Source organism: Phaseolus vulgaris, chromosome 8, assembly GCF_000499845.2.
Source record: "Phaseolus vulgaris cultivar G19833 chromosome 8, P. vulgaris v2.0, whole genome shotgun sequence".
In the NCBI taxonomy this organism is placed as follows: Eukaryota; Viridiplantae; Streptophyta; class Magnoliopsida; order Fabales; family Fabaceae; genus Phaseolus; species Phaseolus vulgaris.
Genome location: NC_023752.2, coordinates 40,840,822 through 40,912,910, shown reverse-complemented (window position 1 = coordinate 40,912,910; position 72,089 = coordinate 40,840,822). Strand labels below are relative to the sequence as shown.

The following is a 72,089-nucleotide window of genomic DNA, read 5'->3' as shown; positions in this document are numbered from 1 at the left end:
CTTGTGCTTAAAATTGAATTAGAAGAAAGTGAGGAAGCTATGATTGCTAGGTTTGTGAGTGGTCTTAGGAAGGATATTCAAGACATTGTTGAGTTACAAGAGTATTCATCATTGGGCTCTTTAGTTCATCTTGCAATGAAGGTGGAAGCCCAACTTGCTAAGAAAAACTCTTTCAAAAATGCTTCCAATGATGGATACTACTCCAAGTCTTGGAGAAACAAAAATTCTTTTTTCTAAACATCCTTCCAAAGATTCTTCTTTCAAACCCTAGGAAACTAAGCCATCTACTTCTAGACCTAAGTCTCCCACTAGAACATCCAATACTAAATGCTTTAAATGTATGGGTTATGGTCATATAGCTGCAAATTGTCCTTCAAAACGAAGTATGTACATGCATGACGGCATTGTAGTTAGTGAGCATGATTCGGATTCTCCTAAGCATTCATTGCATTCTCATGCATCTAGTGAGGAAGAGAGCGAATGTCCACTTGAAGGGGACTTGTTAGTTGTGAGAAGACTTTTTGGACAAGTTTCACAATCTTTTGATGAAAGTCAAAGGGAAAATATTTTCCATACAAGATGTCTTATTCAAAACAACATTTGTTCCTTGATAGTGGATGGGGGTAGTTGTGCAAATGTGGCTAGTACAAGAGTAGTAGATAAGCTTGGATTGCCTACTATCTCTCATACAAAGCCCTACAAATTACAATGGCTTAGTGAAGTAGGAGAAATAATTGTCAATAAACAAGTCCTCATCCATTTCTCCATTGGAAAATACAAAGATGAGGTATTATGTGATGTTGTGCCCATGGAAGCCACTCATGTTCTTTTGGGAAGGCCTTGGCAATTTGATAGAAAAGTTTTACATGATGGCTTTACCAACAAACTATCTTTTGAATTCCATGGTCACAAGGTTACTTTAAAATCTCTCTCTCTAAGAGAAGTCCATGAGGACCAAGTTATCATTAAGAAAAAGAGGGAGAGTGAAAAAGATAAAAAAGATAAAAAAGATAAGAGTTCTAAGCCTACACTCCTTGAGTCTAGGCGTGACATTGAAAGGGAAATAGTGGCTCATCATCCTCTTTTCTTAGCCATCCCTAGAACTCTTAGAGTAGAATCACTTGTTGGTAGTCCTCATTGCTTGGAAAATTTGGTAGAAGAGTTCCAAGATGTGTTTCAAGATCCTCCAAATGGACTTCCACCTTTGAGAGGGATTGAGCACCAAATTGATTTGATACCGGGCTCTTCTTTACCCAACCGTCCAGCATATAGGACCAATCCAAGTGAAACCAAGGAAATTCGCCAACAAGTTGAGGCTTTGATTGAGAAAGGGTGGGTGCAAGATAGCATGAGTCCTTGTGCTATGCCTATCATCTTAGTGCCAAAAAAGGATGGCACATGGCGAATGTGTTCAGATTGTAGGGCCATCAATAACATAACAATTAAGTATAGGCATCCCATACCTAGACTAGATGATTTGTTGGATGAATTACATGGTTCAAAAATCTTTTCAAAGATTGATCTTAAAAGCGGCTACAATCAAATCCGTATCAAACCGGGTGATGAATGGAAGATGGCTTTTAAGACCAACTTTGGTTTATATGAGTGGTTAGTTATGCCTTTTGGCATAACTAATGCACCAAGCACTTTCATGCGCCTCATGCATCATGTTCTTAGACCTTTCATTGGTAAGTTTGTTGTTGTTTACTTTGATGACATTCTCATTTATAGCTTATCTTTAAATGACCATAGGTTGCATGTTAGGCAAGTTTTAGAAACCCTTAGGAAGGAACATTTGTATGCTAACCTTGCTAAATGTATGTTTGCTCTTGATCATATAGAATTCCTAGGGTTTGTTGTGAGTTGTAAAGGGGTCCATGTGGACAAAACAAAGGTGGTGGCCATTCAAAATTGGCCTACACCGAAATCTTTAAATGAGGTCCGAAGTTTTCATGGACATGCTTCTTTCTATAGAAGATTTGTCCCAAACTTTGGTACCATTGCCGCACCACTCAATGACATAGTGAAAAAGGATGTGGTCTTTCATTGGGGAGAAGCACAACAAAATGCTTTTGACACTTTGAAAGAAAAATTGACTAATGCTCCCATCTTGGCCCTTCCTAATTTCACTAAGACATTTGAGATTGAGTGTGATGCTTCAAGCATAGGTATTGGGGCTGTTCTCCTTCAAGAGGGTCACCCCATAGCCTATTTTAGTGAGAAATTGAAGGGAAGTCATCTCAATTATTCCACCTATGATAAGGAATTATATGCACTTGTTAGGGCTTTGTTTACTTGGCAACACTATCTTTTTCCCAAAGAGTTTGTGATACATAGTGATCATGAATCTCTTAAATATTTGAAAAGCCAAAACAAACTTAACAAGAGGCATGCTAAGTGGGTGGAATTCATTGAGCAATTTCCTTATGTGATCAAACACAAGCAAGGCAAAGTAAATATTGTGGCGGATGCTCTTTCTAGAAGATACACTTTGCTAAATCTTTTAACCTCTCAATATCTTGGTTTTGATCACATTAAGGAACTTTATCATGATGACCTTGATTTTTCTCTCTGTTGAAGATGGATGAAGCCTCTTCTCTACCTAGAGTTAGTGTGTGTTTGATGTAGAAAAATAGCTAGTTTGTTGTAAAGTTTGTAATAGGTTTAGATGATCTTGTATGTAGGCTTGTATTTGTGTAAGGTTGCCTTTTGCTACATGATCTATCCTAGATGCCTAACCAAATCTAGATCAAGCACATGATGTGGTTAAATGGTTTTTGAAAAGCTTTTAAAAGTGCTCTTAAAAGTTTTAAATCAGTACAAAAATAAATCTGTTTTATGGAGAAAGAATCGGTTTATTTCTTATCTGTTAAAAGGCTTTTCTAAAATTTTGTTAGGGCACCACAGGTAAAGCTTAGTTAGTTATTTCAATTAAAGCTGAGCTGGCCTGTTTGCTATCTTTTAATCTGTTTCACTGCGAAAGAACATGTTTATTCTTTGGTCAGTTGAAAGGTTTTTCACAAGTTAGTTAGGGCACCAAAGGTACAACTCAGACAGTTATTTCAGTTAGCTGAGTTGGCGGTTTTCACAAAATAAATCTGTTAAGTTCAAAAATGAATCTGTTGTTTTCATAACTGCTTTTCAACTGTTTTTTGAAAAGAAGTTAGAAATTGTTTTCTATATAAAGAAAAGTCTCTCTCACATGAAAAGGGTTGAGCAATTACGTTTTTTTACAGAAATCAAACAATTTCCATGTGAGAAGAAGGATTGAAAGATTTTTTAAAGGTTTTCCAAAGAGATTTTCAAGTGTGCTTGTTTTAAGAAACCTTTGATCTTGGTGAAGGTGCTGGTGCAGTTCTACAGCAAATTGAACTACTAGTTTTGAGTTCTTGCATCTTCTTTTCAGGTGTAATCTTTCCTTTATTCTGTTTTGTAAAGGTGTAAATGTTAGTCACTCCTTGATAGGGTTTCTTGGAGTGCAAGGTGTGCTGAAATAGGGTTTTTCAGCATTGTTGGTGTTGTTCTTGTAGTGTTCAAGAACTACTGAGTTTGTAAGTAATTGGTACTGTTTTTAGTGGATTCCACCTCGGGGTAAGGTGAGACTGGACGTAGCTCTGTATGAGTGAACCAGTATAAAAACTTGTGTGTCTTTCTTCTCATCTCTACACTCATTTCTGGTTTTGCTTAATTCTGTCAAGAACTAAATCTGTTCTTTTGAAATTGAATCTGTTAATTCTGGGTTTAAGTAAAAATTGTTCTTCCTGATTTGTTAAAGCTTTCTAATCACAAACAAGGCAGTTGTATATGATGGTTTAAGTGATCTGTGAACAAACAGTCTATTCATTAAAATCTGAGAAAGAACCATTCTCCTTAGAACCTTGTGTTGAGTAAATTTGTTTGGTTTCTAAGCATAATTGTATCCTTCATCCTCATAATATTCAGCTGATCTGACTCTGTTGTAATTCTCTGTTAATCACAATTCTACATTGAACAAATTCAAATTGTGTTAGACTGCTCTGAAGAATCAATCTGTTTCATGTAAAAACAATCTGTTCTTTTTGCCTCTGGTATACTGAAAATTGTGTGTTCCTGCGAAAATTTTATAAGCTCAATTCACCCCTCCCCTCTTGAACTTAGACACTAATAGACCCAACAATTGGTATCAAGAGCTAGGGCTTGTATTTTGCTCAAGTGTATGCATGATGTCTGAGTTTAAAATGCCTTTTGCTGAAGGTGCGTCTATTAATAGACCTCCTATGTTTGGTGGTGTTAACTATGCTTTCTGGAAAATCAGGATGAAGATCTTTATGGAGTCTATTAACATGGGAATCTGGGATGCAGTGGTCAGTGGACCTTTTATACCTATGCAGGTTGTCAAAGATGAAACAATAAAGAAGCCTTGGTCTGAATGGAGTGAAACTGAGAAGAAGAAGGCCCAATATGACTCCTTAGCCAAGAATATCATCACCTCTGCACTGAACATGGATGAGTTCTTTAGAGTCTCTCAATGTAACTCAGCTAAAGAGATGTGGGATGTACTAGAGGTGACTCATGAAGGAACTGATGATGTGAAACGAGCAAGGAAGCACTCACTAATTCAGGAGTACGAGCTGTTCAGAATGCAATCAGAAGAAAGTATTGCAGATGTACAGAAATGATTTACACATATTGTAAATCACCTCACTGGCCTTGGTAAAGTCTTTGACAAGGAAGAGCTTAACATAAAGGTACTAAAATGTCTTGACAGGAGCTGACAGCCTAAGGTAACAACAATCTCAGAATCCAGAGATTTATCCAAGATGTCCACTGCTGCACTTTTTGGAAAGCTGATAGAGCATGAAATAGAGCTGAAAAGATTGAAAGAACAAGAAACAGTGGAGAAAAAGGCCAAAGGAATTGCTCTGAAAACAACCATGGAACATGATACAAGTGAGGAAGAAGTTGATCCTGAAAATGATGAGACTGAGTCTGCTCACCAGAAAATTTAGCAGGTTTCTTAGAAAGAAAAACCGTGACAGAACTCAGCAAAGAAAGAGGTACTCCGAACAACCTAATGATTCAAATTCTTCCAATTACATTTGCTTTGGATGTGGTAAACCAGGTCATATAAAAGCTGATTGTCCAAACAATCAAAATAAAGAAAAATCAGCAAGCAAGAAGAGTGACAAAGGCAAAGGTAGAAGGGCATACATCTCATGGGAAGAGAATGATATATCCTCATCTAGTAATTCCTCAACTGAAAGTGAAGAAGCAAATTTGTGCTTCATGGTGAATGATGAAGGATCCAATTCTGACTCAGTAAGTGATTTTTCCACTGATTCTGAAAACTATGATCAGCTGTTAATGACTTTTAAGGAAACACATGATGAAGCAAACAGATTGGCTATAATGTGCAACAGATTGGATAGAGTAAATAGGGTACTTGAACCTAAGGTTAAAGCTCTTGAAGAAGAACTGCACAAAGCTAAAACTGAATTGGTTAGCCTTGAATTAACTTGTTTGCATGCATCTATTAAAACCTGTGATAACTGTAAGAAGCTGGAAAAACAAGTTGAATATTTGTTAAAAACACTTTCAAATTTCACTAAAGGAAGAGAAAATCTTGAAACCTTGTTAGGTTCACAGAATGTTGTTTTTAATAAAAATGGTCTAGGATATAAATCTGAAATGAAAAGCAATGTGAAAAAGCTGTCCAGTTTCTTTGTTCCTTCCAAAACAGGTTTTTCCTCTTTTACTCATTCAAAAACAATGCATACTGCAACATGTTTTTATTGTATGAAGTCTGGTCATGTATCTAGAACATGTAAAGCTAGGAGGTATCTTGTTCCTAAAGGATTGGCCAAATGGCTTCCTAAGGAAAGGTGTTAATCATGTTGGACCCTAGACTAAAGGGGTACCATATGTTCTAAATCTGTTTTGTTGCAGAAAAACAACAGGAGAAACCAGTGGTACCTTGACAATGGCTGCTCATAGCACATGACTGGTGATGTGACTCAGTTCATAAATCTGAAACTCAAAGCTGAAGGGCATGTCACATATGGAGATAACAATAGAGGAAAAATTCTTGGAAGAGGAGATGTTGGTACTAAAGACTCAACCACTATTGAGAATGTATTGTATGTTGAAGGGCTAAAACATAGTCTTCTAAGCATTAGCCAGTTGTGTGACAAGGGATACAAGGTCAATTTCGAAGCCAACACTTGTACAATTTCAAATGAAATTTCTGGTAAGGTGTTGTTCACTGGAAAAAGGGTAAATAACATCTATCTCTTAGATATTATAAAGAGTTGTTCTGAAAACGAGTGTTTGTTGTCTAAAAATGATGAGTCATGGCTGTGGCATAGGAGGCTAGCTCATATTCACACAAATCACTTGAATAAGCTAAGGACTAAGGAACTTCTTTCTGGTTTACCAAACATAAAGTTTCTAAATAACAGATTGTGTGATGCTTGTGTAAAGGGAAAACAGATTAGAACTACCTTTAAATCAAAAGATATGGTTTCTTCAAATAAAGCTTTGGATGTTTTGCATATGGACTTGTTTGGACCATCTAGGACTGCTAGCTTAGCTGGAAATTACTATGCTTTGGTGATTGTTGATGACTTTTCAAGATATACATGGACTTTGTTTCTTGCTTCTAAAAATGATGCATATAAAGCCTTTAAGAAACTAGCTAAGGTTCTGCATAATGAAAATGAAAATAGGATAAAACAGATTCGTAGTGATCATGGGGGAGAATTTCAAAATGCAAAGTTTGATAAATATTGTGAAAAACATGGGATCACACATAGTTATTCTGCTCCTAGGACACCCCAACAAAATGGTGTTGTTGAAAGAAAGAATAGATCACTAGAAGAGTTAGCTAGGACTATGCTAAATGAATCTGGTTTACCTAAATACTTTTGGGCTGATGTTGTATACATTGCTTCTTATGTGCTTAACAGAACATTGATTAGACCAATTCTTAAGAAAACTCCCTATGAATTGTATAAAGGTAGGAAGCCTGGCATTAGTCATCTTAGGGTGTTTGGATGCAAATGCTTTGTTTTAAATAATGGTAAAGATAATCTGGGGAAATTTGATCCTAAATCAGATGAAGGAATACATATTGGATATGCTATAAATGGTCATGCTTATAGAGTGTACAACAGAAGATTGCTTGCAGTTGAAGAATCTATACATGTTGTATTTGATGAAACAGATTTTTCTGTGCCCAAATCTGTTCTGGATGAACCTGGTATGGATGATTTAAGAACCATTATGCAACAGAATCAATCTAGTGAGCTTGATACAACTAATTCAAATTCTATCAAAGAATCTACTGTGAATGCAGGACTACCTAAAGAATGGAAGACTCCAAGGGATCTCACTCTTGACAATGTAATTGGTAAAATTGAGAAAGGAGTCTCAACAAGGAATTCACTCAACAATTTCTGCAGAACAGTGGCTTTTGTGTCACAGATTGAGCCTAAAAGCCTGGAAGAAGCACTGCAAGACAACAATTGGATAACAGCAATGCAGGAAGAGCTGAACCAGTTTGAATACAATGAAGTGTGGACTTTGGTTCCAAGAAAGCATGAGATGAACATCATAGGAACCAAGTGGGTGTACAGGAACAAGATGGATGAACATGGAGCTATCACTAGAAATAAAGCAAGGCTGGTTGCTAAGGGTTATAACCAAGAAGAAGGTATTGATTTTGGTGAAACCTATGCACCAGTAGCACGTCTTGAAGCTGTCAGATTACTTCTAGCATTTTCCAGCATACAAGGTTTCAAGCTGTTTCAAATGGATGTCAAGAGTGCATTTCTAAATGGCTACATCAATGAAGAGGTGTTTGTATCTCAGCCTCCAGGGTTTGAAGATCACAAAAATCCAGAACATGTGTACATGCTTAAGAAGGCCCTATATGGATTGAAGCAAGCACCTAGGCAATGGTATGAAAGGCTAAGTGAATTTCTGCTCTCTCAAGGATATAGCCGTGGCAATTCTGATAAAACTCTCTTTCTAAAGAAGAAAAGAGAAGATATCATACTTGTGCAAGTCTATGTAGATGATATTATCTTTGGATCCACAAATGAAGAGATGTGTGAAGACTTTGTGAAAACCATGAAAAGTGAGTTTGAGATGTCAATGTTAGGAGAAATGAATTTCTTACTTGGACTACAAGTTAAGCAACTCAAGGATGGAATTTTGATAAGCCAAGAAAAATACTGCAAGGAACTGCTTAAGAGGTTTGATATGGATCAATGCAAAGCAATCAGCACTCCTATTTCAACAAGCTGCCAGTTGGATCAAGATTTTGCAGGAAAATCAGTGGATCAAACCAAGTACAGGGGTTTAATTGGTTCCTTATTATACCTAACTGCCAGCAGGCCTGACATTATGTTTGCTGTGTGTCTATGTGCTAGATATCAATTTGATCCAAAGGAATCACACTACAATGCAGCAAAGAGAATTCAGAAATATTTGCAAGGATCTAAGGATGTTGGATTATGGTATCCTAACAAGGTATCCTTAAATTTAACTGGTTTTTCAGGTTCTGACTTTGCAGGTTGTAAAGTGGATAGGAAAAGCACAAGTGGAACTTGTCACATGCTTGGATCAAGTCTAATCTCTTGGCATTGCAAGAAACAAGCTTGTGTTGCTCTCTCCACAACAGAGGCAGAATACATAGCTGCTGGAAGTTGTTGTGCTCAAACCTTATGGCTAAGGCAACAGCTAAGTGATTTTGGAATTTTGTTAAACAAGATACCTATAAATTGTGATAATACTAGTGCCATAAATTTGTCTAAGAATCCTGTCATGCACTCAAGGACTAAACATATTGAAATTAGACATCACTTTCTAAGAGAACATATAGCTAATGGAACTTGTGATATACAATTCATTGGTACTGAATTTCAACTAGCTGATCTATTCACTAAACCACTTGCTAAAGACAGGTTTTATTTTCTTCTAAATGAATTGGGTATTATTAGCTTAAATTGTCCTCTGCAGTGAAAATTTCAATCTGTTGTTTTATGATTTAACATGTTTTGTTCCCTGTTTCAGAAATCACAGCTGTGACTAGGAAAGAGAAAGATTTACTTTTCTCTCTCTCACTTTATCTTTGACTGCTTTTTCGGTTATTAACCAGCAGACCTATGGAAATTAGTGTGTGGGTATCCTAACTGATTGGATATTGTGGAGGTGCAACAGATTTGGTTTGCCAAAATCAGAATTGTATGTTAATAAACTGGTGTAGGGAAAAACAGATTGAGCATGGCATCCTCATCACACAGAAGGAAGAAATCCAAGGAGCAATCCAGCAGCAACCAAGGTATTCTGGAGAAATGGTTTGCTGGAGATTCTGAAGCAATGACAAGGTACATCCATGAGACAAGCAGAAAGCAAGTCAATGCACCCAAAGTGCTGGAATTCTCTTGGTTGAGAGAAGAAAATCTGACTGAAGCAAAAACCTTGCTCAAGCATCAAAAGCTGAAGAACTTCCTAGAAATGACTGGAAATGTCTATCTAGACTTGGTGAAAGTCTTCTACAGCAACTTGGTTCAAGATGGCAAAAATTTGGTCTCCCATGTGAAAGGTGTGAAGCTGAAGATTACTAGAGAAATATGGAGTAATGTGGGAGGAATCAAGTATTCTGGAATGAAGGTAAGCAAAGGTAACACTGCTGGAATTAAGGGATTCAACAAGATGCAGTTTTACAGAAGTTGTGTGAGAAACCCTGCTGAACCAGTGGCTAGATTCCATGCTGGAAATCTCACAATCATTCCAAGACTCCTTGCCTACATCATTGCTTGGCAGCTTACTCCAAGAGGAAGTAATCATGCAACTCTCCATGAAGAAGATTTGATTCTGCTGTATTGTATCATGAACCAACTCAAGGTAAATTGGGTGAGTACAATGGTTGAGACTTTCGTTTTCCATAAACCCTAAACCCTAAACCAACTCAAATCCACAAGGTTACCAGACTATCGTTTTCCATATGCTATTTTTGTGTCAAAGCTAATTGATTACTTTGAAGTTGACACTACAAATGAGAGAAATGACACCATTAAGGCAGCAAGTGAAATAGACAACTCCACTCTCTTGAAGATGGGCTTTCAAAAGGAAGATGACAGCTGGATATTCAGAAGGAATGCTGCAAACAGAGCTGAAAATGAAGCAGCTGATCCAGAAAATGAAGAAGAAAATGCTGATGGAGTGCAGAACATGGATGCATCACCAGTGCACTCTGTTGGACATGAAGATGTTGCTGCTACAAGTCAAAATGCAATGGTTGCATATGAGGAACCTGAGTACAGAGGTGAACCTCTTTTGTTATGGGTTTAGGGTTTAGGGTTTATGTTTGAAAGACAAGTGCTAAGCAGGCTGGACACACTCACATATGAGCAGAAGGCACACTATGAAATGACTTACGCCAGGTTTCAACACTTGGATGACCAACTTGAAGGAGTTCAAGTGCAGCTAGCTGAGCTCTACTACAATGACAAGTGATCCTATATCTAAGTCTTTAGCTTTTATATGTTGAACATTTTGGAATTAATCTGTTTGTCTTTATTCTGCACTGGTTTTTAGTTGATTTCATTGAGGTTTGTAATAGAACTTAATACTGGATTTATAGTTTGAACTGTGATGAATGGCTTGTATGTTTTATCCCATGCTTTATTCTGTTTGATGAATCCAAAGGGGGAGAAGAACAGCCACAGAAAGCTACATGGTACATGAAGGTAGCACAAAACTCACAACTGCTCTATTATGGTTTTATGTCTAAAAATTTTGTGCAGGTTTTGGCAACTAGTCTAATACAGATTGTGACCATCAAACTATGTTGTGCAAAGGGGATTTGTCTCCATCAAACAGGGGGAGATTGTTGAAGATGGATGAAGCCTCTTCTCTACCTAGAGTTAGTGTGTGTTTGATGTAGAAAAATAGCTAGTTTGTTGTAAAGTTTGTAATAGGTTTAGATGATCTTGTATGTAGGCTTGTATTTGTGTAAGGTTTCCTTTTGCTACATGATCTATCCTAGATGCCTAACCAAATCTAAATCAAGCACATGATGTGGTTAAATGGTTTTTGAAAAGCTTTTAAAAGTGCTCTTAAAAGTTTTAAATAAGTACAAAAATAAATCTGTTTTATGGAGAAAGAATCGGTTTATTTCTTATCTGTTAAAAGGCTTTTCTAAAATTCTGTTAGGGCACCACAGGTAAAGCTTAGTTAGTTATTTCAGCTAAAGTTGAGCTGGCCTGTTTGTTATCTTTTAATCTGTTTCACTGTTAAAGAACATGTTTATTCTTTGGTCAGTTGAAAGGTTTTTCACAAGTTAGTTAGGGCACCAAAGGTACAACTCAGACAGTTATTTCAGTTAGCTGAGTTGGCGGTTTTCACAAAATAAATCTGTTAAGTTCAAAAATGAATCTGTTGTTTTCATAACTGCTTTTCAACTGTTTTTTGAAAAGAAGTTAGAAATTGTTTTCTATATAAAGAAAAGTCTCTCTCACATGAAAAGGGTTGAGCAATTACGTTTTTTTACAGAAATCAAACAATTTCCATGTGAGAAGAAGGATTGAAAGATTTTTTAAAGGTTTTCCAAAGAGATTTTCAAGTGTGCTTGTTTTAGGAAACCTTTGATCTTGGTGAAGGTGCTGGTGCAGTTCTGCAGCAAATTGAACTACTAGTTTTGAGTTCTTGCATCTTCTTTTCAGGTGTAATCTTTCCTTTATTCTGTTTTGTAAAGGTGTAAATGTAAGTCACTCCTTGATAGGGTTTCTTGGAGTGCAAGGTGTGCTGAAATAGGGTTTTTCAGCATTGTTGGTGTTGTTCTTGTAGTGTTCAAGAACTACTGAGTTTGTAAGTAATTGGTACTGTTTTTAGTGGATTCCACCTTGGGGTAAGGTGAGACTGGACGTAGCTCTGTATGAGTGAACCAGTATAAAAACTTGTGTGCCTTTCTTCTCATCTCTACACTCATTTCTGGTTTTGCTTAATTCTGTCAAGAACTAAATCTGTTCTTTTGAAATTGAATCTGTTAATTCTGGGTTTAAGTAAAAATTGTTCTTCCTGATTTGTTAAAGCTTTCTAATCACAAACAAGGCAGTTGTATATGATGGTTTAAGTGATCTGTGAACAAACAGTCTATTCATTAAAATCTGAGAAAGAACCATTCTCCTTAGAACCTTGTGTTGAGTAAATTTGTTTGGTTTCTAAGCATAACTGTATCCTTCATCCTCATAATATTCAGCTGATCTGACTCTGTTGTAATTCTCTGTTAATCACAATTCTACATTGAACAAATTCAAATTGTGCTAGACTGCTCTGAAGAATCAATCTGTTTCATGTAAAAACAATCTATTCTTTTTGCCTCTGGTATACTGAAAATTGTGTGTTCCTGCGAAAATTTTATAAGCTCAATTCACCCCTCCCCTCTTGAACTTAGACACTAATAGACCCAACACTCTCATCTATGAAGAGTGTCTTAAGGGAGGACACAAAGATTTTTTTATTCAAGATGGCTTTCTTTTTAAGGGAAAACGTCTTTGTGTTCCTCAATGCTCTATTAGATTATCTCTTGTTAGAGAAGCTCATGAAGGGGGTTTAATGGGACATTTTGGGGTTGCTAAAACTTTGGATGTGTTGCATGAACATTTCTTTTGGCCTCATATGCATAAACATGTTCATAGTTTGTGTGATAAATGCATAGCTTGCCGCAAAGCTAAGTCTAAAATGCATCCCCATGGTCTATATACTCCTCTTCCTATCCCTTCAATGCCTTGGGTAGCTATATCTATGGATTTCATCTTAGGCTTACCCAAGACATCAAAGGGAAAGGACTCCATTTTTGTGGTAGTGGATCGTTTTTCAAAGATGGCTCACTTTATTCCTTGCCACAAGGTGGATGATGCATGCCACATTGCAAACCTCTTCTTCCAAGAAATGGTTCGCCTGCATGGGATTCCTAGGTCTATAGTGTCCGATAGAGATCCCAAGTTATTGAGTCACTTTTGGAAAACCTTGTGGGGCAAGCTTGGGACTAAGCTTTTATTTTCTACCACTTGCCACCCACAAACTGATGGTCAAACCGAGGTGGTGAATAGAACTTTGGGACAACTATTGAGATGTTTTATTTCGGGGAATCCTAGAGTGTGGGAGAATTTACTACCCCATGTTGAGTTTGCATACAATCGTGTAGTAAATTCTACCACCTCACATTCTCCTTTTGAGGTGGTCTATGGGTTTAATCCCCTAACACCTCTTGATCTTCTTCCTATTCCCCTTCTTGGAGATGTCTTGTGCAAAGATGGGGATGAAAAGGCTTCTTTTGTGAAAACTTTGCATAAAGACATCAAGAAGAGAATTGAGAAGAAGGTTGGCAAGTATGCTGAACTTGCCAATAAGAGGAGAAAAGCATTGTTGTTTGATGAGGGCGATTGGGTTTGGCTTCACTTGAGGAAGGATCGCTTTCCTACTCAAACGAAGTCCAAACTAATGCCTCGAGGGGATGGACCTTTCCAAATCCTCAAGAGGATTAATGACAATGCTTATGAGTTAGATATGCCTGATACATTCTGAGGTAGTCATACTTTTAATGTCAGCGATCTAACTCCTTTTTCTGTAGGTCTCCAGTATTCGTGGTCGAATTCTCTCCAACTCGGGGAGTATGATGGAGATCAAGCTCAAGAGGACATGGAGGCCAATCAACAAGGTCAAGAAGAGGTAGAGGCACAAATGGAGGACGCCCATGGAGGTCAAAGCCCGCCTCAAAGGCTTACAAGAAGCATGTTCAAAGCTTTAGGAGCTAGAGGACATTTATTTTCTCTTTTTGTAATTTCTTTGGTTGAAGGTGCTTAGAGGGAAACATTAGAAACCTCTTTTGTTATAGCATCTTTTAGGCTTTAGTTAGGATCTTTAGGAGGGGGGGTGTATTAGTAGATAGGTGTAGGAGTAGAATAGGAGGTGCCAAAGTGAAGGAAGAGGTCACACCTTCCTCATGCCTTGTAAATAGGCGACAACGAAGTGTTATGAGAACAACCTGAAGAACAAGAGAGGGATATGTGTTGTCACCGACCATCCACAGGGGCCTGAAGGGATCACTCGCATAGAGATCGCAAGCTAGAGGCGACTTGAGCCTGTAGGTGAGGTTCAGAAGAAAGAAATTGCAAGAAAGAAGTTTAAGCTCGACATTCGCGGGACCAGGAGTTGCAAGATCATATCGCTGAGGTAATAGCGAGACACTTAAACGCTTTTGCATGGTCCGCCTCTGACATGCCTGGCATCGACCCTGATTTGTTGTGCCACCGGCTCACAATGGACACGAAGGTCAAGCTCGTGATTCAAAGAAGAAGGAAGTTTAACAAGGAGAGACATCTGGTTATTTGGGAAAAGACCCAGAAGTTGTTCAGTGCGGGTCACATAAGGGAGATCTAGTACCTTGAGTGGCTAGAGAACGTTATGTTGGTCAAGAAAGCTAACGGGAAGTAGAGGATGTGTGTTGACTTCACCAACCTGAACAAGGCCTGCCCTAAGGATTCGTATCCGCAGCGCAGCATCGAGGCCTTAGTGGACAGCGCCTTGGGTTACCGACTAGTCAGCTTTTTAGACGCATTCTCGGGGTACAATCAGATTCATATGTACCATCGCGACGAAAGTAAAACTGCGTTCATGACCGAGCTCTCCGGTTATTGTTACAAAGGTTTTGGGCTAAAGAACCCCGGAGCAACCTACCAGAGATTGATGGATAGGATTCTCGCCCCTATGATAGGATGAAATGTGCAGGCATATGTGGACGACATCGTCGTCACCTCGCCCGAGAGAGACCAGCATGTTGCTGATTTGGATGAGCTATTTGCTACAATAGCCAAGTATAAGTTGAAGTTGAATCCCGAAAAGTGTGTATTCAGGGTGGAGGTAGGGAAATTCTTAAGGTTCTTGCTCACTAAGCGGGGGATAGAAGCTGATCCGATCGGTCATCGGTAGTCGATGACGTCAGCAGCAGAGAACCACGTGGACCACTCGCAGGGTGACACGTGGACCAGGTGGCAGAGAGGTCAGGGAGACGATCGCCAAGAGCGGTGATCGGTGGTCAGTAACCAAGTGACCACCGACAGATCAGGCGGCAGAGAGGTCGGGGGATAGATCATCCAGAATGGTGATCGGTGGTCAGTAGCCAAGTGGCCACCAACAGACCAGTTCTCAGACTAACGCCTGAGGGCAGAATGCGAGAAGCAAATAAACACTGATCAGTCATCGGGTGTATTGTCATCGGGGTCTCGTGTTACACGCAGTTAAACTGGGACTGAGGTTCCCAGCGAGAGCGTTACGCATGGATCTCGCATGAGCACACCTCAGGGAATCATGCACGAGAGTGGCCTGAGGGAACTAGTAAACCAGTCAGTGATTGGTGATTCCCTCAACCCATTACGTGCGTGGCATCGTGAAGGGTAAGTCGCCTACGCAGAGAGCAACGTTTGGTGAGTGTGCCTAGACCAGCCACACCCGACGTTCTCCTAAGAGTATGCGATTTACCCAGATGAGAGAAATATCCTAAGTTACTCCGCAAGTGCGTAACTTAGGCACACAAAGAGAAGCGCTAGAGCCCTTCCAGTAAATGACACGCTTGCAGGCCTCCACGTGTCACCATCTGAGAGGGGTGCGATCTAGACAAAAGTGCACTCCGTACCACTAAGGGTACAAACAGGCGCAGCCAAGCGCAGACATGCACAGACTCTCACGCTCTCACTACTGATTCTGCAGGTATGCTGTCTCTGAAAAGCATAACAGGGTTCTGACACATGCCAGAAAAGCATAACAGAATTCTGTTATGCCCAGAAACAGAGAGAGAGACATGAAAGAGGGAATCAGGGAGAGACTGGAGGGACGAAAAAAAACAGAGAGCAAGAGTTTTTCACACACACTACTATGTTTCTCATTTGGTGGTTCTGTGGACTAACTTGATCGTCGGAGTGCAAACGGCCGCTAGAGGCGCCGTCTGTGTGTTTTGCAGGTCACGTTTGAAGACATCTGAGAGAAGGTTCTGAGGGTGACTCTGCAGAGAACGCAGCCGTGTAGATGGGACAGAGAGTGCTACGAAGCGATTCCTCCACGTTCGAGTTGCCGGCAGGATCAGAAGCAAACCTCAATAACTGCGCAGCAATCATAGGGATGAGGAGCCCTGCCACTGTAAAGGAGGTACAGCAATTGACTGGGCGAATGGTCGCCCTGTATCGATTCTTATCGGTAGGAGGAGATAAGGGATATCCTTATTTCCAGTGTCTGAAAAAGAATAACTGCTTCATATGGACCAATGAGTGTGAAGAGGCGTTTCTCAAGATAAAAGAGTACTTGGTCATCTTGCCTGTTCTTTGCAAGCCGTTAATAGGTACTCCCCTCAGCCTCTATTTCGCAGTGATAGATTGAGCGATCAGCTCGATCCTTGTACAGGAACAAGAATAGGTCCAAAAGCTGATATACTTTTTGAGTAAGGTGTTGCAGGGGCCCGAAGTACGCTACCAAGCCATCAAAAAGCAGCCCCGACAGTTGTATTTGCAGCCCGGAAGCTCCGCCACTATTTCCAGAGCTTCACAGTGGTTGTCATGACCGACCTTCCCATACGAAAGGTTCTTCAGAAACCTGATATAGCAGGTCGGATGGTACGCTGGGCAGTCGAGTTGTCCGAGTTTGATGTGCAGTATGAACCTCGAGGACCTATCAAGGGTCGCATTTATGCTGACTTTGTGGTGGAGCTCTCCTCACAAGCCCCACAGGTAGATGGTGCGGATTTCCAATGGGTTCTCTCCGTGGATGGCTCTTCTAACCAGTAGGGTAGCGGGACTGGTATAATTCTGGAAGGACCGAATGGATTGTTGATCGAGGAAGCCCTCAAATTTTCTTTCAAGGCTAGCAACAACCAGGCTAAGTGTGAGGCTCTAGTAGTTGGGATGTTGTTGGCCAAGGAGTTGGGTGCTCAAAGTTTGTTGGTAAAAAGCGACTCGCTGCTAGGAACCGGGCAGGTAACAGGTGAGTACCAGGCCAAAGATCCGCAAATGGCCTCGTACTTAAGGCATGTCATGCTCTTAAAGGACACTTTTCATGTATTTGAATCAGTGCATGTCCCAAGGAAAAAGAACGCGCGAGCAGACTTGCTGGCCAAGCTCGCCAACTCAGGCAAGAGAGGTCGCTAGAGGTCAGTTATTCAGGAAACGCTAAAGTCACCCAGAACCACCGCAAGTTGTGCGGGAGAGATCCAATAGGTGGAGACTTTGGAGGGTGGAAGAAAAGGGCACTGGTCATTGACGCAAGAAACACTAAAGGTGCCCAAGGTTAGCGTTTATGGTTTGTGAGGAGAGGAATTGCTAGACATCTGTCAGGTCGACATGGGCGAAACCTGGATGACACCATAGCAGCATTACCTTGCGAATGGAATGCTCCCTACAGAGCCCGCGGAGGCTAAAGTGGTTAAGAAGAACTCAGGCAGGTATATCGTGGTAGATGGGAAGCTGTTTAGACATGGCTACACACACCTTATCCTCACCTGTGAGAACGAGGACCAGTGTACACGCATCATGGTAGAGCTTCATGAAGGCATCTAAGAGAGTCATGTCAGGGGACGAGTTCTCTCCCTGAAGGCTGTTCGAGCGGGGTATTTTTGGTCGACCATGAGGGAAGATTGTCTGAAGTACGCACAGCGATGTGATCAATGTCAGAAGCATGTTGATTGGCCTCATGCACACCCAGAGGAGTTGCAGTCCATACATAGCCCATGGCCTTTCCATACGTGGGGAATAGACATCTTAAGCCCCTTCCCACTAGCGATTCGTCAGATGAAGTACGTGGGGAATTGAATGCTTTACCAAGTGGGGGTTGAAGTTGAATCAGTGGCACAAATAACTGCCCACAGGGTCCAGCACTTTGTGTGGAAGAACATTATCTGCCGTTTTGGGATTCCAAAATGCTTAGTGTCTGACAACGACACTCAATTCGCAAGTCAGTAATTGGGAAACCTGTGCACAGAGCTTGACATCAAGCAGGTGTTCGCCTCGGTAGAGCACCCTCAAACGAATGGACAGGTTGAGTTCGTCAACAAAGTCTTGCTTAAAGTCCTGAAGAGGAGGTTGGAGAAGGCTAAGGAAACCTGAACTGATGAGGTACCTCGAATTTTGTGTGCATACCACACTACTCCACAGTCCACCACGAAGGAAACACTCTTAAGCTTGGTGTATGGATCAGACGCCATGATCCCTGCTAAGATCCATGAGAGCTCACCGCGAATCCAGAACTTCGTGACAGAGGAGTCTAACGAAGGGAGGAAGGTGAACTTAGATTTACTTGACAAGGTGTGAGAGCTAGCACGCGTCAAAGCTGAAGCCATGAAAATAAGGGTGGAGCAGAAACAAAGATCCAAGCTGAGACCTCGGCAGTTCCAAGTTATCGACCTGGTGATGAGAAAATCTCACCCCTACCAGTTGGAGAACAAGTTGTCCCCCAAGTGGACCGGCTCATTTCGTGTGGTAGAGGCACTCGGAAACCGAGCATACAGGCTCGAGACTCTGGAGGGTGGAGCTATACCCCGAACATGGAATGGGGCCAACCTCAAGTTTTATTTCAGTTAATGTATTTTTGTCAATCTTTATGAACAATTTAAGTGATTAAGGTAACGCTCTTTTCCTTTACCAAGGTTTTGTAATGAGGTCGTCCAATGAAAGCTATTCTTGAAAAAATGTTTTTCCAGGATACTTTGTTAACGCACAAGAAGACGACTTAACTGGTAAGCCATCCAAGTAAGCGCAAAATGTGCCTGATTGACAGCTAAACGAGGTCACCTATTTCCCTAGTAAGTCTCTAGGGCTTAGGTGGCTCGACAATCAAACTATTTAGATATCCTCTCAATAAGTCTCTGAGTTTTGACGCGCTAAATAGGGTTAATATTATCTACCCAAAGGCAGGTAGACTGACCTCCCTCGAGGTCAGGGAGTAGACTTGGTGTGTAAGCCAACACCTAAGTCCGATACTCCAAGTAATTGTTCAAGAGTAGACTTGGCATGTAAGCCAAGTCAGATGCTCCAACAGAAAGACCTTAATAGAGTAGACATGGCGTGTGAGATGACACCCAAGTCAAACATTCTAAAGGCCAACAAGTTATAAAAGGGATGCCTATAATTGGATACCAGTTAAGGCGACCTTTACTCAGTAAGACTCTGAGCTCAAGTGCCCTAAACACAATTAGCCACAACAAAGGTTGATTGGCTTAAGTTAGGGAGAGATGATCTGGCATGGTAAGATCATGAGCCCACGCAACCTAAAGCATACGTCATAAGGTAGTACGCTTTCTGCTCAGTAAGATTCTGAGTCCAGGAGGCACTAAATCACGATTAGCAGCACCTAAGTGCGTGCAGCTAAAGGTATAGAGAGTGACCCACCTCAGCATTGGTGGAAACATCCAAACTGGAGTCCTCTCTGAAAAAGAACCAGAATTAACCTTGTGGTAGAAAGGCACCATAGAGGTGTTAAGAGTAGACTTGGTGTGTAAGCCAACACTCAAGTTAGATACTCTCAGCCACAAAGGGCCACTCAAGGGAAGACTTGTCGAAGAAGTTGGCTCCAAGTTAGATGCCCAAGTCACCCCAACCCTTGGGGGAGGATGTGTGAAGAAAGAGAATAAACTTTCCAAATGCATAAGTCAGAAATTCAAATCCCTTGCTCGAGTAGTTAGTCAACGCTTAAGCAAGTGCGACATCCTTTGTAGTTATAAGGTACAAGTCATCCTTAAAATAGTTCCGCCGAGAGCGTTATGATTTACCATGCTTAATCGGTGTGTTACATTGATAAGGTGATTAATTATTATTTGTTGTTTAATTATGATATTCGTGCTTACTACGACATGCTTGGTTAAATACCCTAGTCGAGGTATGGCAAAGACAAGCAAGATAAATAAAAGCACCAATATATATACGAAGGAGTTAAGAGACTGCTCAAAAAGCTGCAAAATGAAGCTGATTACAAAAGGCTTAACATTCTACTCTACTCCTCCTCATCCACTAGTTGCCCATCTACCACAATCTTTCCCAAACCTAGTTGGGAGAAGTCCATCTCTTGGTCGATCCCCGAGGCCTAGGCAACGGCGTCTTCAAAGCCCGTCATGAAGGAGTTAGCAGCATCATCAGTAAGGGTTTCCCTTTCCCTTGCCTGATCTTCATCCTTTCGAAGCAACTCTCGTTCTTCTTAGCCAACTCCTCCTTCAACTTCTCCACTTCAACCTGGAGCTCCGCTGTCTTATTAGATAATTTTAGGGCTTCCTTGGACTTCTCAGCCAAAAGAGCCCTAGACTCTTCTTGAGCTTGGTGGAACTTAGTGGCTTCATACTCAAGACCAACCACCCGCCGTGTGAGCTCGGCAACCTTCTGAGACTCCTCTTTAGCTTAGCCTTTCCACCCCCTCAGTTTGGAGATGGCCAGGCAGTTGGCAGCCAAGGCTTGTCTCAGTTGCCTCACTACTTGCTCCACCAGTTGATCCTCCTCCAAGCATTCTAGTTTTTCCTTGGCCTCAGCAGATAGCAAGGTCTTCTCGACGTAAGTGGGGGCATCCAAGGTAGGATCCCATAGTCCTCCCGTTGGTGCCCATGCACCCACCTCTCTTGCACAGCTATGTCTCGAGAAGGAGGAGGGTTGATTGGAGGAACTTGGGCTTGAGGGGAAGGTGCGCGACCATCTGAGGTAGAATGCTCAGCAGGCTTGGCAGTAGCCTTTCTCCTCCTGTTGAAGACTGTCCTTGAGTAGGTTTCTTCGTTATCGGAGGGGACAACCTCAGCCACAACCTTGAGCTTCAGATCCTTAGAGGGAGAAGCTTGGGAAGCAGCCTACATTTTCTTGGCCCTAGCCGCCAAGTCTTTTTTGCTTAGCCTGACCATATTGTCTGCAATAAAGCACAAGTGAATCAGCAAACAAGCACACAAGTTAATACCAGTAAAAGCAAGAGAATGAAAGATACCAATGTACACCTTGAGTCTTGATCCTGCCTGTTGACCAAAACGCTGGAGCTTTGCCTCGTCAAACTTGGATCGACGTATGCGCCGTGTTTGCCTCCGTCCTTCGCCGCGATCCACCTCAAGAACCTGCAAAAGACGAAACGGCGCCGCTGCGACCGATCGCACTCCAACGCCCAAGTCAGCGACTGAACCACCAATTACTAAGAGTAACACTCAAGAACTCTAAGGAACCGTGAACCAGTTCTCTCTCAGTATACTCAAGAACTCGCAAGCGTAAAGAAGACAATCTGAACGTGCGTACCTCAGAAGTTCGTTGGAAACTCTTATATACCTGGACATTTTCTCTCTCCTGGCAGTTACACATCTGGACACGTGGCTCGCATCCAGCTGTACACGTGCCATCATCTGGAGCATCCTTGACTTTGGCGCTACTTCTGACTCTCCTCTGGCTAAGTTACTTATACATGATACTACTCAGTGCATAGTTGTCTTGGAGCGCGATCTCTTCTGGATTGGCGAGTTAGGGTGCCTTCGTACACACCTTCCCTGTGGTCTCGCCGGCCGCCTTCATGATCTGCACCACCTGTTTCACCGTGTATGCTCAAGCAAGCTGTCCCCCGACCTCATCCTCTGGCCAGTTGGGAAATGTCTATCTGCCTTCATCTTCGGCGATGTCCTTGTTTCGGCGATCTCTAATCACTTGGTCGCCTGGGTTTACATCTGGCGACTTCATCTTTAACCCGGTGACCGCCGGTTCTGGTGTGCTGGAGATCGGAGCACGCCAACTTAATAACTGGCGACTACACGAGCCCCCCGACTTCCTTCCCTTCTGCCAGCCAGGCGTCCCATCAACACGCCTATACAATAGCTTGATGCCACGTCATCACTTCCGACTACCAGGGCGGTACACAAGCCCCCCAGTCTTAAGCGAAGACTTGTCCAGCGAAAAGACTAAAGGAGTCACGTCAATACCGATCTACGTGGCGCTGGCGCAGAATTCCAAGCGGTTGTACTTTCTGCTTTCCTGACGCTCCACCAAACACTCCTCCAATCGCTCGACACGTGGCTTCATCAACGGTTACCTTTAATTGTCGTTTGCGCTTCCAAAACCCATTTGAAAAACCCTTAAACCCATTTCACTCCACTGTTCCATCACTTTCTTGCTTTCTCAAACGCTTCAAGCTTCTTCTGCAAAAAGCTCACGACGCTCTTCACCCTCCTGAATCCTCAACTTCCTTCATCGCTCTTTCGATCATAAAAAGGTACTCCCTTTACTTCTTCTGCTGACTTTTCCTGCATTTTAACCGATTCGCATCATCCATTAACTGTCTGGTGCATACGCTGGGGCTGTTTCTTCTATTTCTCCTTTCTCGTAACTTAGGGCTTCGTCTTCGTTACAACGAACCTTCGTTCGTTCGTTTTTCACCCTTCTTTCACGATCGAGTCAGCCTTTGCGAACCCTGATCACCTTTTCTTTTCTTTTTCCTTTGCAGTTTCCGCGATGGCTCGCTCAAAGATCACCCCAAATCCTCCTCCCTCGTCACGAAACCCTTCATCTCAAGCTCACAACCCACCGCGAGCACTGGTGCTTCTTCTTCCCAGGCTGAGAGGCCTGCAACCTCCCACCCTAACCTGGCTAAGGCTACTCCACCTGTCGCTGGAGGAGCCTCCGTTCCTTCCCCAGACTTCAAAAAATTATACCCATGGGCCACCCCGACCTTGTTGAAGGAAACCTCCTCAGTAAACTCTGCTGGGGCAGTTCTTCGATTGAAGAAAGGGGACGAGCCTCACCTGTCGTTCCACAAGGAGCATGACGACAAGATGATGGTGCTACCTTGTCGAAGTGGGTGCAAAGGATTGAAAAACCCCGAACAAATGCTCAACTATTTGGATGTAGCTGAGTTAAGGCGACGTTTATCTCGGTAAGAAGTTTCTTCTCGAAGTTGTATAGGGGGAGACAAAGAAGAACTTTTTTGAAAACCGTGCTATAGAAGTAGCAAAAAGGACCATCTGGGTCTGAGGATTCATCGCAGCAGACCGGCTCATCCTTCCTACATGGCACAAATTTGAGGCCCCTATCATTCTCCCTACCAAAAAGACATTTCTTAGGACGCTCGCTCTTCATATGCTCTTCATATGCTCTTCATATAACGTACTATCTCCTCATAGGAAATATATAGAGGTTTCTCCTAATAGGGTATCAGAGGCCCAGGGATACATGGCTCGGTAATCCATCACTCAGTATATCTAAACAAGAAAAACAAACAAGCAAGACACAGCCACACATTCAGACAAAGAAGAACAATGCGCATTCAAGAAAAGTAGCGAAGCTAGCAGACATAGCAATCAAAATCGAACGGATGTAGAAACAATCCCATAACAGTTGATACAATCATAATGAAAGCATTAAAGGGTATCAGTGCATGAGCATGGATTAGGGGGGTACCTTGTTTCGAAGAGCGAGACGAGGATAGGAGGTTGCCCGGGATGAAGAAGAAGGTTCAGGGAGTTTGACTAAAAGCGTGCAAGTTTCATGCAAAGAAATGGAACAGTGAAAAAACGATAAAGTGTTCGAACGTTATAAAACCCCATGTTAGGAGAGATAAGAGGCAACGAGTTTTGGCCGTTGATGAAAGGCCACGTGTACACTTGTGATGGAGTATGGTGAGAGGTCCACTCAGAAACGCTTCGTGCGTCGCGCCGCGTACACCACTACCCACAAGACACGTAAGGCGCCAAGGTAGGGCCTTCTCTGTCTCAAGGGAGCCGCATTCCAGCATCCAAAGGGAAGCACAAAATCCACCAGAGATAGATGGAGCCAGAGTTTGGGATTGAAATCGATCGGCGACCAGTTATACCGACAAGAACAATTTTGAATAGAAAATTTACTCTGCACAAATTGTGAGAGAAGTTTGAGGTTTGAGTCCTCTTGGCTAGGTCTTATCTGGAGTAGTGTGAGACTCTCAAGTGGCAGCCCTTCACTCATCTTGGTGGCTACCACACCCCAAGTGGCATGAACCCCTTTCACAACCATTCCATAAGCTATTATTCTTCCACTTTTTTCATTTCAGTTCCATTTCATATATCTCTTTGTCTTGAATTCTTACTCTTGGTTTTGCTTTTTTTATATGCTTATGGTTCATCATTTGGTTCGGCCATGACCACCATTGGTGTTTACCTTATTGCTATTTCCATTCTACATTGCATTCCATCTATCACTTTGTATTGATTTTCATCTTTGCCTTTGTTAATGGAACCTTCACACTTACTTAACCATTTGGTTAAGTTCGTGTCCAGTGGGAATCTTCCTTAGGTTTTCACCATAAATTGCTAAAATCCAACTCTAAGTAAAAGTGCCACCATAAAATGAAACCATTTAAAAATCAACTCACATCAGAATCTCGACTTATCTTCCATCTCTGGCATGCTCAACAACTCCTTGTAAGTCATCCGGAACCTTTGTTGAAATGGCAGGTCTTCCCTTGCCTTCGTCCTGGGCTGGTTCTTCCTAGCTATGTAGGGTGCTCGTTGTTGAAAATGAAGCTTTGATGCCTCCAAATCTGTGAAGATAGTTTGAAGTTTATGTTGTTGTGTATGGGCAAGGGTTCTAGGTTGTTTAGAATTTGTTAAATCCATTCTTAGTCAAGTCAAATCTAAATCAATCCAATTCATTAAAAGAAAAAGTGTTTTTCAAAGTAAGTGAAAAATAAACTAGTTTGACCTTGGTTGGCTTAGCTGTCAAACAAATTCAATCGGTTGATTCGACAATTCAATTGGTTGATATTTGAAAATCCTTAACAGCTTTTTATAAAATTGTTAAAACTATTTTCTATGATTTCAATTTATTTTAGCTAATGATTAACTCCCTTAAACGACTATTTTTTGAAAGATATAAAAATGGCATTACCTCCCTATTTAAAAAACACAGAAAGAGAGATTCAGAAACAAATTTGTGAAAGATTGGATTCAAGATTGCAAGATTGCTTTGACTTTGTATTGGTTTAAGAGTGGAGTATGTTCAGCTGTAATTCCTTGAATCATTTGTAATTGTTCCTAGTTTGTAAATTTGTAAATTGTTGTACAGTGAAGTCAAAGGGTGTTCTGACTTTGTGCGTGTGGTTTATCAAAGAAGGTGAGTGATATGATTCCACTAGGTAGATATGAATGATTCTTTGACATTCTATGGAATCAACTTGAGTTGGAGATAGCTTAGGCACTTATAATAGAATTGGATCAAGGTTCTATGTTTCAAGAACTCACCAAAACTTGCACCAAATACCAAACTCACATGGAAGATCCATCTATTGTCAATTGAACCGAACAAATTGTGTCAAAATGCAAATGCACCGATTGAAACTTTTAAGAAAGCAAATGAACCAAACAGATTATGAAAAGAAGCTACAAAACCGAATCAAAACAGAAACAAATGAAAACAGCCGAACATAAGTGCAAGAAAAGGAAGATGAACCAAACAAAAGAAACTAAGACATGTTTATGCTTTGTATGATAATGGAGATGAAAGGAAGAAGAACTTATGGAGATGGATGCTTTGGTTTGATGATCACGCCACTTAGAGGATGAAGGCTCCAAGATAAGTGAGCTAGTGCCGCCACTTGAGAGAACCAAATGCACTCAAGATAAGACAAGGTGAAGGAGAAGACAAGTTCTCACAAATTCTCTCTCAAATTGAGTAGAGTTTCTCTATTGCTAATTTCCAATCTGATTTTTACAAAGGCAAGCACCTTTATTTATAGCTAAGAGGTGCTGAAATGAAAAGCTAATTAAACTCAAATTTCCCCCCAAATGACATAAAAGTGGCGCCAACTTAGAGCATGAGGAAGGTGTGACTTCATCTCTTAGTTTGGCACCTCCCTATTACGCCTACACCTCTCTACTAAGCTCACACCCCCCAAGCTTCCTATTATTTTCCTAAACTAAAGACCTAAAGATGCTTTTACAAAAAGAGGTGTCTTATGTTTCTCTCTAAGCACCTTCTAACAAAGATATTACAAAAAGAGAAAACAACCTTCCATTATTTCCTAATGCCTTGAATTGACTTCTTGTAAGCCTTTGAGGTGGGCTACCAACTCCTTGAGCGTCTAGCACTTGAGCCTCTTCCTCTTCTTGTCCTTGAGTATTGGCCTCCATTTGGTCTTGAACTTGATCTCCATCATACTTCCCGAGTTGGAGAGAATTCGACCACGAATTCTGGAGACCTACAGAAAAAGGAGTTAGATCACTGATATTAAATGTATGACTACCAAGGTATGTATCAGGCATATCTAACTCATAAGCATTGTCATTAATCCTCTTTAGGACTTGGAAAGGTCCATCACCACGAGGCATTAGTTTGGACTTCCTTTGAGTAGGAAAGCGATCCTTCCTCAAATGAAGCCAAACCCAATCACCTTCCTCAAACAACAATGTTTTTCTCCTTTTATTGGCAAGTTCAGCATACTTGCCAACCTTCTTCTCAATTCTCATCTTGATGTCTTTATGCAAAGTTTTCACAAAAGAAGCCTTTTCATCCCCATCTTTGCACAAGACATCTCCAAGAATGGGAATAGGAAGAAGATCAAGAGGTGTTAAGGGGTTAAACCCATAGACAACCTCAAAAGGAGAATGTGAGGTGGTAGAATTTACTACACGATTATATGCAAACTCAACATGGGGTAGTAAATTCTCCCACACTCTAGGATTCCCGGAAATGAAGCATCTCAATAGTTGTCCTAAAGTTCTATTGACCACTTCGGTTTGACCATCGGTTTGTGGGTGACAAGTGGTAGAAAATAAAAGCTTAGTACCAAGCTTACCCCACAAGATCTTCCAAAAGTGACTCAAGAACTTTGGATCTCTATCGGACACAATAGTTCTAGGAATCCCATGCAAACGAACCACTTCTTTAAAGAAGAGGTTTGCAATATGACATGCATCATCCACTTTGTGGCAAGGAATAAAGTGAGCCATCTTTGAAAAACGATCCACTACCACAAAAATGGAATCCTTTCCCTTTGATGTCTTGGGTAATCCTAAGATGAAATCCATAGATATGTCAACCCAAGGCATTGAAGGGATAGGCAGAGGAGTATATAGACCATGGGGATGCATCCTAGATTTAGCCTTGCGGCAAGCTATGCATTTATCACACAAACTATGAACATGTTTATGCATATGAGGCCAATAGAAATGTTCATGCAACACATCCAAAGTTTTAGCAACCCCAAAGTGACCCATTAATCCTCCCTCATGTGCTTCTCTAACAAGAGATAATCTAATGGAGCATTGGGGAACACAAAGACATTTTCCTTTAAAAAAAAAGCCATCTTGTATAAAAAAGTCTTTGTGTCCTCCTTTAAGACACTCTTGATAGATAGGAGAAAAATCAAGGTCATCATGATAAAGATCCTTAATGTGATCAAAGCCAAGATATTGAGAACCCAAAAGAGTAATCAAGGCTTATCTTCTAGAAATTGCATCGGCCACAATGTTTATTTTGCCTTGCTTGTGTTTGATCACATAAGGAAATTGCTCAAGGAATTTCACCCACTTAGCATGCCTCTTGTTAAGTTTGTTTTGGTTTTTCAAATATTTAAGAGATTCATGATCACTATGAATCACAAACTCTTTAGGAAAAAGATAATTTTGCCAAGTAAACAAAGCCCTAAAAGTGCATATAACTCTTTATCATAAGTGGAATAGTTGAGACGACTTCCCTTCAATTTCTCACTAAAATAAGCTATGGGGTGGCCCTTTTGAAGGAACACCCCCAATGCCTATGCTTGAAGCATCACACTCAATCTCAAAGGTTTTAGCAAAATTAGGAAGGGCTAAGATGGGAACATTAGTCAATTTTTCTTTCAAAATATCAAAAGCTTTTTGTTGTGCTTCTCCCCATTGAAAAACCACATCCTTTTTTACTATATCATTGAGTGGTGCGGCTATTGTACCAAAGTTAGGTACAAATCTTCTATAAAAAGAAGCAAGGCCATGGAAACTTCGAACTTCATTCATGGATTTAGGTGTAGGCCAATTTTGAATGGCCACCACCTTAGCTTGATCCACATGGACCCCTTTGCTACTCACAACAAACCCTAGGAATTCTATATGATCAAGTGCAAACATACATTTAGCAAGGTTAGCATACAAATGTTCCTTCCTAAGGGTTTCTAATACTTGCCTAACATGCAACCTATGGTCTTTCAAAGATAAGCTATAAATGAGTATATCATCAAAATAAACAACAACAAACTTACCAATGAAAGGTCTCAAAACATGATGCATGAGGCGCATGAAAGTACTTGGAGCATTAGTTAAGCCAAAGGGCATAACTAACCACTCATATAAGCCAAAGTTGGTCTTAAAAGACGTCTTCCATTCATCACCCGGTTTGATACGGATTTGATTGTAGCCGCTTTTAAGATCAATCTTTGTAAAGATTTTTGAACCATGCAATTCATCCAACAAATCATCAAGCCTAGGTATGGGATGCCTATACTTAATTGTAATGTTATTGATAGCCCTACAATCCGAACACATCCTCCATGTGCCATCTTTCTTAGGGACAAGGATATTAGGCATAGCACAAGGGCTCATGCTATCTGATCCTGCCTGTTGACCAAAACGCTGGAGCTTTGCCTCGTCAATCTTGGATCGACGTGTGCGCCGTGTTTGCCTCCGTCCTTCACCGCGATCCACCTCAAGAACCTGCAAAAGACGAAACGGCGCCGCTGCGGCCGATCGCACTCCAACGCCCAAGTCTGTGACTGAACCACCAATTACTCAAGAGTAAGACTCAAGAACTCTAAGGAACCGTGACCAGTTCTCTCTCAGTGTACTCAAGACTCACAAGCGTAAAGAAATATTCTGAACGCGCGTACCTCAGAAGTTCGTTTGAGAACTCTTATATACCTGGGCACTTTCTCTCTCCTGGCAGTTACACATCTGGACACGTGGCTCGCATCCAGCTGTACACGTGCCATCATCTGGAGCATCCTTGACTTGGGCGCTACTTCTGACTTCTTCTTTGGCTAAGTTACTTATGCATGGTATACTCAGTGCATAGATGCCTTGGAGCGCGATCTCTTCTGGATGGCGAGTTCGGGGGCCTTCGTACACACCTTTCCTGTGGTCTCGCCGGCCGCCTTCATGATCTGCCCTACCTGCTTCACCGTGTAAGTGGGCTATCTCCCAAGCTCATCCTCTGGCCAACTGGGAAATGACCATCTGCCTTTATCTTCGGCGATGTCCTTGCTTCGGCGATCTCTAATCACTTGATCGCCTGGATTCACATCTGGCGACTTCATCTTCAACTCGGTGACCGCCGGTTTTAGGTATGGTGGAGATCGGAGCATGCCAACTTAATAACTGGCGACTACGCAAACCCCCCGACCTCCTTCCCTTCTACTAACCAGGTGTCCCGTCCAACACGCCTATATAATAGCTCGACGCCACGTCATTACTCCCGACTACCAGGGCGGTACACAAGCCCCCCAGTCTTAAGCGAAGACTTGTCCAGCGAAAAGACTAAAGGAGTCACGTCAATACCGATCTACGTGGCGCTGGCGCAGAATTCCAAACGGTTGTACTTTCTGCTTTCCTGACGCTCTACCAACCACTTTTCCAATCGCTCGACACGTGGCTTCATCAACGGTTACCTTTAATTGTCGTTTGCGCTTCCAAAACCCATTCGAAAAACCCTTAAACCCATTTCACTCCACTGTTCCATCACTTTCTTGCTTTTTCAAACGCTTCAAGCTTCTTCTGCAAAAGCTCACGACGCTCTTCACCCTCCTGAATCCTCAACTTCCTTCATCGCTCTTCCGATCATAAAAAGGTACTCCCTTTACTTCTTCTGCTGATTTTTCCTGCATTTTAACCGATTCGCATCATCCATTAACTGTCTGGTGCATACGCTGTGGGCTGTTTCTTCTATTTCTCCTTTCTCGTAACTTAGGGCTTCGTCTTCGTTACAACGAACCTTCGTTCGTTCGTTTTTCACCCTTCTTTCACGATCGAGTCAGCCTCTGCGAACCCTGATCACCTTTTCTTTTCTTTTTCCTTTGCAGTTTCCGCGATGGCTCGCTCAAAGATCACCCCAAATCCTCCTCCCTCGTCACGAAACCCTTCATCTCAAGCTCACAACCCACCGCGAGCACCTGGTGCTTCTTCTTCCCAGGCTGAGAGGCCTGCAACCTCCCGCCCTAACCTTGCTCAGGCTACTCCACCTGTCGCCGGAGGAGCCTCCGTTCCTTCCCCAGACTTCAAAAAATTATACCCATGGGCCACCCGACCTTGTTGAAGGAAACCTCCTCAGTAAACTCTGGTGGGGCAGTTCTTCGATTGAAGAAAGGGGACGAACCTCACCTGTCGTTCCACAAGGAGCATGACGACAAGATGATGGTGCTACCTTGCCCCCCCGACATGCCAGTGTGCGCCGACGACAAAGGGAACAACGGCGGGTTGTTCTGCTACGTATACACCACCCTGTTCAAGAAGGTGAAACTTAGGTTTCCCTTCACTCGTTTTGAAAGGGAGCTAGTTACCGAGCTCGACATCGCCGCCGCCCAGCTCCATCCCAACAGCTGGGCATTCGTGCGGGTGTTCCAAATCATGTGCGCACATCTGGGACTGCCAGCGTCAGTGGACGTTTTTCTCTTCTTGTTTGAAGCTAAACACCCGGGAGATCGCCTGTGGGTGAGTCTGAACGGGATTGCTGGAAGGTCGATCTTCTCTATCTTCCAGCAATCCTACAAGGATTGGAAAGGCAAGTTTGTCCAGGTGCGCCCAAACGACAAGGACGCCTCGCTGCTCGACGGCTTCCCCTTGTATTGGATAAACAAGGGGAATAAAGAGTCCAAGGGAAGCTTCAGGAGGCCAAGGAGCCCCGACAACATGGGAGCCTTGGACAAAGATCTGTGCCGCTTTTGGAAGAGCGTGGCAGACGCCAATATCACCTTCCTCACCACTGCGCTCATCTCCTTCGAGTTCTACGAAGATCAACTCGAAGTTCGCATAGGTTAGAGCTCACCTCAGTGTCTAAGTCATTATACTTGACGTTACTTCTGCTAACTGTTTCTGGGCGTCTTGTCTGCTGTGCACAAGACTTTGGTTTCATTTTCTGCACCACTTATCTGCTTTTGTTGCATACTGACTTATGTGTTTATCTTTCCCCCTGAGCTAACCCATGTACCTTCGCAATATGCAGATCAAATGTTGGGCAAGGGAAAACTAGCTGAACTGAGGGCGCTCGCCCGAGCTCATGGATTGGCGTCGGATTCCCAGACCGTGCCAAATTCAGTGGTGGAGATCGTCGCTGCACAGGGAAGATCGCCCCCCAAAGGCCCAGCTCCTTCCGAGGCCCAGCCCGCCAATCCGCGCAAAAAGCTCATCCTCAGAAAGCCAAAGAGGAAAACCCCTCAGGTGGTCCAAGAGGATGACGAAGAAGACGATGAGGCGACTGAAGATGGCCTTATCACCAAAAGGAAGAGTGTGGCGCCTTCTTCACCATCTGCTCCACCTCCTCTTCCAACATCGACACCACCTTCCACACCAGCTCCACCTCCAACACTGCTTCCTGCCCTAGCTCCCACCTCGCCAATCCAAGCAGTTCCTCTGGCATCCGCACTTCCTGTGGTTGAGGCCGCCGAAACCAACTTCATGGAGAACCCCCCAAGCGCCTCCACGCCCCATGTATCAGCTGGAGGGGGTCCTCCTTCAAATCCAGATTCAGCCTTCTTTCCTCATTCAAGTCTTCCTCCACGAAGTTCTGGAATCTCGGCGAACTCTCCTGGATCTCCACTGGAATCATTGCGTCGCATCCATAGACCAGGCTGAACGGGGTCTCATGGGTCCCTGACTACTCGGTGGTGTGGTACGCCCAAACTATACGGGGTACCTCCTCAGCCCAACTTCCTTTGGCTTTCTCTAGCCTTCTCTTCAACCCTCTCAGCAGCACCCGATTGGCTGACTCTACTTGGCCATTCGTCTGAGGGTGCTCGACGGATGCAAATACTTGTTGAATTCCCACCCCTTCGCACAGCTTCTTCAACAGGTGACTTGCAAACTGAGTCCCATTGTCCGACACCAGGCGCTTGGGCACACCAAACCGGCACACAATGTTCTTCCACACGAAACCCTCGATCTTGTGTGCGGTGATCTGGGCCACTGGTTCTGCTTCGATCCACTTGGTGAAATATTCAATCGCCACCACCAAGTACTTCATCTGCCTGATCGCCAGTGGGAATGGTCCCAGGATGTCGATTCCCCATGTATGAAACGGCCAAGGGCTGTAAATCGACTTCAACTCCTCAGGAGGCGCCTTGTGCCAATCGGCGTGCTGCTGGCATTGTTTGCAGCACTGCGCATACCTCTTGCAATCTTCTCTCATTGTTGGCCAATAGTAACCTGCACGGAGAGTCCTTGCGGCCAGGGCTCGACCCCCGACGTGGCTTCCGCATATACCTTCATGGAGCTCTGCCATAATTCTTGTACATTTTTCCCCGTGCACACACTCCAGGAGTGGGTGAGTGAACCCAAACCTGTACAACTCGCCGTCAATCATTGTGAACTTGCTAGAATTCTTCTTTATCTTCCTAGCCTCCGTCGGATCCAGCGGGAGAAGGCCATCCGCCAGGCACCGCTTGTACTGTGTTACCCAGGTGTCTGGCTCATGGGTCGTGCAGACCTGCGTCATGTTCACCTTCTCTCCCTGACATGCTCTTATCCTTGGCGACCTCAAAGTCTCTTGAGTCAGGGATCTGTGACTCCTTGCCGCTTTCTCCGTCGACTTGCTTATCTGAAGAACCAGGTGATCTGCTACAAATGCTCTCGGCGTCTTCAGAGTTTATTGAATCACCGTCCTCTGCCTACCCCCCTTGCCTGAACTGGCGAGCTTAGCCAGCAAGTCAGCTCGGGCATTCTGCTCTCTGGGCACATGCACCACTTCAAAGGAGGCAAAGGAACTCTTCAATTCCTGTACATACTCCAGGTAAGCCGCCATTTGTGGATCTTTAGCCTGGAACTCGCCTGTTACTTGTCCCGTGACTAACAGCGAGTCACTCTTAGCCATCAACACCCTAGCTCCCATCTCTTTAGCCAGCAAGATACCGGCGATCAGCGCCTCATATTCTGCTTGATTGTTGCTGGCTTTGAAGGCAAACCTCAAGGATTGTTCGATCAGCACGCCGTTGGGTCCCTCCAAGATGACCCCAGCACCGCTACCCTGCTGGTTCGACGATCCATCCACTGAAAGCACCCAACGAAAGTCATCCCCCTCAACTCGTGTCGCCTCAGATGAGAGCTCGACCACGAAATCTGCGAAGATCTACCCCTTAATCGGACCTCGGGGCTCATACTTAATATCAAACTCCGACAGCTCCACTGCCCACTTCACCATCCTCCCAGCAACGTCAGGCTTCTTCAAAACCTTCTGGATGGGCAAGTCGGTCATCACCAGTATCGTGAAGCTATGGAAATAGTGGCGTAACCTCCTCGCCGAAAAGACTACTGCCAGTGCAGCCTTCTCCAGGGCCTGATACCTCGTTTCGGGGCCCTGCAGTACCTTACTAACAAAATAAATAGGCTTTTGAGCCTGATCTTGGTCCTGGGCGAGCACCGCACTCACTGCCCTCTCAGTTACAGCAAAATACAACCTGAGAGGGGTTCCCACCAGCGGTTTGCACAAAACCGGCGGGCTCGCCAGATACTCCTTAAGCTTGACGAAGGCTTCCTCACACGCCAAAGATGCACTTCTCGGGATTCAGTTTTAACCTGAACTTGGCGATCGTGGTGAACAATTCCTCCAAGTCTGCAACATGCTTGCTTTTCTCCGGCGAGGTCACGACCATGTCATCCACGTACGCTTGCACATTTCTTCCCAGCATTGGTGCAAGTACTCGATCCATCAACCTCTGGTACGTGGCCCCCACGTTCTTCAGCCCAAAAGGCATCACCTTGTAGCAGTAGCACGATCTCTCGGTCATGAAGGCAGTCTTCTCTTCATCCATGGGATGCATCTTTATCTGGTTGTACCCCGAGAAGGCATCCAGAAAACTCAGCAACTTACACCCTGCAGCACTGTCCACCAGGGCGTCTATGCTTGGCAAAGGATACGAATCCTTTGGGCAAGCTTTGTTCAGATCGGTGAAATCGACGCACATGCGCCATTTCCCGTTGCTCTTCTTCACCAGCACGACATTGGCCAGCCACTCAGGGTACTGGACCTCCCTGATATGGCCTGCAGCGAGGAGTTTCTGTGTTTCGTCCCTGATCGCCTGCCTCCTCTCCTCATTGAACTTCCTTCTCCTCTGTCGTACTGGTCTCACCTGGTTGTCCATCGCCAAGTGGTGGCACAAGAAGTCGGGATCGATCCCGGGCATGTCCGAAGCGGACCATGCAAACGCATCCAGATGCCGCTCTATCACCTTTGCGATCTGGTCCTGAAGTTCAACTTCCAGAGATCTTCCCAGCTTGAAGATCCTTCCCCCGATCTTTCTTTCGAGCCACTGCTCGACGGGTTTTGGTCTGGTTTCTCTGGCGATCACCGCTCTGGCGATTCCTAGCTCCCTCGCTTCCTCAGGGCGATTCCTCGCCTCTTCCTCCTCTAGACCGGCGTTCTTCTCCCCTAGCTCAGCATCTACCATCACCACGTCGCCTCCGGCGGTCTCCTCCATCACCGTCGGCCTGGGCTTCACACCAGGTGGCGGGGTGGTTGTCACGTAACTCACCGACCTCTTGTTTTTTAGGCTATTCTCATAGCACTTCTTTGCTTCTTTCTGGTCGGATTTGATGGTGATCACCACCCCCTCCATAGATGGCAGCTTCACCTTCATGTGCCGGGTCGACGGTATAGCGCCTATTCTGTTAAGCGTGGGCCTTCCAAGCAGAATGTTGTATGCTGAGGGAGCATTTACGACAAGGTACTTGATTTTCTCTGTTCTTGAACCCGCCTCATCTGTAAACGTAGTCCTCAACTCTATGTACCCCCCGACCTCCACCTGATCACCAGCGAAACCATACAAACACCCTCCATAGGGCCTCAGCTGGTCAAGGGGTAGCTCCAACTGCGTGAAAGTCGGCCAAAACATCACGTCTGCCGAGCTTCCTTGGTCCACCAGAACCCTGTGGACCTTCCTTCCTGCAGTGATCAACGAGATGACTATGGGATCGTTGTCATGAGGCACAACGTCCCGAAGATCTTGCTTGGTGAACGTAATGTCCACATCCGGCGAGTGGTCCTCAAACATATCCACCGTCATCACAGACCTCGCATACCTCTTCCTCTGTGATGCGGTGCATCCACCACCCGAGAAACCTCCTGCAATGGTGTGGATTTCCCCGTGGGTAGGCATCTCGTGCTACTGAGCCTCACAACCTGCTGGTTGGGAGCTCGACGCGCCCCCCGTCCTTTTATCCAGCAGATAATCATTCAGGAACCCGCTCTTGACCAAATCGTCGAGCTGATATCCTAAAGCTAAACATGAGTCCACGGTGTGGCCAAAGCCCTGGTGGAACTCGCACCAGGCGTCTGGCTTTGGTCCCAGCACCTTGTCGCCCACCTTTTCGGGCGCCTTCAACCTAGCTGATATATTGGGAATGGCGATCAGATCCGCCAATCCCATGACAAACTTGTGCTTAGGCGGGCGATTGTACTCCCGGCGTGCTGGTTGAGGGCGCCCTTGTTCTTCCTTGGATCATAAGGATGGTGAGTCCTCTGATCCCTCCTGGCCGCTGCTGTCTCCAGCACCCTCTGTGGCTGGATCCTGGTCTGGGCACATGGCCTAGCGGGAGCCACGCTGCCCCTCTTCTCGGCGACCTCACTTTCATCGGCGATGTGGGCCACCGCAAGTCGCATGACCTCAGTAAACGTGGCGGGGTGAGCCCTGATCAAAGCTTCGCATAATGGTCCCGGCAGCACGCCCTTTTTTAATGCGTAGACCAGCATCTCTTCGTCTTTGGCTGGTGAGCGGACCATCTGCGCCCCAAAACGATTCAAGTAGTCCCTGAGGGACTCTCCCTGATACTGCCTTATGTCGAACAGATCGTAAGACACCCTGGGCGGTGCCTTGTTAACTATGTACTGCTCGACGAAGATCTTTGAAAACTGTTGGAAGTTGGTTATGTGGCCCGTAGGCAGGCTCACAAACCATTCCAGCGTCGTTCCCTGGAGTGTGCTCACAAACATCTTGCAGTACACTGCGTCTGATCCTCCTGACAGCATCATCTGCGTATGGAACGTGGTGAGATGTGCCTCAGGATCCTCCACGCCGGTAAAAACAGCCTTCACAGGTACCACACTCGCGGGGATGGGCGTTTCAGTAATCGCCTGAGCGAAAGGCATAGGAAAAACGCGAGGCGGCGTCGACGGCGCGACCTCTTCAGCGACTGGGCGCCCTCGCTGCTCCTGAAGAGCTTGACGCAGTTCTTCAGTCACTCTGCTAAGCTCATCATTCCTGGCCCGAGAGGCGACCAGGTCCTCGTGCATTCTCGCCTGCTCTATGCGCGAGGCTTCCACATTCGCCTGCAGTGAACGCATGATTTCCACCATCTGCGCCATGGTCATGGCGCCTTCAGCAGCAACGGGCGCAACTGGACTTGAACGGTTGCTTCTCATTTTTCTCATGAAAACTTGACGAATCACAGAGTGCAATGAACAACACCTCCTTCAGCGACGATCGATTCCGCGATCAATCGGTCAGAACCTCGCGAAACTTCGAAAGAAACCTCAAGAACACAGGAAACCTCCACAGAAACCCGCAACTCCACCAAAAACCAACGCTTCTTCCATGCAAAACCAAACGAGCCAAAGAACTCAGATCTCACCGAACAAACTCGCGTAAGCAGCAGAAAACTTCACCTCACCGAACAAAAACCCAAACGAACGGTGGAAAACGCGAAATCACCGAACAAAACCTAGACGAACAGCGAACAATGGTTGCACCAGCACACAACCACACAGAAACTGCAGAAACCTCCAAGAACCCACGCTGTGGATGGGAACAGGTTTTACACGCCCCACGGTGGGCGCCTGATGATCCTGCCTGTTGACCAAAACGCTGGAGCTTTGCCTCGTCAATCTTGGATCGACGTGTGCGCCGTGTTTGCCTCCGTCCTTCACCGCGATCCACCTCAAGAACCTGCAAAAGACGAAACGGCGCCGCTGCGGCCGATCGCACTCCAACGCCCAAGTCAGTGACTGAACCACCAATTACTCAAGAGTAAGACTCAAGAACTCTAAGGAACCGTGACCAGTTCTCTCTCAGTATACTCAAGACTCACAAGCGTAAAGAAATATTCTGAACGCGCATACCTCAGAAGTTCGTTTGAGAACTCTTATATACCTGGGCACTTTCTCTCTCCTGGCAGTTACACATCTGGACACGTGGCTCGCATCCAGCTGTACACGTGCCATCATCTGGAGCATCCTTGACTTGGGCGCTACTTCTGACTTCTTCTTTGGCTAAGTTACTTATGCATGGTATACTCAGTGCATAGATGCCTTGGAGCGCGATCTCTTCTGGATGGCGAGTTCGGGTGCCTTCGTACACACCTTCCCTGTGGTCTCGCCGGCCGCCTTCATGATCTGCCCTACCTGCTTCACCGTGTAAGTGGGCTATCTCCCAAGCTCATCCTCTGGCCAACTGGGAAATGACCATCTGCCTTTATCTTCGGCGATGTCCTTGCTTCGGCGATCTCTAATCACTTGATCGCCTGGATTCACATCTGGCGACTTCATCTTCAACTCGGTGACCGCCGGTTTTAGGTATGGTGGAGATCGGAGCACGCCAACTTAATAACTGGCGACTACGCAAACCCCCCGACCTCCTTCCCTTCTGCTAACCAGGTGTCCCGTCCAACACGCCTATATAATAGCTCGACGCCACGTCATTACTCCCGACTACCAGGGCGGTACACAATCTTGGACCCAACCTTTTTCAATCAAAGCATCTATTTGTTGGTGAATTTCCTTGGTTTCACTTGGATTGGTTCTATAGGCCGGACGATTTGGTAATGAAGATCCCGGAATCAAATCAATTTGGTGCTCAATCCCTCTTAAAGGTGGAAGGCCTTTTGGAGGATCTTGAAACACATCTTGAAACTCCTTTACCAAATTATCCAAGGCATGAGAACTATCAACAAGTGGTTCTAACTTAAGAGGTCTAGGGATAGCTAAGAAAATAGGATTGTGAGCCACTATTTCCCTTTGAAAGTAACCTTGTGACCATGGAAATCAAAAGAAAGTTTGTTGGTAAAGCCATCATGAAAATCTTTTCTATCATATTGCCAAGGCCTTCCCAAAAGAACATGGGTTGCTTCCATGGGCACAACATCACATAATACCTTATCTTTGTATTTTCCTATTGAGAAATGGATGAGGACTTGTTTATTCACAACTATTTCGCCTACTTCACTAAGCAATTGCAATTTATAGGGCTTTGTATGAGAGATAGTAGGCAATCCAAGTTTATCTACTACTCTTGTACTAGCCACATTAGCACAACTACCCCCATCCACTATTAAGGAACAAATGTTGTTTTGAATAAGACATCTTGTATGGAAAATATTTTCCCTTTGACTTTCATCAAAAGGTTGTGAAACTTGTCCAAGAAGTCTTCTCACAACTAACAAATCCCCTTCTAGTGGACTTTCACTCATATTTTCACTAGATGCCCTAGAATGTGAAGAATGCCTAGGTGAATCCGAATCATGCTCACTCATAACAATGCCATTATGCACAAACATATTCCTTTTAGAAGGACAATTAGCCGCAATGTGACCATAACCCATACACTTAAAGCATTTCTTACTAGACGATTTAGTGGGTGATTTAGGCCTAGAAGTAGATGGCTTAGATTCCTTTAGTTTGAAAGAAGAATCTTTGGAAGGAAATTTAGAAAAAGACTTTTTGTTTTTCCAAGAATTGTTGTAGTAACCATCATTGGAAGCATATTTGAAAGAATTTTTCTTAGCAAGTTGGGCTTCCACCTTCATTGCAAGATGAACTAAAGAATCCAATGATGAATACTCTTGTAACTCAACAATATCTTGAATATCCTTCCTTAGACCACTCACAAACCTAGCAATCATAGCTTCTTCGCTTTCTTTCACATCAACTTTAAGTAAAAGCGTTTCTAATTCCTTGTAATAAGCATCCACACTTAGCGTGCCTTGTTGAAACCGTTGGAGTTTCAACATGAGGTCTTTCCTAAAGTGTGGTGGCACAAACCTATGGCGCATTTGATCCTTTAAAGAGTTCCAAGAGTCCACGGGAGGACCCTTGTGATAGATAATGTCCTTTACAACACCATGCCACCATTTCATGGCATAATCACTAAATTCTAAGGTGGCTAGCTTATATTTGTGCTCATCTAGGATCTCATGGAGATCAAAAATCTGTTCACTTTTAGCCTCCCAATCTAGATACACATTAGGATCACTATCCCCATTGAAACTTGGAATTTTGACCGAAGGAAGCTTGGCCTTTGCATCACGATAGTAGCCATCTTCACGTTTATCTTCATGAGCATGAGGTGGTCTATATCCATGCAAGTTGGGTTGATGCCTCCTTCTTCTATGTTCTTCTTCACGACCATGATCATTGGAAGAGCCTGTTGATGAAGGTCTATGATGATCATGCTCTCCATGAATAGAATGAGAGGACCTAGCTTGCTTCATTTCAAGGTTTTGCAATTTTTCCTCCTACCATCTAATAGCTTCATCTTTTTGTGTAAGGGCTCGCTTGGCCTCCTTCAATTCACCAAGGACAGAAGCTTTGCTAGTAAAATACTGGTTGTAACACTCATCACTAAAATATGGAGCCATTTGGAAAAGAAAACAGCAAACAACAAAACAGCAAACAAAGATAAGAAAACAAAGTTAGCCAAAATAATTTGGAACCAATTGCCGAAGTGAAGTGGCACTGAAAATCACTCTCAAAGAAAGAATACTCTCTGCACCAAGCTGATCTTGAGGCCTTGAGTAATCTCAAATGAAATATGTCAAAGCAGGAGCACACAATCTTCAAAGCAATTCACCACAAAACCAAAGAATAATGAAAGACAAGCAAGAAAAGGTATAAGCAATAAAAGGCTATAACAAAAGGAATACTAGATGTATGACAAACTCAAAGAATAATGAATAAAAGACAAGCAAGAAAATAAGGAACTCAATGAAAAAGAAGGCACACAAAAGATACCTAAAGAAAAGCACTAGAGTAGATGAAGAAAACAAAAACAGAGCTACTGGAAAATATTTTTTTATGCAAACTGTGCTTGATGTTCACTGATTTAACTGGAACGATATAAAGCGAACTGGATTATGAAATTTTAACCACAAAAAGTTCAAGATCTTAGCTCAACAATGGCACTGGAATTACTCAAAAACAGTAAGCCAATTAATTGAGATAAAGTTTTCAAAATCGCTGCCAGATTACCGTATTTTTTTCAGCAGAATTGCACACTTTTTGTTTTTGATTTATCATTTTTTTGTACTTTGAATTTTGAAGTACTTCTTTTTTCTACTGTTTTATAACATTTCGAAGAACACAAATCCAGAATTTCAGAAATTTCCAGTGAGTAAATCAATTGCTATAAATCGAAACAGTAAGCACGTTTTCAGAAAAACAGAGGAATCCTAACAGGAATGAAAAACAGAATTAAGAACTAGCAAAGACATAATGGAAATGATGTATAGGAACTTGTATAGGTCTAAAATACAAGTATGAACTCAATACTAAAACAGAAAATGCACAAAGGATCAAGAATTAAACTCAGAAACTGTAATATACCAAAGCAAGAAACAAAAAATTCAATAAAAGTACTACAAGAAGTGATGACATTCTTGGAAAAACATGACTATGACAAAACTTGTATGGATTCAAAAAGGAAAAGACACAAACACATGATAGGCACAATTAAGAAAACAGCAATAAAACTCAAAATAAGCCTAAAAACAAAAAGGTAAACAACAAGAATTATAGAGCTATTGAATTAAAGTGCAACACAACTCAAAAATTAAACAAGAACAAACCTAAACTCTAGATACCACATGATATGATTCCACTAGGTAGATATGAATGATTCTTTGACATTCTATGAAATCAACTTGAGTTGGAGATAGCTTAGGCACTTATAATAGAATTGGATCAAGTTTCTATGTTTCAAGAACTCACCAAAACTTGCACCAAATACCAAACTCACATGGAAGATCCATCTATTGTCAATTGAACCGAACAAATTGTGTCAAAATGCAAATGCACCGATTGAAACTCTTAAGAAAGCAAATGAACCAAACAGATTATGAAAAGAAGCTACAAAACCGAATCAAAACATAAACAAATGAAAACAGCCGAACATAAGTGCAAGAAAAGGAAGATGAACCAAACAAAAGAAACTAAGACATGTTTATGCTTTGTATGATAATGGAGATGAAAGGAAGAAGAACTTATGGAGATGGATGCTTTGGTTTGATGATCACGCCACTTAGAGGATGAAGGCTCCAAGATGAGTGAGCTAGTGCCGCCACTTGAGAGAACCAAATGCACTCAAGATAAGACAAGGTGAAGGAGAAGACAAGTTCTCACAAATTCTCTCTCAAATTGAGTAGAGTTTCTCTATTGCTAATTTCCAATCTGATTTTTACAAAGGCAAGCACCTTTATTTATAGCCTAAAAGGTTCTGAAATGAAAAGCTAATTAAACTCAAATTTCCCCCCAAATGACATAAAAGTGGCGCCAACTTAGAGCATGAGGAAGGTGTGACTTCCTCCCTTAGTTTGGCACCTCCCTATTACGCCTACACCTCTCTACTAAGCTCACACCCCCCAAGCTTCCTATTATTTTCCTAAACTAAAGACCTAAAGATGCTTTTACAAAAAGATGTGTCTTATGTTTCTCTCTAAGCACCTTCTAACAAAGATATTACAAAAAGAGAAAACAACCTTCCATTATTTCCTAATTCCTTGAATTGACTTCTTGTAAGCCTTTGAGGTGGGCTACCAACTCCTTGAGCGTCTAGCACTTGAGCCTCTTCCTCTTCTTGTCCTTGAGTATTGGCCTCCATTTGGTCTTGAACTTGATCTCCATCAGTGAGTGTTCTTGAGAGGTCAATATCACCTCTTTCTTGGTGTGTGTATTTGTAATTTGTTGTTGGTTACATAGTGGAATCTCATAGAGTTTCTGAGAACTGGACATAGCTCTAGTAAGGAATGAACCAGTATAACTGTTTGTGTGATTTTCTCTCTCTCTCTCTCTCTCTCTCTCTCTCTCTCTCTCTCTCTCTCTCTCTCTCTCTCTCTCTCTCTCTCTCTCAATTCTTTTAAACTGTCTGTTCTATGATTTTAACATCTGCTAATATAAACAAACGGTTGATTTGCATAAACAACCGATTGATTTTCTGAAATCAGTTTAAAACAGTTTTGGTTCTTGGCTGATCTGATTGTTTTGTTTGTACTTCTTCATTAATCTTCTTTCTACTCCATTATTTGTGAAAATCTTCCATTAAACAATTCACCCCTCCCCTCTTATTTAAGCCTTTAAAAACTAACACTCGCCTTGCATCTGACCTCTTCTCAGGCGCGGCCTCTTGGACCCTCAGAGGTTGAGCTCGGCTACCTTGTTTGGGCTTGGCTTGCCCTGGGTATGTGTTGTCGCCTTTCACATATACTTCTTCTTCTACATCGATGTGAGCGACAACTCGACATCGTATCTCCCAAACGTCCTTATAGGGTTTCTGATTAGTGAGTCACTGAACAGTCCTGCCATAATGATGGAGATCAAGCTCAAGTGGACATGGAGGCCAATCATCAAGAGCAAGAAGAGGTTGAGGCTCAAATGGAGGACGCCCATGGAGGTCAAAGCCCACCTCAAAGGCTTACAAGAAGCATGTTCAAAGCTTTAGGAGCTAGGGGACGTTTATTTTCTCTTTTTTTAATTTCTTTGGTTGAAGGTGCTTAGAGGGAAACATTAGAAACCTCTATTGTTAAAGCATCTTTTAGTCTTTAGTTAGGAGTCTTAGGAGGGGGGGTGTGTTACTAGATAGGTGTAGGAGTAACTAGGGAGGTGCCAAAGTGAGAAAGAGGGTCACACCTTCTCCATGACCTTAGTTGGCGCCGGTTGCATTTGATTTTAGGAGGGAATTTTGAATTCTTGCTTGCATTTCAGCACCTCTAGGCTATAAATAAAGGTGCTGCCCTTGTACATTTCAGATTTGAATTTAGACTAAAGAAACTATACTCAATTTTTGAGAGAGCATTGGAGAGCTTTGTGCCTTCTTCACTAGTCTTATCTTGATGGTTCAATGGTTACCTTAAATGGCGGCTTGCACACTTATCTTGGAGTCTCCATCCTCCTAGTGGCGTGATCATCCAACCATACCTCCATCTTCATGAGCTTTCTCTTCTCCTTCCTTCCTTCTCTTTTGATTTTCATGTCTTAGCTTGTGTTCTTGTCTTTTGGTTCGGCTATTTCACTTTTCAGCAAGTTGTTCTTCTTTGTTTTGTGTTTTGGTTCGGTGCTTTTACATTTCCAGCACTTCTTTTCAGTATTCTTTCCTTTTATTTCATTTTGATCGGTTCATTTCAGTTCTATGTCAGTTCTATTCGGTGCAATTGCTTTTCCTCTCATTTTAATTGGTTCAATTTGACAATAATTGGAACTTCCATATGAGTTTGTGTTTTGGCACTAGTTTTGGTGAGTTCTTGTTCATAGAACCTTGATCCAATTCTATGATAAAGTGCCTATCTCATAACCAACTCAAGATGATTCCTAAGAATGTCAAGAATCATTCTAATTGTGCTAGTGGAATCACATCACATAACCCCCTTCCTAAAGGCGTGGACCATCAAGGCCTCATCCTAGGTCTGGAGCTTCACTATGAATGTCCCAAATCTATTCAGAAAATTCTTCAGAGACTCACCTAGATTTTGCTTTACATCAGAAAGATCGAAGGAGACCGGTGGTCGGGCCTGGTTAACAATGAATTGTTCCCTAAACAACTCAGAAAACTTGTCGAAGAAGGTGATATGGCCATCAGGAAGGTCACTAAACCACTGTAGAGTTGTGCTTGTGAACGTACCCATGAACATCTTGCAATGTATGGTGTCGGTTCCTCTCGAAATGATCATCTGGGCGTTGAACGTCGTGAGATGACTCTCCGGGTATTCTACACCCGTAAAAACAACCTTAGGCGTTAAGTAATTAGCTGGTATGATAGCGTCCATAATCATCTGTGATAATGTCTTGGGGCAAGCTCTTACCTTAGCAATCGGGCCTCACTCCCCTTTAGAGCATTCGTCAAGTTGTTGTAAGTTCTTACACAATTCCTCGTTGGCCTTGCGCAACTCCTCGTTGCTTGCTCGGGATACATCTATCTCCGCCCTCAACTGATCTTGCCTAAGCAGCTGCTCAGCTTGAGCTTCTACCATGAGTTTTCCTATTCAACTTTGGCCACTGTCATTGCTTCTTTGAGAGCCCTCACTGTTTCCATAAGTTGTTGTATAGTGGGGGTGTCGTTCTCATCAGATCCCAATAGACCTTGCCTTGTGTTCCTCATCGCATCTGAAAACTCAAGCATAATTGTGGATGGGATCAAGTTTTACCGGTCCCCACAGTGGGCGCCAAATGTTCTTGCCGATTGATTTTGTCGTCAGTGACTCTGGTGATAGGCTCTAGCTCCGCTCTGTCTCTTCTGGAATCTGTTCTACGTCATGTTGTACTGGAACGCGGCTCTGTTGAAACAGAAGGGGCCCTACCTGTTGATTGCACTCCGACAATCAAGTCAGTAAAGGGCTTACTAGAATTTAAGAAGTATTCAGTTTCAGTCTTAGAAACAACGTACCTTAACCTAGCTTACCTCTTGTAACAGTTTTCTTTCACCATAATCTAATCTCAACTGAAAGCATACTCAATAGGAGAAACATATTCAGTTCAGGGGCACCCTCTGTCAAGGTGCTACAACAGAACGAAATATCGTCTCCCAGGAGTGCATAGATTAATAATAGAATAACCACCAGGGCACCAACTCATTCGCCAACATCAGGGGTACATTCTACTTACATGGGCACCCTACTCATGGTGCAACGTTATCTTTCGTTGTACATGCAACCTAACCACTACGTGCCCTAGAACACACGGGCTTGGGTTAAAAGAAAACGTTGACTTGACCCAGACCTCACACGCATTGAGCGTACCCCTAGGTCCACAAATACCCTTTATTAACAGCCTTGCATTTACGTATAGAAGGTTACCTCAATTATACCAAAACGGGTTTACTGTCCAACCTGGACCCAATCACATGACCCATTATTCTCGCCCAATAGCCGAGCTGACCTTCCTATGCCATGCACTGATATCCGACCACCGAGCACTGAGCCTGAGCACTCTGGTCCAGTACAATAATCTAGGATTGATAACATAGTGAATTCTTAGTGGATAGCTGAGGACTGGATGTAGCTCTGGTTCATAGTGAACCAATATAAATTCTTGTATGAATTTCTCTATCCCTCACTCCTTGAAACTATTTCACCTGTGTTTTTATAAACTGCTGATAAAAACAATCGATTGTGTTCCTGCCGGTTGACTCGATTGCCTTTGTGCGTAGCTACGAACTGCGTATCAAGGACTCCTTTGTCTTCGTTCCAACCTTCACCTTTCACCGTCGTGAATACCTGAAACAGAGAGACAAATGGGTGCCCTCGCGGCCGTTTGCACTCCAACGCTCAAGTCAGTAATGGCAGAAAACACCGTTGCACCTCCGTAACAGAACACTACAACCACCGTGCTCAAGGAAGCGTGTAACTAAATCGTAACTGAATTATCACTCGCTCTCAGGTCACTTGTGTCTAAAGTGTGAAAACGTACCTCTCTTAGCCTTTAGAAAGGCTTAAATACCTTTGACTTAAGTGCCTTTGCCACATGGCTGCCTCTGACTCGAGCATCACTGCAGGCAAGCCATCACGCCTTTGTAACCCAAGCTAAGGTTGATTCCAGTGCGTGAGGCTGCCCTCTCGAAGTGCAACTGGCGCGGGATGATCCCTCAGGCGTCAACTCATACGCCCAATATCAGAGGGATCGTCCATACTGAGCGCATACTGCCCCTTCACGTTCCATGCATGTCGATCGCCCCTGGAACAAGACTCTACCAGGTCGTATCGGTTCTGGTGGCTCTCCAGTGGTGGGGCGTACTGCCGCTTCCCTACACCTTCATGCATGGTCTTTGTGATTCGGGCCTCTCTATACTGATAGCTGGGATGTGGCCTTCAAGCCACCTTTTTGACCCGTCTTTCTCTTCGAGTGTCGAGGGTCGAGGACTCCTCGCCTTTCTCCCAAGCTGACACCCCCTCGACTCCTCCTACGCGTGAGCCTGACGAGGCTCCTTCCTCACCAACTGAACCCTCCTCGTGAGCCCCTCCTTCGGGGGTCACATGTTTACTTTGGTCAACGGCCAACAGCCGAGACCCGGACGGTACAAGCCCCCCAGTCTCGAGCTGGCGATTTGCGCGGGGAAGAGACTAAGGCCACGCCCGGTCATCCCTCTGGGCCCACGCCCGCTCATCCCGCTGGGCCACACCCGCTTATCTCTCTGAGGGCGCGCCTGGTTGCCTTACGTGGCACCCCACGATTGGACGTGCACTGTGCACTAAAGTTTTCTCTGCCCATGCTTAAACAACTTACATGTGGCACGATCCAACGGCTGAGCTTTAGCATCGTTTGCGCTCCAAGTTTTCATAAACACGCTCCACTTCACTGTTCCATCAAGCAAAACTTATCTCGCAAGCTTCTTCTTCTTCCTCACGATTCTCTCCACTTCATCTTCCTCCAAGGCCAGAACTTTCCTCTGATCAACCATCAAAGGTAACATTTTGCTCTGATCATTGCTCTTATCATTCGATATCCTACTCTATTGAACTGCCTGGGTCTGTTTAAATCTTTGCATTTCTCATTTCCTCTGCATTTGTCTTTCGTTCCCATGTTTCTCGCGTGGGTAGGGTTTTCTGGGGTTTCCATAGTTTGACACCATAGCCCCCTCTTGCTGAACCTTTGTCCTTTCTTTTTCTAGCTTCTTTGATCATGGCGCGAACCAAGAACACTGCCAACCCACCACCTCCTCTTGTAAACTACAGAGAGTCCTACTCTTAGGCCTCTGATAGGCTTCTTGTTGAGTCCTCAACCCTTACCTCAACTGAAGACTGGAAGGACCATCTCAAAAGTGAACCTGTAGGGAAGGCGTTCGGGAGGGAGGACGATGCCTATATCTCCGTTCGCCCATGCATCCTTGGTGAACCTGTTTGTGTAGACAATCATTCCAATAACGGGGAACCTTTCTTCTTTTTCTATCAAACCGTATTCAAGCGCGTAGGCCAGCGTCTTCCCTTCAACTGCTTCGAGAGGGAGCTACTTACGGAGTTGAATGTGGCGTCTGCCCAGCTACACCCCAATATCTGGGCCTTCATCAGGGCCTTCTCCCTTCTCATGGGGTACCTTGGCCTTTAACCTTCAGTGGATGTCTTCCTCCACTTCTTTGAAGCAAAAAGCCCTAGGAACAACCTCTGGGTGAGCCTTAGTGACGTGACTGGGAGGGTGCTCTTCTACCTCTTTCAACAATCCTATAAAGGATTCAGGGGGAAATTCTTCAGACTGTGCGCTTCTGACCACGACCGCACATCTCTTGACGGCTTCCCTCTATACTGGGTGGGGGAGCTGAAGTTCAGCAAAGCTAAAACCCTGGATGAGCTCTCCTTAGCTAGCCGCGAAACATGCCAGGTTTTGGCCAGCCTGGGCATGGTTTTCAACACTGCTGATCTTATCAAGCATGGGCGCGACCCCGCCGCCCTTGCCAAATACTTGGGTATAGGTCCCCTTCACCGTTTCCTTTACCCACATACTCTGCATAATTCTCTCCTTCATCTTTAACTATGCATATTTTAACTTGCTTTCTTCTGGTGCAGCCATGGTGATGACTGAAGAGAAGCATGCTAGGTTCGTTGAACTCTTGGCTCGTGGTGGTGCTGCCAGCAAGGCAGGTCCTTCCGCACCTCCTACCTCCACCACCATGCCTTCAGCTACAACAACCCCAGCGACCCCCACCCCTGGCTCTCCAAAGGATGCTCCTAACTCCACAGCTCCAATCGAAGCCATCCCTTTGGCCACGGTTATAGCTGCCTCTCCCCAAGTCCCTTTGGGAGAGAACGAGGGTGTGGTGCACATCGAATCCGATGAAGAGGAAGAATCTGTTGGGGGCCCTTCTTTCAAGAGGAGGAAAACCAACAGGGTGGCTACTTCTCACTCCTCTTCTACCAGGCCCCTCAGCGGGGCACAAGATGACCCCCCTAGGGCCTCCTCTCCTCCACCTACTCTTGCTCTCGAGGAAGCGGTGGGGACTTCCGCAGAGCCCGCTCCTGCAACCGCCCCTAAACTTCCCAACGCTGTTCAACACTTCCTAAGGGGTTGGCGACAAGTTAAGGCTGGAAACTCAGTAGCTGAAGATGCGTTGATCGAAGGCGTGTTCTGCGGCCTCGGGAGCCATTTTGCTCAAGTCCATGACTTCCAGGAGCAAGCTACTAAGGAGAAATTGGCCATGGCTGACGAGGTGGCCAAACTGAAAGAAGAACTGGACCAGGGCCAAGCCATGGTGATGAGGTGGCCAAGCTGAAAGAAGAGATGGCTCGACTAGGACAGCATTTCCTCACTAAAGAGACCGCCCTCAAGGAAGAGTTGAAGGTGGTTCGTGATGCTGAACGCGAGGCCAACAGGAAACTCCACGAGCAAGGACAGGAGTACACCACTCTTTTGACTAGGGTGACCTTTGCGGGTGGAGATAGCTGAGCTGAAGGACGCCCTCAAGGAGAAAGAAGATAAGATAACCAACCTTGAGGGGCGATCAATGACCCGCGAGGTACTCTTGGGCCAAGTTGAAGGTGAGTTGGCCACCTGCCAGCAAGAGTTGAAGGAGAAAACAGAAGCCCTTGCTGCTTAAGCTGAAAAGGCCAAGGAGGTTGAGGCAGAGCTCTTAGCTGATGGCACAGAGGCCTATGGTGTCGGGTTTGAAGATGCCCTGGCTCAGGTGGCATGCAAGCACCCTGAGGTGGACATTGTTTTCTTCACCCCGGACAACTATCTGGCTGATGGCAATCAATCTTAGGTTTTCTGTTTTAATCTTGTAACCTCATGAACACATTTAACTCTTATGCCAACGTTTAACCTTATCTTTAACTATTTCTTACTTGCATCTTCTGCTTCGCATGGCTACTCGTACTTCTTGACTTGCGTTTTTGTTGACAGCTCTTCCATGTCTAACTTTTAGCTGACACTTAGGACTTCTTGCTTTTAACATAAGTAGCGCGCCATCCCCATCCTTTTTCTTTAGCTTGCTTCGAACAAAATGCTAAGGTTGGGAGTGTGCGCGTACCCTTTAACTGTCCTCGCCATTGTCTCTAGCTTTGGTCTAGGAGTTCTTGCTTAGGACTTCACTTGCACCTTGCGGTCTCGAGGTGTCCAGCCTCCGAGCGTGTAACTTGCCTTGTCATCGCTCGGGGGCGAGGAGGACTTCTCTTGGACGAAGCCTACTACTCACACTTGGTGCCCACACTTGAGGAGAGGCCTGCTGGAAAGTAGTGTCGTTTCTTCCTTAGTATGTCTAAACACCAGGACGACAGTTGCACTTGGCGCCCACGCCCTAGGAGAGGCCTGCTGGGAAGCAATGCCGTTTCGTCCCCGGTGTGTCTAAGCACCAAGGCAACCGGTCCTTATAACTTGCACTTGGATGCCCACGCTCGAGGAGAGGCCTGCTGGAAAGCAATGTCGTTTCGTCCTCGGTGTGTCTAAACATCAAGGCAATCAGCGTACTTGGTGCCCACGCCCGAGGAGAGGCTTGCCACCATGCAACGCCGTTTCTCCTCGGTGTGTCTAAACACCAAGATGACCAGGGACGTGGTGCTTACCCCTAAGGAGAAGGTGTCCCGAAGGATAGCGCTGCTCCTATCTAGGGTGTATCTGCACCAAGACGCCTAGCTCTCCACTGATTCGAACTTTCCTTCTGCCCTTGGCGCCCACGCCCGAGGGAGGCGCCCCCGCGTCTCCCCTCGGGGTGTCTAAACACCAAGGTGGTGGGTTTGTTTCCTACTGAACCGCGTTATCCTTCTTTAGCATTTCCTTACATCGTAATAAAAACTTAAGACAATGCATGCTCAAACTGGTTTTTACTTGGGTGACCTCATTAAAAAACCCTTGAAAGGGAAAAAGAGTGTCCCCTTGAATTGTACACTACACAAAGTTTTTAACTGAAATAAAACTTCAAGTTTGCCGCGTGCCAAGTACGCGGGATGGCGCCTCCCTCCAGAGTCTCAAGCTTATATGACCCATTGCCCCTAGCCTCGGTTATTCTGAAGGGCCCAGTCCACTTGGGGGACAGCTTGTTTTCTAACTCATATGGATGAGCCTTCCACATGACCAAGTCAGCTACTTGGAACTGTCGAGGCCTCACCTTGGAGCTGTACTGGTGCTCTACTCTTCTTTTCACGGCCTCAGCCTTTATCCTCGCCTCTTCTCTGGCTTCGTCCAACAGGTCCAGATTCACCCTCCTCTCCTCGTTGGACTCCTCAACCACGAAACTCTGGAAACGCGGTGAGCTCTCATGGATCTCCACTGGGATCATCACATCCGATTTGTATACCAAGCTGAAAGGTGTCTCCATGGTGGAAGATTGGGGCGTGGTGTGATAAGCCCACACTATCTTGGGTACCTCCTCTGCCCAAGTCCCTTTGGCTTTCTCAAGCCTCCTCTTCAACCCCCTCAGCAAGATTTTTGTTGGCGGACTCCATCTATCCGTTCGTCTGGGGGTGTTCGACAGACGCGAACACCTGTTTGATGCCAACCTCCGCACACAGCTTACCCAATTGCTGGCTCGCAAATTGAGTACCATTGTCAGAGACAAGGCGCCTCGGTACACCGAAGTGACACACAATGTTCTTCCACACAAAGTGTTGTACCCTGTGTGCGGTGATCTGCACCACCGGCTCTGCTTTTATCCACTTTGTGAAGTACTCGATTACAACTATTAAGTACTTCATTTGCCTTATTGCTAATGGGAAGGGGCCCAGAATGTCAATTCCCCATGTGTGAAAGGGCCATGAGCTGTAAATTGACCTCAGCTCTTCTGGGGGCGCCTTGTGCAAGTCGGCATGCAGTTAGCACTGCTTGCACCGCTGGGCGTACCTTACGCAGTCCTCTCTCACCGTTGGCCAGTAGAAACCTGCGCGCACTACCTTGGATGCTAAAGACCTTCCCCCTACGTGGCTCCCGCAGATCCCCTCATGGAGTTCTGACATTATCCTCATGCACTCATCTCCACTCACACATGTCAAGATTGGGTGCGTGAACCCGTGTCTGAACAGTGCTCCATTCAGGAGAGTGTACCTCGTGGAGTTTCTTTTTATCTTTTTGTCCTCCTCGGGCTCTGCAGGAAGTATTCCATCAGCGATGTAGCGCCTATAAGGCGTCATCCACGTTTCCCCCTCTTCCAGGACACACACCTGCATGGAGTCCTCCTCTTCTGGCGGGGTTGGGTAGACGCTTATACAAGGGGCTCTCGCCGTGCCCTGAGTCAAGGACCGATGACTCCTCGCCCTTCCTTAGAACGTACTAATCTGGAGGACATCCACCCTGTTATTTGCTACAAACGTTCGCGGCGTTTTGAGGATCTCCTATATGACCGTCCTCTGCCTGAGTTGGCCAGCTTGGCGAGCAGGTCAGCACGGGCATTCTGCTCCCTTGGGACGTGCACCAACTCGAACGCCACGAATGCCCCTTTCAACACTTGAACATACCTTAGATACGCAGCCATCTGTGGATCCTTAGCTTGGTACTCCCCGATAACTTGTCCCATGAACAACTGCGAATCACTCTTCGCCAGCAGGCTCCGCGCGCCCATCGCTTTGGCTAAGAGCATCCCAACTATCAGGGCCTCGTACTCTGCTTGATTATTGCTTGCCTTGAAGGCAAACTTCAAGGCCTGCTCGATCAACAAACCGTTTGGCCCCTCCAGGACCACACCGGCTCCACTCCCTTGTTGATTCGAGGATCCACCCACTGGGAGCCAACCTCTTCCTCTTGCTGTGCGCTCCCTGGCGAGAGCTCCGCCGCGAAATCTGCGTACCCTTGTCCTTTGATGGACCCCCTGGGCTCATACAGGATGTCAAACTCGGACAGCTCCACTACCCAGCGAACCATCCTCCCCGCAACATCTGGCTTTTGCAACACCTTCTAGATGGGGATGTCCGTCATTACCACCACCGTGAAGCTTTGGAAGTAGTGACGGAGCCTCCGGGCTGAGAACACCACCGCTAGAGCCGCCTTCTCCAAAGACTGGTACCTCGCTTCTGGCCCTTGTAGGACCTTGCTTACAAAGTATATAGGTTTCTGTGTTTGGTCCTGCTCCTGAACTAGCACAACACTGATTGCCCACTCGGTTACTGCGAAGTATAACTGGAGGGGCACGCTTGTCTGTGGCTTACACAGCACGAGAGGAGCGGCCAGATAGTCCTTGAGCTTGAGGAACGCTGCCTCGCACTCCTCGTTCCACACGAACCTGCTATTTCTCCTCAAACACTGGAAATAAAGGTAACCCTTGTCTCCTCCAGCGGACACGAACCTAGACAGGGCTGCCATCCGCCCCGTCAACTGTTGTACCTCCTTTACCAAGGCGGGGCTCCTCATCGCCAGGATTGCTGCACACTTGTCGGGGTTCGCCTCTATTCCCCGTTCGGTGAGTAGAAAACCCAAAAACTTACCCACCTCAACCCCGAAGACGCACTTCTCAGGGTTCAGCTTGAGGCGGTATTTACCTATAGTGGCAAACAGCTCTTCCAGATCAGCTGTGTGTCGTCCCCTCTCCCGGGAGGTCACCACCATATCGTCCATGTAGGCCTACACATTCCTGCCCAACATGGGTGCAAGGACCATATCCATCAATCTTTGATAGGTGGCGCCTGCATTCTTTAATCCGAACAGCATCACCTTGTAGCAATAACTGCACGTCTCGGTCATGAACGATATTTTACACTCGTCGCGGGGGTGCATCTTAATCTGGTTGTACCCTGAGAATGCGTCCAGGAATCTAAGCATTTTGCAACCCGAGGCGCTGTCCACCAGCGCGTCGATGCTTGGCAACGGGTACGAGTCCTTAGGGCACGCCTTGTTCAGGTCAGTGAAGTCCACAAACATTCTCCAGTTTTTGTTCGCCTTCTTTACTAAAACCATGTTGGCCAGCCACTCAGGGTATTGGATTTCCCTTATGTGACTAGCGCTCAACAGCTTTTTAGTCTCTTCCTGCACGACCAGGTGCCTTTCCTCGTTGAACTTCCTCCTTCTTTGGCGCACGGTTCGGACCTTGGGGTCCATGGTGAGATGATGGCATAAAAAATTCGGGTCGATGCCTGGCATATCCGAGGCAGTCCACGCAAAGGCGTTCAGGTGACGTGAGATTACTTCTGCCACCTGCTCCTGCTCCTCTCTAATTAGCAATCGTCCCAGTTTAAAAGTTTTTCCTCCAATCTACCTCTCCACCACGTTCTCGACCGGCTGGGGCCGCCTATCCCGAGCATTCTCTGTGCGAGACACGCCCTCGTGACCCTCCCTGCCAGGTACTGCCTCGGTGGGCGCTCCCTCCACAGGTAATGCCTCCGCGGATGCCTCCTCTATAGGTACTGCTCCCACAGGCGTCTCCTCCATGGGTACCGCCTTCGTGGGCGTCTCCCCTACGGGTTCTACCTCCGTGGGCGTCTCCTTCATGGGCGGGCGCTCCACCACCACGAATACGCCCCTCTTTGTTTTGAGGCTATTTTCATAGCATTTCTTAGCTTCTTTCTGATCGGACTTAATCACGATCACTCTGCCACTAAGATCGAACAGCTTCAGCTTCATGTGCCGGGTGGACGACACCCCCCTCAGTCTGTTCAAAGCTGGCTTTCCCAGCAAAATGATGTACGCCAAATTGGCGTTCACAACCAGATACCTTATGTTCTCGATGCGTGACGCGGTGCCATCTATGAAAGTCGTCCTCAGCTCCAGGTAGCCACGCACCTCCACCTGGGTCCCCTGCGAAGCCATAGAGGCACGTTGTGTATGGTCTCAGCATATCAGGAGACAGTTGTAACTTGTTGAACGTGGACCAGAACATCACATATGTCGAGCTGCCCTGGTCCACGAGCACTCGGTGCACTTTCCTTCCCGCGGTCACGACCGAAACCACCACGGGATCGTTATCATGGGGGACGACATCTCGAAGATCAGCCTTCGTGAATGCAATGTCGATGTCCAGCGAGTCGTCCTCCCCCTGCTCAACTACTAAATTTACTGACCGCACGTACCTCTTGCGCTGAGAGGCAGTGCACCCTCCACCCGAAAATCCACCAGAGATGGTGTGAACTTCCCCATAAATAGGCATCTCATGGGCTTGGTCTTCTACTGGTGCTGCCAAGGCCGCGGCTCCGGACAACCCCACCAAATAATCGTTCAAGAATCCGCTCTTCACAAGCTCGTCTAACTGATGGCCCAAACCCAAGCAGTTGGTGATCGGATGCCCGAACGCCTGATGGATATGAAACCAAATCTTGCTAATTGATATGGTTTTCTTACAGGATTTTGTCAAGGTTCAAGAATCTTTAGAAGCTAGCTTGAGTGGAAGGTGTTCAAAGTGAATTTTTGGTTACTGGTCTTGTGTGTAGCCTTTTAAGTGTACTTTGATTCTTGTAGAGTCAAGATGATTTTTTTTTCTCATATACTATGGCTTCTTTGTGCTTGACAAACACTTTCAAATCATAAACTCGTCTTCTTGTTTATGCAATCAATTCCTATTTAGTTAAATACACTCTCTCTTTTATGTTTGTGTATAGACCTCTGAATTATATATTCTGTCAAAGCCTTTTGTTAATTTCAAATAGTTGTCACAAAAAATAAAACCAATTGTTTCTCCTCTGGAAGTACTGTGTTAAAAGCATATTTAAATTTTCATGTATTAGTTTTGCTTCTGACTGTTTCTCAGAGTCGTTGTAAGTCAGAGGTGCATTTATTATAGCTTTGAATACAATTCTTTCAATGTACTTATTATCATTAATGGTATATATTCCCCAAATTATTGGAAATTTAAGAATTTTTATGAATAGTCAAAATTGCATGTGATAGCTCTGTGCATCTTGTTTGGGGACTAACATGACACTTTATTCTCTCTAAACATATTATTTTTCTATTAGAAAATAACCCACTAAAAGCCAACATTCTTGATTGCATTTAATGCCTATAAACATGTGCTTGTTCAGTGGTTTTTCTTCACAGAAACAACCCACTGTTTTTCTTCTAATTGAAATCTACAACAGCTGAGTGCATTCTCCCTTATCTATGATATAATTCACCTTTACCCATGCAATCAACACCTCCTTCTTCTAAGAAAATGAAGTCTAGAGCTGTAAAGAGAGGTTGACATTTAGCAAACTGGTTTTCTGGAGAAGAGGGAAAGATTGAAAGATACCTCCATAAAACAAGCAGGAAGGTGATCAACAATCCAAAGTTTATCACATTTAACTGGCTGAAAGAACAGAATCTCATGGAAGTGAGGAGTCTTCTAAAGGAACAACTGCTGAAAAGGTTCTATGAAATGTTTAGGAACATCTACCCAGATTTGGTAAGAGTCTTCTACACTAATTTCCAAATCATTGGTGACAATATTTGTTCACAAGTGGAAGGGGTGGACATGGAGATCACTCATGAAGTCTAGACTGTAATCACTGGTTTAAAACATGTTGGTTTGAGGATCAACAAAGGAAATATAGGTGTTGTTGAAGAATTCAACAAGATGCAGCTTTACAAGAGCTGCTTAAAGAATCCTCAATCAAGAGTAAGAAACTTTTCTGTGGGAGGTGTACCGACCCGTCTTCGAGCATTAACCAAAGTCAACACTACGGTGGGACCCACCAAGGGGCTCCAAGGAGGAAAGTTAGAGTGTTGACCGCTTTGGGCATCGCCAGGTGTGGGCGTCGCCAGGTGTGGGCGCCGTCAAGTGTGGGCGTCGCCAGGTGTGGGCGTCGCCTGGCGTGGGCGTCGCCAGGTGTGGGCGTCGCCTGGCGTGGGCATCGTCAGGTTTAAGCGTCTCCCACTTTAAAGGCGTGGCTAGTTGTCCTAAGAGCGTGCCTTGGCCTAGATGGTGACACCCTCCGATACCCACGGGTAGGAAAGACCGTGGAGGGGGCGGCACAGCGAGAGGCCACGGTACCTCAAAACAGTAATAAAGAGAAGAGAAAGATGGCTTCAAGGCCATATTTCCAGTACCAGTAGGGAGTGACCCGACTCATGAAGTACCCACGCCACCTTTGGAGAACCCCTGGAACAGACACGACCCGGGAGAAGGCCACGTCCCAGGGAAAATCTACGTGCATGGTACGAGAGGAAGGTTGAGATACTCCCAGGGCGAGTGGCTAGAGGCTGGGGCGCATGAGTTGGCACCCAGGTAGTCATCCCCTGCGCCGGATGCACTTCGAGGAGGGAAGACTTACGCGCTGGGATTTCTCTAAGTTGGGTTACAGCGTTGTAAGGCCTTCCACGTGGAATTGCGCTTAAGTCATAAGTGACACGTGGCAGTAGCACTGAAACCCAAGGTATATAAGCTTTTTTGAAAGCTTAGTGAGGTACGTTCTGACATTCTTACACACACTTGAATCATTTGCGAGCTTACACAATGTACGCACGAGTGATTTGAGCACTAGAGAGAAGTTTGTTAGAATACAGTTGCGCGCCTTCAGAGCACCATAGTTACGGTGTTTTGATACGAAGGTGCAGAGTGTTTTCTGCCTACTGACTTGAGCGTCGGAGTGCAAACGGCTGCTAGGGCGCCCTTTGTTCTTCTCTGTTTCAAGTACTCACGGCGGTGTAGGGTGAAGATCTGGAATAAAGAACGAGATAGTCTTTGATACGCGAGTCGCAGCTACGCACTAACCACAATCTGGTCAACCGGCAGGAACATTTGGCGCCCACCGTGGGGCCAGATTTAAAACATCAGTCCCAACGCAAGTTGTGGAAGGTTCAGTAGCAGATTTTGAGAAAAATTTTCCAAGAATCTTGCAAGTTTCACCGTTCATCTTGAAGTTTATGCAGTTTCACCGATTATTTTCGGTCTTGTTCAAGTTTTCGTCATTCGTCTTCGAAGTTTCACTCAATTCCACTGTTTGTTCATGGTTTTGCTCAATTTCACCGATTGTTTTCCAGTTTGGCTTAGTTTCTACCTATTCTTTTTGGTCTTGATCAGTTCCTACTGTTTGTTTCCCAGTTTTCCTGAGTTTCTACCGTTCGTTTGCGTTTCCGCTCGGTTTTCACCGAAGGATTTTCAAGAATCACCGTCGCAGTTCAAGGTTCTTCAAGAAATTGCAAGAAATAAGGACAACAAGGCAGAGTTCGACGCGCGCTGAGAGTGATGACATGACCATGCAGCAGGTCATGGAGATGATGCAAGGCCTGCAAGAAGCGATGGCGGCATCAAAGGCTGAGCAAGAGCATATACAGGCAGATCTGGCGGCGTCGCAAGCAAGGAATGAAGAGTTATGTCGCGTGAACAAGGAGTTGCGTCGTGGGTTGTGCAACCACCCTGGGAGTCGTGAAGCAGAAGACCACGAGTGTTACACGCCACCTAGGGAGTTTCCCATTCCATTCTCACAGTCGATCATGGAGGCGGTAATTCCTCACACGTTCGTAGGTCCGAAGGTGACGTTCACGGGGATGGAGGACCCCGAGGCACACCTCACTGTGTTCCACACGCAGATGATGTTACTTGGCGACTCTGACGCCGTGAGATGCAAGCTCTTCATGAGCACGTTAACTGGAATGGCCATGGATTGGTTTATCAGCCTTCCAGATGGCCACATAACCCTTTCGCACAGCTTTCACAGCTGTTCCGAGAGCAGTACATTGCGAACCGGGGCCCTCCACCGGTGTCGTATGATCTTTTTGACGTGAAGCAGTATCAAGGCGAGACCTTGAAAGAGTATATCAACCGCTTCAGGGCGCAGGTGGTGAAGGTTGGCACCACGAAGGAGCCGATGATTGTCTATGCGTTCAGGAAGGGGATGTGCCCTGGACCTTTCTGCAAATCGATCATCAAAAGCCGCCCCCGAACCTTTGCAGAAATCAGGCGTCGCGCGGTGGAGCATATCGCAACGGAGGGCGAGGTGTGCGAGAAGCACACGAGTGTTGCATCAGCACGCCCAAGAGCGCCGTCACGAGCACAGCCCGCCAGGGTGAACGAGGTCGCGACTGGAAGGAATGGTCAAGAGAGGAAGCGCCCGTACGAGGCGAGGAAGTCCCAGGCGAGGGGGCGAACAGAAGGGAATAGGCCAGTGAGGCATAATTTTGTGGTAGAGTTGAAAGACTTGACCGCCGTGCCCAATATAGCAGACAGGTTGAGGGCCCCAGCGAAGACTTACAATGTGTTGGGACCTCACAAGGACGCATGGTGTGAGTTCCATCAAGCGTTCGGACATCACATCAACAACTGTTTGGTGCTAGGCCATCAGTTGGACGAGTTGGTAAAGAGTGGGTTCCTAAAGGACTATCTGGCTGGGTCTTCTATGGCCGCGGCCCTAGCGGTACCAGAAGAGGATCAGGCACACGAGATGTCGATCCATGGGGAAGTGCACACCATTTCTGGTGGCTTCTCAGGAGTAGGATGCACCGCCTCTCAGCGCAAGAGGTATGTGCGCTCGGTGAACTCAGTAGCTGAAGAAGGAATGGATGACCCGTGGGAAGCAGACCTTGTGTTTACAAAGGCTGACCTACGCGATGTCGTCCCCCATGATAATGACCCTGTGGTCATTTCGGTCGTCACCGCTGGGAGAAGGGTACACCGAGTCCTCGTGGACCTGGGTAGCTCCGCAAACGTCATGTTCTGGTCCACATTCAACAAGCTGCAATTGTCCCCTGATCTGCTGAGGCCATACACAGGATGTCTGTATGGGTTCACAGGGGACCAAGTGGAGGTACGCGGCTACCTGGAGCTAAGGACGACGTTTACAGATGGAACGGCGTCACGTACCGAGAGCATCCGATACCTAGTTGTGAACGTCAATTCAGCCTACAACATTTTGTTGGGAAGCCCTGCGTTGAATAGGCTAAGGGCAATGGCTTCCACACGCCACATGAAGATGAAGTTGCCAGATCTTAGTGGCCGGGTGATCGTGATCAAGTCAGATCAGGAGGAGGCCCGGAAGTGCTATGAGAATAGCCTAAAAACAAAAAAGGGGATTGGTTATGGTGATGGAACGCCCGCCCATTGCAGATACGCCTATGGAGGTGGAGCCTTTAGAGGAGGCGGTACCCGCGGGGGAGACGCCTGCCGAGGCCGTGCCTACGGAGGAAGCGCCCAGGGAGGTCGCACCCTTAGAAGGAGCACATGGGGAGGCCTCGCCCATGGAAGTGGTATCCGGGAAGGCCTCGCCCATGGAAGAAGTATCCGGGGAGGCCACGACCACGAAGGAAGTGCTCGCTGAGGCGACGCCTAGAAGAGAAGGCCGTGTAAGTGAGTCTTGCGCAGAGAGCGCTCGAGATAGGTGACGCGAGCCTGTGGAGAACGTGGTTGAGAGGCAAATTGGGGGTAAGATCTTCAAGTTGGGGCGGCTGCTGAGCCAAGAGGAGCAGAATGAGGTGGCATCGGTAATCTCGCGTCACCTGGACGCATTCGCATGGTCCGCCTCGGACATGCCAGGCATCAACCCCGACTTTCTATGCCACCATCTCACTATGGACTCCAAGGTCCGCCCAGTGCGTCAAAGGAGGAGGAAGTTCAATGAGGAGAGGCGTCTCGTGATACAGGAAGAGACTAAGAAGCTGTTGAGCGCTGGACACATCAGGGAGATTCAGTACCCTGAGTGGCTGGCCAATGTGGTCTTGATGAAGAAGGCAAATGGGAAGTGGAGGATGTGCGTAGACTTCACAGACCTGAATAAGGCGTGCCCCAAGGATTCGTATCCTTTGCCCAACATCGACGCGTTAGTGGATAGCGCCTCGGGCTGCAAAATGCTGAGCTTCTTGGATGCATTCTCGGGGTACAATCAGATCAAGATGCATCCACGTGATGAGAGCAAAACGGAGTTCATGACCGAGACATGTAGCTACTGCTACAAGGTCATGCCGTTTGGACTGAAGAATGCAGGCGCCACCTACCAAAGATTGATGGATAGGATCCTTGCACTTATGCTGGGCAGAAACGTGCAGGCCTATGTTGATGACATGGTGGTGACCTCCCAGGAGAGAGGGCGACACACAGCTGACCTGGAAGAGTTGTTTGCCACGATAGCTAAGTACCGCCTCAAGCTGAACCCAGAGAAGTGTGTTTTTGGGGTCGAGGCGGGAAAATTTTTAGGTTTCATGCTCACCGAGCGGGGAATAGAGGCGAACCCCGATAAGTGCGCAGCAATCATCGCCATGAGGAGCCCAGCCTCAGTAAAAGAAGTGCAGCAGTTGACGGGGCGCATGGCGACCCTGTCAAGGTTCGTATCAGCTGGTGGAGATAAGGGCCACCCATATTTCCAATGCCTGAAGAGGAACAACCGCTTCGTGTGGACAGCAAAGTGTGAGACAGCTTTTCTCGGGCTGAAGGAGTATCTGGCGACGCCTCCTGTGTTGTGCAAGCCACGGGCAGGCGTGCCCGTCCGCTTGTATTTCGCAGTGACGGAATGGGCCATCAGCTATGTGCTGGTTCAAGAGCAGAATCAGGTGCAGAAGCCTATATACTTCGTGAGCAAGGCCTTGTAGGGCTCGGAGATGAGGTATCAATCTTTGGAGAAAGCAGCCCTGGCAGTAGTATTCTCTGCCAGGAGGCTCTGCCACTATTTCCATAGTTTTACGGTGGTGGTGATGACGGATCTCCCCATCCAGAAGGTGTTGCAGAAGCCAGACGTCGCTGGAAGGATGGTTCGCTGGGCGGTGGAGCTTTCAGAGTTTGATATAGTATACGAGACCAGGATCCATCAAGGGACAGATTTATGCAGACTTCGTCGCAGAGCTCTCACCAGGAGGCGCCCAACAGGAAGTGGAGCTTGATTCCCAGTGGTTGTTATCAGTAGACAGATGCTCGAATCAGCAGGGAAGTGGCGCCGGAATAGTCTTGAAGGGGCCCAATGGGTTGTTGATTGAGCAAGCCCTGCGGTTCGCCTTCAAGGCAAGCAACAACCAGGCAGAGTACGAGGCCCTGATCGCAGGAATGCTTTTGGCCAAGGAGATGGGTGCGAAAAGCTTCTTGGCGAAGAGTGACTCGCTGTTGGTCACGGGGCATGTGACAGGGGAATATCAAGCAAAGGACCAGCAGATGGCTGCGTATTTGACGTACGTCCAAGTGCTGAATGGGGCGTTCACGGCGTTTGAGTTGGTGCACGTCCCGAGAGAGCAAAATGCTCGTGCTGACCTGCCCGCCAAGCTGGCCAGCTCAGGCAAGGGGGGAAGGCAGAAGACGGTCATCCAAGAGACCCTCAAGGCGCCGCGTAAGTATGTAGCAGATAACGGAGTGGATGTCCTCCAGGTCAGTGCGTCCAAGGGAAAGCCGGAGAGGCATCGGTCTTTGACTCAGGGGACGGCGAAAGCCTCTAGCGTAAGTGTCTATGCGGCCTCGCCCACAGAAGGGGACTTCATGCAAGTGTGCGCCCTGGAAGAAGGAGACACGTGGATGACTCCCTACAGACGCTACCTTGCAGATGGGATCCTCCCAGCGGAGCCAGAAGAGGGCAAGAAGGTGAAAAGAAAAGCCGCAAGGTATACCCTGGTGGACGGGACGTTATTCAGGCATGGGTTTACACACCCAATCCTGACGTGCGTAAGTGGAGATGAATGCACTAGGATAATGGCTGAACTCCATGAAGGAATTTGTGGAAGCCACGTGGGGGGGAGATTGTTAGCATCCAAGGTGGTACGTGCAGGCTTTTATTGGCCAACTATAAGGCAAGATTGCGTAGGGTATGCCCAGCGGTGCAAGCAGTGCCAACAACACGCCGATTGGCACAAGGCGTCGCCAGAGGAGCTGAGGTCAATTTACAGCCCGTGGCCTTTCCACACTTGGGGAATTGACATTTTGGGGCCTTTCCCAGTGGCGATAAGGCAGATGAAGTATATGATAGTAGCCATCGAGTACTTCACAAAGTGGATAGAAGCAGAACCAGTGGCACAGATTACTGCACATAAGGTACAGCACCTTGTTTGGAAAAACATTGTGTGTCGGTTCGGGGTGCCGAGGCGTCTGGTCTCGGATAACGGTACTCAGTTTGCGAGCTAGCAATTGGGGAAGTTGTGTGCAGAGTTAGGCGTCAAACAGGTGTTCGCATCAGTCGAGCACCCCCAGACGAACGGACAAGTGGAGTCCGCAAATAGAATCTTGTTGAGAGGATTGAAGAGGAGGCTTGAGAAAGCCAAGGGAGTCTGGGCAGAGGAAGTACCAAGGATAGTGTGGGCTTATCACACCACGCCCCAGACCTCCACCATGGAGACGCCTTTCAGCCTCGTGTACAGATCGGATGCTATGATCCCGGTGGAGATTCACGAGAGCTCACCACGTTTCCAGAACTTTGTGGCAGAAGAGTCCAACGAGGAAAGGAGGGTGAATTTGGACCTGTTGGAAGAGGCCAGGGAGGAGGCGAGAATAAAGGCTGAGGCAATGAAGAGAAGGGTGGAGCGTCAGTACAGCTTCAAGGTGAGGCCTCGCCAGTTCCAGGTGGCGGACCTCGTCATGCGCAAGGCACATCCGTACGAGTTAGAGAACAAACTGTCGCCCAAATGGACCGGGCCCTTTAGAGTGACCGAGGCTAAGGGGAACGGATCGTATAGGCTTGAAACTCTAGAGGGAGGCCCCATTCCACGCACCTGGAACGCAGCTAATTTGAAGTTTTACTTTAGTTAAAAACTTTATGTAGAACACAGTTTAAAGGGGACACTCTTTTTCCCTCTCGGGGGTTTTTTAACGAGGTCACCCAAGTAAAAAGCAGTTTAAGCATACATTGTCTTGAATTTCCCTTTCTCACAATGTAAAGAAACGTTAAAAGAAAAGGGTGCGGTTCATTAAGAAACGAACCCGTCACCTTGGATGCGAAGACACCCCAAAGGAAGTGGCGGGAGCGCACTCTTCGGGCGTGGGCGTCAAGTTTGAAAGGTACGCATAGCATAGTTAAATCTGGGCGTCTAGTCCCTGGGCAGGGGTTAACGGATTCCTTCGGGACGGCCCCTCCCCAGGTAAGAACGGCTAGCCCCGGTGTCTGATGTCTAGACGCCTCGCAAGGAAGAAACCTTCCCCGGTGTCTAGTCCTCTTTTACTGTTGGCCAGAAGAAACCTGCGTGTATCACCTTGGAGGCTAAAGACCTTCCCCCTACGTGGCTCCCGCAAATGCCTTCGTGGAGCTCCGCCATTATCCTGGTACACTCGTCGCCACTTACACACGTTAGGATAGGGTGTGCGAACCCGTGTCTGAACAACACCCCATCCACCAGAGTATATCTTGCGGCATTTCTTTTGACCTTCTTACCCTCTTCCGGCTCCACTGGGAGAGTCCCATCCGCCAGGTACCGTTTGTATGGCGTCATCCAGGTGTTTCCCTCAGTTAGGACACATACCTGCATTTGCCTTTCTTCTTCAGGCGTGTCCGCGTATGTGCTGATGCGGGGCGTCTTCAGCGTATCTTGGGTTAGAGAACGATGATTCCTTGGACTCTCTCTTGATGTACAGATCTGGAGGACATTCACCCTGTTATCTTCCACGAACTTACGCGGAGCTTTGAGCGTCTCCTGGATCACTGTCCTCTGCCTACCCCCCTTGCCTGAGCTGGCCAGCTTGGCAAGCAGGTCGGCTCTGGCATTCTGCTCCCTTGGGACATGTATCAGCTCAAGAGCGTTAAATGCTCTCTTCAATAGCTGGACGTATCTTAAATACGCCGCCATCTGTGGGTCCTTCGCCTGGAACTCACCCGACACCTGCCCCGTAATAAGCTGGGAATCGCTTTTCACCAGGAGGTTCTACGCGCCCATCTCCTTGGCCAGGAGCGTTCCTGCTATTAGGGCTTCATATTCTGCCTGATTGTTACTTGCCTTGAAGGCGAAGCGCAGGGCCTGCTCAATCAGCACGCCGTTGGGTCCCTCCAAGACTATTCCCGCACCACTCCCTTGCTGGTTGGAAGAGCCATCAACCGAGAGCAACCACTGCGAGTCCACCTCCACCTCCTGTTCCCCTCCGGGCGATAGTTCTACTACAAAATCTGCATACACTTGCCCTTTGATGGATCCTCGAGGCTCGTATTGGATGTCGAATTCTGACAGCTCCACCGCCCAGCGTACCATTCTCCCAGCCACGTCAGGCTTCTGCAGCACCTTCTGTATAGGGAGGTTTGTCATCACTACCACCGTAAAGCTGTGGAAGTAATGACGGAGCCTCCTGGCTGAAAATACCACCGCCAGTACTGCCTTCTCCAACGCCTGGTATCTGGTTTCCGCGCCTTGTAAGGCCTTGCTTACAAAATAAATGGGCTTTTGAATTTGGTCCTGCTCCTGGACCAGCACCGAGCTGATGGCTCGCTCCGTTACTGCGAACTACAGCCGGAGGGGCACGCCTGTTACCGGTTTGCAGAGGACCGGTGGCGTCGCCAGGTATTCCTTCAACTTAACGAAAGCCGCTTCGCATTCGTCAGTCCATGCGAAACGACTATTTCTCTTGAGGCACTGGAAATATGGGTGCCCCTTCTGTCCCCCGGCAGAGACAAATCTCGAGAGTGCGGCCATTCGCCCCGTCAGCTGCTGCACTTCCTTCACCGACGTCGGGCTTCGCATGGCGATGATCGCTGCGCATTTGTCGGGGTTCGCTTCTATCCCCCTCTCTGTGAGCATAAAACCCAAGAACTTACCGGCCTCTACCCCGAAGACACTTCTCAGGGTTTAACTTGAGGTGGTACTTGGATATTGTGACGAACAACTCCTCCAGGTCCACCATGTGCTGTGCCCTATTCTGCGACGCCACCACCATGTCGTCTACATAGGCGTACACATTCCTCCCGAGCATGGGCGCCAGGACCTTGTCCATTAACCTTTGGTATGTGGCGCCCGCGTTTTTCAGCCCAAAAGGCATCACCTTATAGCAGTAACTGCACGTCTCAGTCATGAATGCAGTTTTATTCTCATCTCTCGGGTGCATCTTGATCTGGTTGTACCCTGAGAAGGCGTCCAGGAAACTCAGCACCTTGCTGCTGGACGCACTATCCACCAAGGCATCGATGCTGGGCAGCGGGTACGAGTCCTTTGGGCACGCCTTATTCAAGTCCGTGAAGTCCACGCACATCCTCCACTTTCCATTCGCCTTTTTCACCAAGACGACATTGGCCAGCCACTCAGGGTATTGAATCTCCCTGATGTGGCCAGCACTCAACAGCTTCTGCGTTTCGTCCTTCACCACCTGTTGTCGCTCCTCATTGAACTTTCTCCTTCTCTGGCGCACGGGGCGGACCGTGGCGTCCATGCTGAGGTGGTGACACAGGAAATCAAGGTCGATACCGGGCATGTCCGAGGCGAACCATGCGAAGGCATCCAGATTGCGCGAAATCACTTCTACCACCCCTTCCTGTTCTTCCGGGCTCAGAAAACTTCCTAACTTGAATGTCTTGCCGCCAATCTCCCTCTCTACGGTGTTGGCCGCCGATGGTTCCCTGCTGTCATCCTCGACGGGCGTCGCCTCTTCCACGGGCGCCGCGTCGTCAGGGCCTTCCTCCATGTGTGCATTTGTTTCTGAAGTCGGCGCCGCGGGCGTCGCCTCAATCATCGTCGTATCTGCACACGACGGTCGTTCGTACACCATGAACACGCCTCTCTTCGTTTTCAGGCTGTTCTCATAGCATTTTCTTGCTTCCTCCTGATCTGACTTGATGACTATCACCTTGCCACTGAGGTCTGGAAGCTTCATCTTCATGTGGCGTGTGGAGGCCACTGCGTTCAACCGGTTCAACGCCAGCCTGTCCAACAAGATGTTGTAAGCGGAGCTGGCGTTCACGACCAAGTACCGGATACTTTCGGTACGCGAGGCCTCTCCGTCCGTGAACGTAGTCCTCAATTCCAGGTAGCCTCGGACTTCCACCTGGTTGTCCGCAAACCCATACAAGCACCCTGTGTAGGGCCTCAGTAGGTCGGGGGATAATCGCAACTTATTGAATGTCGACCAGAACATGACGTCTGTTGAACTCCCCTAGTCGATAAGTACTCTGTGCACCTTTCTTCCCGCCGTGACAACTGAGATGACCACGGGGTCATTGTCGTGCGGCACCCCGTCTCTGAGATCCCCTCTCGTGAATACGATGTCCGACTCCCACGGCGCACCTGAGAGTCTTTCTTCGATCGAGTTAACCCCCCTCGCGTATTTCTTCCGCTGGGAGGCGGTGGGACCTCCGCCGGAAAATCCTTCAGCTATGGTATGGACCTCGCCGAGAACCGGCGTCTCGTGTGCTTGTTCTTCCACTGGCGGCGGCAAAGTGGCGGTCGTTGGGGACTCCGTGACATAATCCTTCAAAAACCCGGTTCTCACCAGCTCATCCAGCTGGTATCCCAACGAAAGGCAGTTATCAATGTGGTGACCGAAAGCCTCGTGGAACTCGCACCAAGAGTCTTTCCGAGGCCCCAACACCTTATCGGACTTCGCTGGTCGCCTCAATCTCTCAGCTATATTGGGCACGGCGATCAGGTCCTTCAATTCCACCACAAAATTGTATCTCGCCGGCCTCGTTCTTTCTCTGGCCGGGCGATCGCCTCCTGCTGAACCCCGGGGCTGGGGCTTTCTGGCCTCGTAGGGGCGTCTCCCCTAGGGCTTCTTCCTTCCCGTCGTGGTCTCATTGACCCTGGCGGGTTGAGCTCGCCTCGGTCCCCTCGGGCGTGAGGGTACGACGCTGGTGCGCTTCACGCACACCTCTCCCTCAGAGGCGATATGCTCTACCGCACGATGCCGTAGTTCTGCAAAAAGTCCTAGGGCGGTTGCGAATGATGGATTCTCCGAAAGGACCGGGGCATACGCCTTTCACGAACGCGTATACAATCATAGGTTCCTCAGTCGTACCAACCTTGACCACCTGAGCCCCGAAGCGGTTGATGCATTCCTTGAGGGTCTCCGCTTGATACTGTTTCACATCAAACAAATCGTAGGAGACCGGCGGCGGGGCTTTGTTTGCTAGGTATTGCTCCCTGAACAATCGTGACAGTTGTCGGAAAGATGTGATATGACCATCCGGGAGGCTGATGAACCAGTCCATAGCCATCCCAGTCAAGGTGCTCATAAAGAGCTTGCACTTGGCAACGTCAGAACCGCCTACCAGGACCATCTGTGTGTGAAATGCAGCGAGGTGCGTCTCAGGGTCCTCCATCCCGGTGAAGATCACCTTGGGCCCCGCGAACGTGTTCGGGATCACTGCATCCAGAATCTCCTGCGAGAAGGGAGTGGAAAACTCCCTTGGCGGGGAGTGGTTCTCCATCCCGTCATGTTCACGTTGCCCCCGATTATTTCTCAGACCCTGGCGCAACTCCTCGTTTACGCGGCGGAGCTCTTCATTCCTCTCATGCGAGGCTTCGAGATCTGCCTGCATGCGTTCCTGTTCCATCTTCGACTCCTCCATATCCTCCTGCAGCCCCCGCATTATCTCCAGGACCTGTTGCATGGATAGTTCTGCTGGGGCTGCGCGTGCTGTACTTCGTCTGGTGGGGGCCATTGTCACGGTTTCTTCCAACTTCCTCAAACGTTACTGTAACTTGGTAGATCTTTTCGAACTTGTGATGGGACTGATGTTTTATATCGGCCCCACGGTGGGCGCCAAATGTTCCGTCCGGTTGACATGTGACATCTTTGTGCGCGACCTCAACCGTCAGCTAGGGACTCCTTCCCACTGGTTACCTGTGGATTCCTGCAAAAGAGGACAAAAGGGGCGCCCTAGCGGTCGTTTGCACTCCGACGCTCAAGTCAGCCAGCAAGAAACACCAAAACTGTGCACCTCCGTATCTGAGCACCACGTATGGCACTCTGAAGGTGGTAAAAAGAACTGTGTATTGTGTGTATATTCTCGTTCTGGCAAACAATCTTTCCCTAGTCCCTTATGCGTAACCTCAAGGCTCGAGCAAGCAACTAGAGTGTCTCTGGAAAATTTGCCAAAAGTTCGAACCCCGTTCCCAACATTCAAGGCGCTATTTAAACTACCCGAGCATTTAAAGCGCCTTAAAGCGCTTTTAATCACAAATGTAACGCACTCAATCAGCGTGTCTAATTAGAAAACGTAGCGCATTTAAGACGTTGAAACGCTTGGGAGCCATTATAGTACCTGAATGCTCGAAACGGAAACTGTATTGAATGACTTTAATTACCTGGTACCTGACTAAAGGGTGTTTCTATTCTGACCTGGCTGTCGTACACGTGGAGGGCCTCACGACGCCATAACCCCATCTAGGGGCGTTTCTGCCCATCTGGGGACGTCTCTACGTGTGAGTCCTCCTGCCTGGGAGTGCTACTGCGCAAGGGGTGACTTTTTGGGTGCCAACTCATGCCCCCAATCATCTAGTCACTCACTTTGAGAGCGTATCTGCCTTCCTCTCGTACCCTGCACCCGGCTACCCTAGACGTGACCTTCCTCTTGAGTCGTATCTGTCCCAAAGGCGTCTCTGGGGCGGCAGGGGTACTTCACGAGTCAGGCTGCCCTACACTAGTGTTGTTACTATGGCCTTGAAGCCACCTTTCTCTTCTCTTTATCACTCTCCCGGATCATCGGGACCTGAGGCCTTCCCACGGCGTCGCTCCCTCCATGGTCTTTCCTACCCATGGGTATCGGGGAACCACACTGTGATTGCCTTGCTTTAGTAATGCTTGATCTGGCGTCGCCCTGGTTGGGCGATGCCTTCACCTAGGCGACGCCTTGCCTTGGCGACGCCTCTTCTTGACGACGCTGGCACTTGGCGTCTCTTCACCTAGGCAGGCGCCTTGTGTTGACTCTGACTCCTGGTGTTGACCTTGACCTTGACTTAGTCAACGCCCGGATACGGGACGGTACAACAGTTATCAGCTCAAGACTGGGGGGCTTGTGTACCGACCCGTCTTCGGGCGTTGACCAAAGTCAAACATACGGCGGAACCCACCAAGGGGCTCCAAGGAGGAAAGTTAGTGTGTTGACTGCTTTGGGCATCGCCAGATGTGGGCGTCACCAGGTGATATGATTTCATTTGAACCTTTGATTATTTTGGGATGAGTTGACATTGGTTTCATAGCATTCAAGATACTTTCAAAAATAGGATCAAGTTCTAAAGGCAATTGAAAGAGTTTCTAAAACAACAAGACAAAGGTTCACACTCAAAATGCAAGATTTGTGACTTGTAATGCAAGAAATGAACATAGAATGGGTGGGTAACTTCTAAAACAGCAAGTAAAACCCAAGAACAGCTCAAGAACAGATAAAACAACACAAAAACAGTGGCAAGAACAGAAATACTGCAGCATGCAACAAGTTCACCGAATTGGAATGAACTAGGCAACAAAAGCCATGTAAAAGAACTTGCAAACAACAAGGTTAGCACATGTAATTGGAAATCATTATGTATCGAACCAAGAACACAGCAAAACTGCACTGGAAATAGGAAGAATAACGTGCAAAGAATGATAGAAGAGCATCCAAGCACAAGATGCAGCGAAAGGAAGAGGACAAACACAAGCAAAACTCAAAAATAGAAGAAAAGGAAGATGGAAAAGGTGACTTATGTGGTTGTAGATCTTGGGATGATCTTCACGCCACTTGGAGGGTGGTTGCTTCCAAGATGAGTGGTGGTGCCGCCACTTGAGAGACCCAAGAGCTCACAAGATGAGACTTCAAGAGAAGAAGAGACAAGGCTCACAACTTTCTCTAAATTTCACTATAGTTTCATTACTCTCAATTTTCAAATCTGTTTTACAATGAGGCAAGGTTCTCCTTTTATAGAATGGGATATGACCAGCCCTCTAGGTAAGGAAGGAAGGAAAGGCTCCTTCAAGTTCCTTCTATGAACAAAAGGTACCTAACTAGGCCAAAAGGTGACCTTCCTAGCCATTTCTAAGTAACTAGTGACTAAAAGTGCCTTTACATGCATAGTTTCTTTTATTTTCCTTTTTAGGCACTTCCCTAAGGCTATCCTATCTTATTTACAATTTAATACAAGAGATATTACAAAGAGAGATTTCATTTGGCAATCTCTTCCCAAAGATCTAGCCATGCTCCTAGTGATTCTTTGATTGGAGTGGGCTTGGGCTTGGGCTTCTTGGGCTTGTGATGGCATTTCATGTGTTCTTCTTGAATCAAAGTAGTAAAATGGATGCGGAAGCAATGGGTGAGTGAAACAAAGCCCTCCTAGGAGTTGTGATGGCTTTGAAGGTGCATGATGAGTATGAATTAGAGAGGTTCGGCCAGCTCTATGAAGAAAGGTGAAGGGAGTGAAGTTTATAGCCTAGATTTCTAGGAGAAGTATAGCTAGTGCACAAAATGGGCAGCATAACAATACTCAAAAAAACTTGTCAAATACAAAGAGATAGCCTTCCTATTTATAGGCTATTTGGGCTTAAATGTTAAGCTACATTTCTAAGGAAAAGAAAACCAAAATTAAATCTAAATTCTAAGCCATGTGCCATGCAATGACCGGCCACACAACCCTAGGTTCTAGAAGGTTTCCTTCAAATTTCTTTCTACACTACCTATCTTACTAAGTACCCCTAATGGGCCTTTTATGCAACAAAGCCTCTTCTCTCCCAAACCGTAGCTTTGGCCCTTGTGTGTGTGAAGCTAGACGGTCTAGGACTCTTCATAGATGCTCCTCATGTAGCCTTGGCCTAGACGCTCCTCATCATGGCTAGACGGTCCCTTTGTGAGGCTAGACGCTCCTTGTGAGGCTAGACGCTCCTTTTGGAAGGGTAGACGGTCTTGGTCTTGGAAGCTTGGCTTTCATAGTATGGTGAGCTTGGGCCCTCTTCCATCATCCCCTCCCTCTTGAAAAGGATTTGTCCTCAAATCCAATGCTTTTGCTTAGGGGAATGGTTGTGGCTGGATGGTGTCCATCATCTCCTCCTTCTTTTGAGAAGATCTATCCTCAGATCTTCAGGCTTGATCTCGGATAGCAGCATCTTGTTTCTTCAAAACTTGTCCTCCTGGATCAAACGTCCACCTATAGAAATAATCAAATAAAGCATAGGTGTTAGTTTGCAAATTAATTTTACTAGGTTGCCATTGTTGTTTGTCTTTTGGTGTTGGCAACCTTGGACAAGATTTCTCTTTTAAGGGTTGTGTGTGGCCTCTAATCATCTTTTGTATTTTAAAATGGTCATTTGTGGTTACCTTCTCTTGAGGCATAAATCCTATAGAAGATGGTAACAACTTAAAAGAAGAAAGATGATTGAGCACACACATAACTTTAAAAGGAGAAGTAGTTTTGTGAACTACTTGATGGTATGTTTGCTCATCTCTAAAATTGTGTGTGCACTTCATGATTATTCTAGGCATAATAGAAAGAGCTATATTTTCAAAAATATTTTGACCATGCGTTTGAGGATGATAAGCATTTAAAGTGTGCAACTTAGTTGCAAGTTTTCCAAAGGAAATCCTCAAATCATGGTTTGCGAAAGTTGGAGCTCTATTCAATACTATGCTTGAAAATAAACCATGAAGATGTATCACTTCTCTAGAGAAGAGTTTATCCATAACCATGAAGATTGAATTAAAACCTTTTGTTGTCCTAGGGAATTTTAAAATGAAATTTGTATCTTCCCAAGGATCATTTGCAAAAGGTGAAGGAGTATAGAGTTCATGAGACTTTACTTTAGGTGTAGTTTGAAAACATGAGTTGTACTTAAAGTAATGTCTTTGAACCTCTTTTCTCATGGGTGACAAAAGTTTTCCTCTTAAAAGCTCTAGCGTTTGATCAACTTTCTTTTGTCCCATGAGTTCTCCTTCTTGATCTATGCAAGCTTCTTGTAAGGACTTTTCTTTTGTGCTCATGCTTGCAAGTGTTCCTTTACAAAAGGAAAGGCTAGGTTGTTCAACAAGAAGCATGTTTGTAAAGGTATTTTCAATATGCTTGACTTGT

At 46.0% G+C, this 72,089-nt stretch overlaps 2 protein-coding genes across 2 annotated transcripts; one reads left to right on the top strand and one right to left on the bottom strand.

The window, feature by feature from the left end:
- Nucleotides 1-50,247: 50,247 nt before the first annotated feature.
- Nucleotides 50,248-50,892, bottom strand: LOC137825143 (uncharacterized). Its single transcript, XM_068630816.1, has one exon. The coding sequence runs from the start codon at nt 50,890-50,892 to the stop codon at nt 50,248-50,250; it is 645 nt and encodes a 214-aa protein (XP_068486917.1).
- Nucleotides 50,893-57,482: 6,590 nt separating this feature from the next.
- On the top strand, nt 57,483-59,497 carry LOC137825142 (uncharacterized). The gene is made up of 2 exons (XM_068630815.1): nt 57,483-57,686; nt 57,860-59,497. Exons 1-2 carry the CDS (start codon nt 57,483-57,485, stop codon nt 59,495-59,497), a joined length of 1,842 nt encoding a protein of 613 aa, XP_068486916.1.
- The last annotated feature ends 12,592 nt before the right edge of the window (nt 59,498-72,089 follow it).

What these genes read in the sequence shown, in the direction of transcription:
- LOC137825143 (XM_068630816.1), bottom strand. Translation starts at nt 50,892, where the DNA reads ATGGTACTCAATTTGCGAGCCAGCAATTGGGTAAGCTGTGTGCGGAGG.
- LOC137825142 (XM_068630815.1), top strand. Translation starts at nt 57,483, where the DNA reads ATGGCGGCATCAAAGGCTGAGCAAGAGCATATACAGGCAGATCTGGCG. An exon ending in CACAGTCGATCATGGAGGCG is followed by an intron (nt 57,687 to 57,859) that starts GTAATTCCTCAC and finishes TTGGTTTATCAG; the next exon opens with CCTTCCAGATGGCCACATAA.